This window comes from Charadrius vociferus, unplaced genomic scaffold, assembly GCF_000708025.1.
Source record: "Charadrius vociferus isolate BGI_N301 unplaced genomic scaffold, ASM70802v2 scaffold276, whole genome shotgun sequence".
NCBI lineage: Eukaryota > Metazoa > Chordata > Aves > Charadriiformes > Charadriidae > Charadrius > Charadrius vociferus.
Genome location: NW_009649075.1, coordinates 1,300,528 through 1,359,392, shown reverse-complemented (window position 1 = coordinate 1,359,392; position 58,865 = coordinate 1,300,528). Strand labels below are relative to the sequence as shown.

Sequence of the window (58,865 nt, the reverse complement as noted above, 5' to 3'; positions counted from 1 at the left end):
AGAAAGAAGATGCAAATGGAACTGTTAATAGACACAGATGCCTGAACTGTCCTCCTTTCCCTCTGAAACATTCATGCTGAACCTGGTAACCTTTTACAAAATAATATTGGGGTCAAAGTCATTGCATTCAGCTGGACAATACCCAGGACAATAACAAATTCTCCTAGTAGGTTTTTATAGAATTATTAAGAATTGGAATAAATGTCTGAGACACCAAGAGAAGAATTTTAAGACCGTGCAAGGGCTCTAGTTTTTTATAGAATTATTAAGAATTGGAATGTCTGAGACACCAAGAGAGGAATTTTAAGACCATGCAGGGCTCTAGCTTGAAAATAATGATTCAATTTGCATACTCAGTTACCAAGTGGTTGTTTGGCTGCTAATATCACTGTAAATTTAGGAAGTCTATTGTCCTGGAGTGAAAGAAATGTTTTATCTGCCAGTAAAGATCTTTCTCCGCAGGTTCATGGAATTCTCCCTTCTTCCAGAGTAATGAAGCAGAATATAAAATGAGAAATGCTGAAGTTGAAGAGAATACGTCAGGCTGAGCTCCCTGAGTTTTGTTCAAAACAAATCCTTCCTCCTATGAATGATCTTGTCAATAAGAACTGATTTTAGAGACAAAGTGTTTAAAAACCTAAAATGTGGTGTTTTCTCATGGACTTCTAGATTGCAAAGAGTTGTCTGATACATATTAGAGCAGAATACTTCATGCTGTACTTCCTGTCTTCTCTTTGTCTAGAGGACACAGTTCTTGCCAGACAGAATAAAGACTTCTTATCTATGCAACCTTGCTTAGCATAGGCACAGAAAAGTATATTTCTGTGAGCCAGGTAGTGGAAGGAAGCAGTGGTCTGAGTTTCAGTTCTCACCTAAAGATACTGCTGTGCAACAGCCTTAATCATAAGCCAGAGAGAGGATATTGAACTGAGCAATGTATCAATAAACCTGCAGAATACAAGTGATGTCTATAATCAATTTCAAAAGGAAATTCCTGTAGTCCTTATGCGCATCATGGTGAAACTCTGCAAGAGTTCATGTACAAAGTCCTGGGTTAGGCTACGTATAGTTCTCTGCACTATTTGAAAAGATGCACAAGCATGAATAAAAATCAGCACTAAAAGAACATGCCCAATAATCATAATATTTTGGAACTCCTTCAGTCACTTAGACACTTTACAGCTTATAGTCCTAGAGCTTCTGGATGGCAAATTCTCTTCTCAGCTTTACTGCAGAGCTGTTGTTATCAGGTGGTTTCATCATATCTATTGGAAGGAAACATAACGGTTGAGGACTCAGTCTGGTATCATTGGTACCAAAGATAAAAGATATGTGTGAGAGAAGATGCTATGACAAAGATATATTGAATGGCTTTACTATTACATGGGCTAGGATTCATTTCACTAAATGAGAGATCATAGAACAGTCTGGGTTGGAAGGGACCTTTTAAGGTCATCTAGTCCGACCTCCCTGCCCTGGACAGGGACATTGTTCACTGTACCAGGTTGCTCAAAGTTCTGACCAGCCTGACCTTGAACATTTCCAGTGATGGGGCATCCACAGCTTCTCTGGACAACCTGTTCCAGTGTCTCACTACCCTCATCATAAAACAATTCTTCCTTATGTCTAATCTAAATCTACCCTCCTTCAGTTTAAAACCATTGTCCTCTGTCCTGTCACTACAGGCCTTGGTAAAAAGACTCTGTGTCTTTCTTATAAGCCCCCTTTAAGTATTGAAAAAGCACAAGAAGGTCTCCCCAGAGCCTTCTCTTCTCCAGGCTGAACAACCCCAGCTCTCTCAGCCTGTCCTCACAGGAGAGGCATTCCAGCCCTCCGACCATTTTGGTGGCCTCCTCTGGACCCGCTCCAACCAGTCCATGTCTTTCTTGTACTGGGATTCCCAAAGTTGGATGCAGTACTCCAGGTGGGGTCTCACCAGAGCAGAGTGGAAGGGAAGAATCACATCCCTCAACCTGATGCCCATGCTGCTTTGGATGCAACCCACTATATGGTCGGCTTTCTGGGCTGTGAGCACACATTGTCAGCTCATATCCAGTCTTTCATCTTCCACTATCCCCAAGTCCTTCTCAGCAGGGCTGCTCTCAATCCCTTCATCCCCCAGCCTGTATTAATACCCTGGGCTTGCCCCAACCCAGGTGCAGGACCTCATACTTGGCCTTGTTGAACCTCATAAGGTTCATGTGGGCCCACTTCTTGAGCTTGTCCAAGTTCCTCTGGATGGCATCCCAACCCTCAGGTGTGTCAACTGCAGCACTCAGCTCAGTGTCGTTGAGGGTTGCTGAGGGTGTACTCAAGCCCATTGCCTATGTCATTGATGAAGATATTAAATAATATTGGTGCCAGTATGGATCCCCGAGGGACACTGCTCATTACTGACTTCCCTTTGGACATAGAACTATTGACTGCAACTCTTTGGATACAACCATCCAACCAATTCTTTATCCACCTAACAGCCCATCCCATCAAACCCCAATCCCTCCAATTTAGAGGCAAGAATGCTGTATGGGACCATATCAAAGGCCTTACAGAAGTCCAGATAGATGACATCCATAGCTCTTCCCTTGTCCATTGATGCAACCACTCCATTGTAGAAGGTCATCAGATTAGTTTGGCACAATTTGCCTTTGGTGAAGCCATGGTGGCTGTCTCTAATCACCTTCCTGTCTTCCATATGTTTCAACATATCTTGCAGGAAGATGTCCTCCATGACTTTAATAGGCACAGAGGTGAGGCTGACTGGTCGGTAGTTCCCAGGGTCATCCATTTTAAAAATGGGCATGATCCTTCCCTTTTTCCAGTCACCAGGAGGCCCTTACTCAGCTATGCTGGTCTCCTGCGTTCCTTGCCTGATTTCTTAAACATGGGAATCAAGAGCTCTTGCGCTCTCAGAATAATGTCCTTAAAGAACTGCCAACTCTTTTCAACTCCTTGAGAGCAGTTTCCCAGGAGGTCCCATTCACTAAATCCTTAGAGAACTGAAAGTTCACTCTCCTAAAATTCAGGATCTGGACTTTACTCTTCACCTGGCCCATATCCCTCAAGACTGATGTGCTCTCAGTACAGAATATATATATTCGCTACAACTCAACAAGTCACTCAGAGCTCCCTTCAGGGTTGATGGAGAGCAACTCAACCATTTCCATGCAATCTACAGCATGATTGCCAGACAAATCTCATTTGCAGTTCCTAATTTACAGCAGTAATTTGAAAAAGGCGAGGGTAGAAGTTTGGAGATAATTTTGGAAGGTATTTAAAATGTATGGCTGAACACGGAAGGCTGTATTATATCCCATATGGGTATGGGATATTGAGAGTGGCCTTGTTAAAGCTAGAGCCAGCTCAAGGCTTCTTATCTGATTGAGTAGGTTACATTTTATAAGCAAGATTGCATCAAGGAAACACATGACTTGTAAAATTATTTTGTCCTCTTAAGAGAGGCAGTCTAGCTAAAACATAAACACTTTATCTGGAAGCTGAATTAGATTTCTATGTCAAGGGAATCTTTAATTATTCAGATACGGCCCTCAGGTCTGACAAAGCCTTACCCATGTTAAGGATATATCAAGATCAGCAGTTTTTTCTGCATATAGCTCTAAGCAGCTGAGAAGCATATTAGATAGTTAACAAACAAACAAACAATTTACTGTATTTGTGATATTTCAAAAAGAAAACACATAATAAAAGCTGGTATTTCTTCCTCGGTTGACAATTTTTCTTCGGAAAAAAAATGATTTAACTACATGAATCTTTTTGTAGCACAGAGGCATTCTTCTCTCTGTGAATTATTTTGTCTCTTACCAGTGACCCCATATAGCAAGTTTCCTACTTCCAGAGATTTTATCAGATTCACGTTAGTACCTTTCATCTTGTAGTTCTGTTTTGATAATAACTTCACCCTATCCTTGCTTTGAGGGCTACATTAATTATGAACAAGAATCATCCAGTATTTATCACTGCAGATAGCAGAGAAATCAGAAATTAATCATGATACAGATTAATTAACTACAGGGTGACCTGGACTGCCTAATAGCCTCGGTTCATTTTTAATTTTCTTTTAATATGGTCAAATGCTAGGTCATAGTCATAGGTCAATTAATGTAAAATGTAGGACTGTCATGTTGGAAGTAATAACCCTAAGAAAACCATAAAGGGTTACTGTGGATAACCAATTAAACATTACACCCTTTTTGAATGATTCACATATCAGTCTCTCTCTGTTTTAATTAGGTGGGGATATCAGTTAGAAATAGCAACATGACTTACCACTGTATATTCAGCAATAGCAAAGCTTGTTTTTGGTATTCATAATTCAAAAAGAATCCTGGAAAATTTTGAAAAGGTTGAGAAAAGAAGTACACAAGTGATTAGGAAATAAGTTTAAAAAAGCATGAGTTGTATAATCCCTTAAAAATAAATTGAGGTTAATAATCTTGAACTCTGCAAGGAGAAATCGTTTTGTACTAAAGAATCTGTTCTAACAGCAGGCAAACTGTAACACGATCCCATGGTAAAAAGCTAAGCTAAACAGTGAAACTAAAAATGAGATGCCTAACTTCTAACAGTGATTGTTAGTAATCCCTATTGCAGGAACTCATGGTGTCAGCCAGAAGTTACAAATTTAATACAGGAATCACTCTGATTCTGTGTCCTAGGCTACACAAGCTAAACAAAACAGTTTTAACAATCTCTTATGACCTTAAAGTTCATTAACATAAATCTTCAAGCCTTCTTTTATCTCTTTGAAGAAGTGACCCCTGAACTTCCAGGTTTTCAAGAATTTCTTTCTTTCAGTCAGTGATATATAAACATAGTTTCCCATATTCCGCATTTGTGACTTCCTCTACATAAGTTATTTGAGAACACCGGAGGCCATATAATCCTGAGCTTTAACACCACAAAAATTAAGATAATAAAACCCCCATGAAGACCACACCTTGTGTTTCTGGCATTCTTTGTACCTTTTGGAGAAGTCTCTTCTGAACCCTGGACTGATAACAAACTCATGATAGCCTGGAGACACTTATGTTGGGTTTTGTTTTTTTTTTTTCATTTAAAATACGTGAACACTAGTCCACAAAAAAAGTTTGTGGCTGTGATGAAACTACGCCTCATACCTTCAGTTTCAGAGAAACTGTGCTCTACTGTTTCGGGTACTTTATGCAGCAGTCCCAAGGGAAACACAGGTCTCTCAGTGAAGATCTACACAGAGCCAACACATACAGAGTGACTCATTGTCTATTTAGATTAAACAGCTCAAAAAGAAATCCCAGAGTCCCCAAGGTTGTTTCTCTGCTGCACGGGCAGCTCCACTGAGAACGCTCCAGAGGCGAAAGCACCACACAGTCTGCAATCGGCTCTGCGCTCACACTTCACTGAAACTATGACCCATGATAAATATAAGAGTCTGATTTAGTGGCAGAGTCACCTGCAGCCTGAGTCACCTGGAGCAAACAGCAGGTCATGGCACCACTTACCAAAGCGCCAGGCCCATGACTTCACCCACCTCACTCGAAGCACCGGCCATGGGCAGCCCTCAAGCGCTTCAACCCCTCTGGGAAACCGGCCCGCGGCTGGCCGGGAGGAAAAAACGAGCTCCCCTTTAGGTCGGGAAGCGTCTTTCCAGGGGTGGGTGGGTGAGAGTTTTACTCCCGGCGGGGCGGGAAGTCGAGGTGAGAGAAACTAACGACGACCCACAGCCGCCCTGCGATGGGGGAGCGGGCGCTACCTCAGCCCTCACGCCCCGCCCCCCCAGCCTTACCTTGAGGTGGGGGGGGTGAGTCCGGCCCGCGGGGAGGGCCCGAGCGGCCCTGCGGGAAGGAGCCGCCGCCGTCGCCGCTGCAACAGCGCGCCGGCCCGGCCGCCCTTACCCCGCTGTGCCATGGAGGACGTGCTGCCCCCGGGTCTGCTGGAGATCTGCCTGCTGGTCGGCGTGCCCAGGGAGCGGGTGAGAGCGCTCCTGCAGGTGAGAGGGGCTGAGGTGAGCTGAGGTGAGGTGAGGTGAGGGAGCGCGAGCGCGAGGCGCTCGGCGGTGCCCGCCGGACGGGTGTCCCGGTCTGTACGGCCGGTTCTGTCAGCGCCGGTCTGTCAGCGGCCCTGGCCGGGCCTCTCCCCCCCAGCACGGACTCGAAGGAGACTGTGGGGTTGCCTTGTTGCTGTTTTCATCGGATAGAGCCGAAATGCATGAGAGGAAAGTTGTTTTGATAGGAGATGGTTAACCGAGTGGGGATAATTTGCTCGCAGCGTTAAGTAATTACACTTTTGCGAAGGTCTGAGCTTAGATGAAGCATGCAACGTGGCTTTATATAAGCAGGAACAGCAAAATGCTTGAACAATGCATGTCCTTTACTTGGTGATATCCCATTTCCCGTCTTCCGTTAGCAATAAAAGCAAAAGATACGGCAATAAAACTTGGTAACTTGTTTTCTTAGGTCTAAATCCCTCTGTTGAGATTAAGCTTAGTGGTCTGAATTTGGCACGATCTGAGCAATTGAGATACGGCAGGAGTCGGTGGGTTGGTTTCTGCTTTGAATGTGTGGTTTATAATTTGTTTATGACTACAGCCACTTCACATGTGAGTTAACAATTAAAATCCTCTTCCTGATTTTGCTTTGTTGAAACGTGGTTTTGTTAGATACCGGTGTGGGAGTCGCTGCGGTGCCAGCACGTGCTGAAAAGCCGAACTGCTCCCAGGGATCTCGGTTGTCTTGCTTGAACTTGAATTTGATTGTGCGCTCTAATAGCATTAGATAAAGAAGTCTTTGTTAAACTTGTTGCTGCTCACTCGCACCGCAGGCCGCTTGTGCTGATGTCAGCTTCTTAAGTGATACTGGCGAAGCAGCGGTTCAAATTCCAGGTTCTCATTCATGTATACATTCGAACTAAGGAAATAGTTGTGCTGTAAATGTCACCACCAGACTTGTGAAATCGGTGTGTATGTGTTGTTTCGGCATATGCGTGAGAAGTAAACCCAAAAGAAGGGGAATTTCTTTTTCGTTCTGCTCCACTCTCCTTGCTTCCAACAGAGCTGTAGAACAACAAATAGGAAATTGGCTAGAAAAAGAAGAAGCCATTCTGATATTCTCTATGCACTACAGGTTTTGAATTGTTTCGTTGCTCAAGGTATAAAATGGAGTGTCAGAAAGGAAAGTAGCCCCTATGCTTGTCAATATTAACAATAGTAACGTCCCTGCAAGCTGTTACACCACAGGGACTTCAGTCACTGTCTTAGGGCAAGTTTATAGATTTACTCCACTTCCTTTTCCTTCTGCAGCACTATCTACATGAGGAAATGGTGGAATATGTTTTGTGTCTAATTTCAGTGAATGTAGAAAGAAGAGACTTTACTGACAGAAAATAAGAACATTTCAGGGAAAGTAGTGGACCTCTGATATTTACAGATGAAACAGCAGGGTAATAATCTTGATATTTCAAATCCTGGTCTTGAAAGTGTGTTTGTGTATTCTTAACTTTGTTGCAATACAGAGTAATAAAGTCAATGAAGTCAGAGGGAACATGATATAACCTACTCCCAAAGTAAGAAAAGTCTGATACGACTGATCTGTTGTCGATGAGGATTCCAGGAAAAAAGATAGTTTTGCATTGAAGCTTGTGAAACTGAAGTTTCTGAGCTGTCATCCATCGATTATTTCATCTTGGCAATTATCTTTAATTGTCACTCTAAGATTTCAATATGAAGAGATCAAGGGCTGCTATTTTCAGCTAGAGATTACTTTTTTAGTGTTGGAAGTGTGTATTTGGTAAGAATGAGATGTGCAACTGTGAAGATCATATAGCCATCTTTGATAAGACTTCTTTCCGCTAAGTTATCTTCAGCTATAAATCTGGGTTTTGATATGGCAAGTATGGTGTGCAAGATGTCTGTGAGATGTCTCAGATCTTCCTATCGGCTCCATCGTTGGGTTCTGTATCTACCTACCACAGCCAGTGGTACTGATCTTGTCTCTTCCAGTGTCTGCATCATGCTTTCTGACCTTGCTAATGCACTCGTAACCGCCAAACCGATTTTCTCCTTCTTCTGTAACGCTCCCCTGGGTGTCAAGCTGTGCAAAAGAAATAAGGTGTGATCAAGTCGGCAGCATGCACTTGTGGCAGTGAAAAGGAACTGTGTAATGGCCTGCATCATCAGGACTGCAGCTCACAGGGGATTATTACTACTATTGTTATTACTCAACACTCTTGAGGTCACATCTGGAGTACTGTCCCAGACTTAGGTACCTTGATACTGGAGAGCTGCTGACAAACAGGAGCGAGACCAGAAGAAGCCAAGCTATATGAGGGCTAGATCACAAAGGGAGAAGAATCTCTTTCTTAAGGCATTTCTCAAACTTGACTGGATGAGACCCAGAGCAACCTGATCTAACCTCAAAGTTATTGTTGCTTTGAGCAAAGGGTTGCACTAGAACCTCCAGAGGTCCCTTCTGACCTAGTTTTTCCTAAAGGCTTCGTACTTTCCCCTGCCCAGTTATTCCTTAAAGAAGCCAGTTCTTTCATGACATTCAAGATGAAATTAACTTCTTCAGTGATGGGAAGAAGAGAATGAGATCGAGGAAACACTAAATAGCTGAGATCACGCTCTGATCTGTGGTTTCAACGCACTACTTCTTGTTTGTGTCTGAAATAGTGCTGTCATTGTAAAAATTCTCTCTCTCATCTCTGTCCTGTATGGCCCTGTTGTTACAGGAACATAATCAGTAAATGGGGATGGAATAAAATCCCTGACTTCTGCAATATTGCAGAATTACAGGAAAGAAAAGGCATTAGTGTTTATAAGAAGCTATGTGTGATGCAAGGGCATTTGATAGTAAAAAGCGACAGCAGAGAAGCATTTCAAAATGAAGAAGTAACAGTAGAAGCAGAGAATATAAAATGTTCAAAGAATACTAGAAACAAGTGAATATTGTTCTGTTGCTCCCTATTCACCATCCCTGAACAGAAAGGATAAGAAAATATGACTTTGTCCGTAGACATTAATTTGAGCTGACTTGAATGCTGATGACTGAGTCACTGGGTCAGTGACAGTGCTGACAGTGCTGTTCTGTGGGGAAAAAAAACGGTGTTTAATGCGTCTGTTGTAGTTCAGGACATCAAGGACCTGCCATTTTAGAAGCTGTTACACTATGAGGCTGTTAAATCGCTGGCTGTCATCCAGTGCTTTGTGGCACAGAGATGCCTTCAATGTAAGTCAGGGATTGCCCTGTCAAAGCAACTTTGTACGAAGACCTCTGCAGGGCAAATCTGCCAAGTTAAGATTGCTACTGTTTGAGTAGGTCTGTGTTTTTCTTGCATAACAGCCGCAGGGCTGAGTGTTAATTCTTAATTTCCTTCTGAAATGTTGAGCTGCATGTTATTTTGAGAGTGATCATGTTGGATTTATCTGCACTTCCAGTTTCTTCACTTGAAATGGATGTCAGCTGCCAACTAAGGAAAATGACACTTGAAGTTTGTAGCATGGCAGGGTATGATATTCAGTACCCCAATTTGTAACGTGCTTTTTAAAGTAATTGCTGTCTTTTGAGTATCCCAGTGGATACTTACCCGAACTTTTATCTTTTCCACTCTAATTTCTTTCTAGTTCAGACTCTGTACGTTCATTAAAAGAGTGTTTTTTCACTTCTTATTTTTATTGAAGTATTTTCTTTCAAGTATCCTGTTATAGAATATGGCAGAGCTTAAGATACAGTAACTAATACGTCACGAAGCTAAGTAGTCCTTCTCGTTTTTTATGGTCAAATGTGAAGAAGACTACTGGTGGACTCATCTACTAGGACAAATAAGCTGAGACTTTCTGTTCCCAAACTTGGACAGTGGAAGATTGGCTTCAGTGAAGCAATAGAGCTTTGCGTGTTGAAGCTATTTTAAAAAGTAGGGAAATGATGAGAGAGGCCAGCATTGCTTCTCAAGGAATATCTTAAATACAAGTAATAGCGATGTATCATGTCTGAATGTAAAAGCAGCATGTATGCTTCATCTGTCTTTGAATCTTTGAAAAAGTTGAAAACGGAACAGCTTTTAAGCCACAATGAGATTCGCCTTTCCTGTTTCCAAATATCCTTTGACTAAACAAAGCTTGTACTTGCTGTTTTGACCTTGCAGGAAGAATTAAAATTGCCGTGAAGTAATTGAAAATGCAGCCACTTGTCTCTACTATATGGTCAAGAATACAAAAAGTGCTCCCAAGTACAAGGAAATCTCCTCTTCTGATCACTTCCTCCACGGGTTTTTTATAGCAAGGCAGCAAGGGCTTTCAGCAGAGTAGTTCTTTACAAAGCTGCCTACTAAAAAATGTTGTAATTTCATACATGCTCTTGGGATGCCTGTTCCACTTAGTCATCAGTATATGGAGAAATTTTCATGGCTTCATGTTGTATGGTGTCTTAAAATTATGTTTATTGTAACAATGATTGTCGTTTTTAGTTGTACTTCCTTAATTGCCTTATAAAGTTAAAAGTTGTCTTATGAAAGCTTGTGTGTTTTTTTTGTTTCTTGTTGTTGTGTCGTGTCCCGTCCCCCCGTCAAGGTTATTCTGAGCTAAAAAGTAGCTTTTCCTAAAGCTGAACAAAGACTTATGTAGGGAGTTCAGCAGTTTTTCTTTGTTTTCATTTATTTGTTGCCTGGTTTCTCTTACTACCAGTGTTTATTTTAAGTGTAGCGTAAGTATATCCTAACACTTGAAAGGAAGAAATGTTGTATTTGATATTTGTTAGTTTTCTTCTGCCAAAGGCATAATATTAATACGGTGCATTTTGAATGATGAAGAATGATTCTTTGCCTACTGAAAATGGCCAGAGTATTCCTCTTGCATTCACACAAGTAAAGCAAGAAATTAGAAGAAAAAATTAATTACTTAGGAAGAAGAAAAAATGTATTCTAAATCCACAATTTTAGGGGTAAACAGAAAACAGGGCTAAAAATGGTTTTAAAAAACTATCAGGATGAGTGTCAACTTAGTGATTGTTTCCTTTTTTTTTTTTTTTTTATAGGGTACTCAAAGGAAACCCCAAAGTCTTCCTCTGCTTGAACCAGAAGTTCTTTCTGTATTTGTGCCACCATTTATCAGCAGAGATGATATGCAGGTGGTTAATGCTGGTAATAACTTGAATAAAAGTAAACGCCGGTCTTTCCGCAAGAAAAAAGAGAGGCCAAAGATCGAAAATGTCAAGAGTCTCAATGGGGAGCAAAAAGCACCTGACACTGAAGATATTACAGTTCCAAAGGACATTGATCTTATTGGTTTGCCACAGCTGTGCTTCCCAGGTATGGTAGGGTTTGCATATCTTAATGAGAACTGTTTTAATATATATTTGTTGACCCATAGTACGGACCTTTTTTTTTTTTTATGATCATTTTCTCTATTGTATTTCACTGTATAAGACAGGTGTCTGCTGGTGAGCAGGTCAGTGATGGAAGTAGCTGTTTGAGGTGCCCTTACTCTGTATGGCTGTGTTGTGTGAAACAGATCTATTAGCAATAGCAGCTGCAACACCTGCAAGAGAGGGAAGCTGAAAGCCACTTTAGCTCTTATTGGTAAATCTTGGTTTGAGTGAAGTGCACACATCAAAATGACTAAGTACTCACTTACTCACTTTTCATTTGGTATTAAGATATATCTGAAGTAGTGACTATTTCCTCCAGGTTTAACTGCAGAAATTGTAATATGCATGTCTCTGTTGCAGACCTTATAAATATCTTAAAGGAAAAAAAAAAAAGTGAACAAAGCCCATCTGTTGTATTTTGCCACTTAAAACGCAGAATAATGATACAATTTTTTCTTCTTCAGTAATGTGCAGCTTACAGTCTTTGTAATAACCCTTAGATCAAACGGACTGTGTATGTGCATTTTATTCCCTTAAAATGAGACATTTCTCTTGAAATGAAGTGAAAATGTGCAGTATTTGTCAGGAATCCCTTTTCAAGCAGCTATAGGTAAATATGTAGTTAATGAAAAAAGGTTTCTGCCTTCGTTGCAGGAGGACTTCATATAACCTCTGAATCAAAAGATGACCACATTCATTTCCTGGTGTTCACAGACGTCTGTGGTAACAGAACATACGGTGTTGTTGCACAATACTACCAGCCTATGCAAGTATGTTATTTAACTCATGCTTTTATTAAAATATGTTAAAAGATATAAAATAAACCCAAACACCTTGATAATAATGTCAGGTTTAATTTATGGAATAGTTTACAGATATGTTTTAGTGTTCATAGGAATACAGAAAAAATCATACTTTATATTGTCATTGTAAATTAAGCACATCGGAACAGCATTACATTAGGATAAACTGTTACAGATTTCAGTTAGGAGTTTTGACTATTTAGGAGCAGACTTTGTCTCTTTGACTTTTTTTTTTGTGAAGATTGTACCCTGTGTTCTTTCTAAATATCATTGCGCTGAAATACTTTTTAATATGTATGTCTTAGTCATGTTGGCTGACATTTTTCTGAAAACCTTAAGGGAGATAAACATCCAAATCCCCTTGAAATTTAGAGGGAATTTGGTATCATATCTCTAGGGTTCTCATGAAAAGATCAGCCATAAATTCATGATTAACATAAACACATTAATCTGTAGTTTTCTTGCAGGATGGCTGTATTTCCTCGAATGGGCAGGCCCGTTGGGAATCTGCACAGACTGGGAAGATGCCTGTCTGTTTTGTACCACTAGCTATTTGTGTTATATCCAGATATCCATATTTTAATGCGCTCAAGGATTGTCTCTCTTGGTAAGACTTACTATCCTGTTTGGTTCTCCTAGAAATAATTGTGTAGGTTTTAATATGTGAATTTGTGTGATGTGGTCAGGATAGCTGCGTAACGCTAAAACAGGCATTAGTTTTAAGGTATGGTAGTGTGAGATGTGTGGGAGAGGAGAAGAAATGTAATGTGAGTGTTATCTGGACAGTGAGCACAAGTTCTCAATATCAAGGAAATTATGATGTTGTCTTCGTTTTCTTTGAGGTTTCTGGTAAGTCTAGAAAATACTAATTTGCGGGGAACAGATTAATCAAAGATTTTGTTTTTTCTGGAAGAGGGTTAACTATAATTTTGCTACACTGGTGAAAATCACTTTGAAAGCACAAAAACCTCTTTATAATGCACCAAATAAATGTCAGAAGAACATGAATAGATGTATTAATAAGCAGTTAGTGACACTTTATTATTTAACTAAATAATCCAAGTCACTTGAGGGAGTACAGTTGTTACTTGGCTGTTGTAGAATCTTAGGTTATAGAGCACTTCACTGGTTAGAAACACTCAACTACTCCGCAGTTAAAAGATAAGTCAACATGGGTCCGTCTTGTTTAGTAATTTAACTTATTTTGAGGTTGTGTGTTGCTTTATTGTTAAATTGTTCAAATCTATGTGCTTCTACTCTGATGTGGATTAAAAACTCCTTGCCTCAGGGAGCCTGCCTCTGTCCATTGACTAAATTCCAGTCAATTTCTAGAGTCAAATTTGCAGTCAGGTGTTTTCCTTTTGCGGGTATTTGCTTCTTATACCTAAGTTGAAAGATGTTAGGGCTTTAGGTCAGAGCTTGAGTCTTCCAGTCTGTTCTGCCAGCGGTCGGTATGCTGAGCAGATGAGCAAGCAAGGGTTTGCTTCCTGGGCATGAACTGAAGTGCATCAATAGCCCCTAACCTTACTCCATAGCAGGGTGAGACCTGAGCACTCATTTCTCCACCACGTGCACCTCTTCTTCTCAATGCTGTGGGCTTGGATCTGGTTGTCTGGCTTCCCTGGCTCAGATAAAGAGAGCCCTGGAGGAACAAAACAGTGTCTTCTTCCTGGGCAGTTCAGATGTCTCCAAAAAGGCTGTGGTATCAGAAATGAGTCACTCTGGCAGCCCTTAAGTATAAGCGAACACTGTCATTTTCAAAACATTCATCAAGGCTTTAATATGGATAAGGGACATCAACATGATGGAAACACTCACAGGTTAGTGCGAAATCGTGACGATCAGTGAAACAAAAAGGAAATGTTTGTTTCCCTCTCTCCTTTCCTGCCCAGATCATTTTTTCCACTCCTTATGTTTAAGTCAATTACATCAGCCGTTGCTGTTGCAGGAGCTGATTCATTGCTGCCTTTTTATAGTCTCAAATCTCAAGTAAGCGCTAATCTGCATATGTAACTCTTATAGCTATGTACCTCAGCTGTGGTGCTCTAGTTTTTATATCCAGTCTTTATAGCCGGATTCATGCTTCTTTTACACTGTGAACTCAGCCTCACTGAGTAGCATAGGGCTCGCTACACGTTAGCTTTCCACTGGGTGGGAAATAGTATAGATGCAGCTTTTCAGTTACAGTGTTTATCAGTGGTTGATATGCTATATTCATAAATGAGTAATTTCTTCTCTGAAGTGAGACATCTTTCAGCTGGGAGAAGCAGTCAAATTGTGAACAGATTTTTGAAGAGCCCACTAAGGGAGAAATGAGAAGATATTCAGGAAAACCATGAAAAATTCCAGAGGTTACAAAAATGTTTCTAGGTCTTGTATTTGCTTAGAGCAGAGAGGAATCAGGTGGAGTTAACTCTCTAGAGGTGCAAGCTTCTGCCTCTGGGTGAGTACTTTAAACATTATAATTAAACATCTCTGCCTTGATCATATATAGTAGGTTTTTGCAGGTATTTAAAGCATTAATGTCCAAGCTAACTATTATGGATGGCTTTTCCCTTTAAGCTGAGTCTGTACTAGTTTCTAAGGGGAGTTCTGATTTATCATTGACCTACCATCAAAGCTTTAAGTGAATTGTGAGTATGTGAATAATTATAGGGGAGTTCAACAGGGCAACAGCCTTCCACATTAATATTGTGTGTTGTCCTGGTCATTTAACATGGGAATTTGCCATACAGTTGCACAGCTCTTCTCTCTCCTTTTTGCTGCTGCGTCTGGATGTAAGATGGAAGTGTGTGCAACTGGAGAGGGGGAATGCTAGTGACAAGGCAGCATTTGGTGCTGACATTTCCCGCTGTAACGGAAACTTAACTGATTATGTTTCCATGATATTTTCTTCTCATTTTATTTTTTTTTTCTTTTATCACATAGTGACCACGTATTTTCCTTGATACTGTTTGATAGATAATTTCAGAATGTTTGCCTTCTGTTTTTTGTGTTTGGTGGTTTTTTTTTTTGAAAAGGTATTTTACTGTGCTAGAGTATACTTGAGTTGGAGGAAGGGAAGGGTGGAGAGGTACTGTTTTTCCTTATTTTGGTTGTATTACTGAAATTTTTCCATATGGCATGATACAGCTGCTGGGATGTGTGGCTGTTCTGAATGGAAGATAAGCAATTACAGTAAAGACCTCAATAATATATTTTGAGCATATTGTCGTGTACAGCTGGGGATGTTTCAGCTTTTTGTAACATTACAAAACATTGACATTGTTTTCCTGTTAGGAAAGGGAGTTATTGTCATTTTGGATGTATTACCTGTAATCAGGCAGCCAATGAGTTAAAAATCTAATTAAATGTTTTCGTTGACTAAGTGTACTCAAGTAATAGTGCCTCCTATTCTTGACAAATAATAGCACATTCAACAGCGTACTTGTATCCTTGGTATGCTTCAGAGGTTTTGCAGGATGCTTCAACTGATTAATCATTCTACAAGTCTGGGGATTTGAAAACACTTGCTAGTGGACCTCAAACCACCTGTTTCTAGTGTGTAGCCCTTTCCTGGTGAGAGTGGAAAATGCTATTTGTTGTTGCTAATGAAGGCTTGATGTTGAAGTAGCATCTAAAGGGGTTCTGCTTCTATTCGGGACCTTTTTGCAGAAGTCTTCATTTTCCTCCAGAATTCTGCTGTGCATAGCTTATTTTCTCCAGGACCTTGCACGCACAGGATTGCTTACAGGTGGGGTGGTACTTGTTTTCATTCAGAACAGTCCTCAAAGGTATTTCATTGTCATAAGCATTCCCAGATAAAACCCGGGTTCCTAAACTTTTCCAAATGACAGAGTATACTACAAATCACAACTGAAAACTGAGACCAAGCTGAGATACAAAGGCAATGTCAAACTATAAATACATGTAGGTGCTTTGAACTGCAAGGGGAACTTGCAAAATTTCATCATAGTAACAAAGGTCTTCATATTCTGTGCAATTAATTTTATAACTAATTCACATATTACTAGCATACAGTGCTTCTGAATCTGGAACAATTTAAATGGAGTGTGTCTGCCTCTCTCCAAAGCAAGCGGGTGTGCATCTAGGCCGTTTCACAACACTACGGCTGTTGGATTATTCTACATCATTATTTGAAAAGGTTCAGTTTTAAATTGAGCGGTTTTGGCACTTTGCACAGGTAGTTTTACCTCAATCTGTTACATGACATGAAAAGTGAAATATTCCTGGCAGTAATCTCCTTCTGGATGAACTCCCTTCTGGGATGGATGAATAGGCTCCATTCAAACAGTAAATCTTCCAACCTGTGTGTTCGTCCTTTCAGCTGCCTTGAGAAAAGGTGGAAGTGTGCAAATAGCTCACAGCATTGAGGCAGTACAAAGGACCTATTCTTAGATGTTCTTGCTTTCTGAAACATCTGTCCGTGGACAGTTAACAGAGGTAGGGGAAGGTTCATAAACTTCTTAGCTCTCTGCTTTAATGTTTCAGAGATTACTTCATTTATTTCAGCAGACGTTTGCAGTGCAGAGCTGTCAGCTGCTATTACATTACATTAATGGGCACAGTGTACTGATTAGGGAGTTCTTACTGTCCTTTCTGTACATCTGCTGCTTTTTCAGCATAAGCATCAGGTTTTTTTCTCTTCTGACATTTACTGGATGTGTTGATACGTGCTTTTTGTCTCAAAAACCCCCCACCAATAAGGCAGGTCTACCTATGCTGTTAGGCCACATCTAAGGCGTTACTAAGTGTGAACAGTATATTTATTTAAAATTATGACTCTACTGTCTGGTTTTCTGATAATTCTTCTCCTCCTTCCCCCTGCTTCCTCTGCACACCCTGAATAGCTGATGGGCTTTTTGGGGATATAACTGCCTAGTACTTAGCCCAGGGAATTTCCAAATGTGAATTTAGTGGGCTTAAATGTCTCATTAATCCAAACAAAGCTCAGTAATATATGACAGAATGTTTTTATTCTGGAATCTAAATGCTATACACAAATATGATGTCCTGGACTCTAATATATCTCTTGAACTATTCAGTGCTTTCTAGACCGCTTTCTTCCTGAAGAACAAGTATTCTTCTGCAGGAAACTGGTAAAACTGCAAACTGAAATAAAACCTCGAAGAAGAATATAACCATGTTAAGTTCCTAGTTTCTGTATATATAGATTTACAGGCTTAAATTTCTGATTTTGTAAAGGTTTAGCTTTGGTTTTTTGGGTTTTTTTTTTGGCTGTAAACATGCACATGAATCTTACATTGAACAAAATGACCTTTCTGACTACAAATATTGAACTTCTTAATTGTTACATTTCAGAAGCACTGTTGGACTTAATGGTTTGCAGTCTTGATAGCATATATATTTAAATGTTCATGAATTGATTTGTCATATAATATAAACTGCATAGCCTTTGTGGCTTTGACACAGCTGGGGTTATACAGGTCTAAACTAGAAGCATCTGATTGATAGGTTTGCACAACTGTATTTATTCTTTGTATGGGTAGGAACAATAGCAAAGAGCGATGTTTATGCAGGCCTGGGCCTTACCCTAAATATGGCTCTTGCTTCACGTTCCTTTGCAGTTAGCCCATGTCTACAACCTCTCTTTTCCTCTGATTTCGGTCCCACAGCTGATGTCTGATATTTGGGGTGGGAGAAACACCATGGCACCATGTTGCAGCTGTGGGTGTTTTGTTCCTCAAGCAATCTCTATAAAACACGTCCTTTAGCTGCGTCTCACCTATAGGTTTTCTTTGCCATCATGAGACCCCAGGTGCCATCTGCATCCTCTGATATATATGATGCAGTAGTGTGTTCTGCATGGAAGTAAAAAAAACCAAAAACTTGCTTCTGACACATCAGCATCATTAAAATTAAACGGAGCCCCTAAAGTATCTAATAAATTAGAAATTAATTGTCTGGAATAATAGCTTAATTGCTCCTAATTTTTTTTTTTTTTCAGTTCTAAGTTATCAGCAAAAAGGCTTTTTTTTCTCTTTACATGTTACTATTTACAACTAATCTTCTGTAATTTAATTTCAGCTTACTAGTGCAATTGCGACCTTTCAAGGATTTAGATGTTGAGGAGCACATAAAAGAATTTGCAGCAAAATTATTTTTAATACCCAGCCCGCCACCAGGACCACTCCACTTGGTAATTACTGATGCTGAATTTCATAACGACTTTAACATTATGTCTTATAAAACACTAAGTTGTTGTTTTCTATAAATTGGTTTTCTATAAATTGAATTGGCTGCTGCCTGGATAAGACCTAGCTGAGGGGAGAAATTCAGATAAACATTTGTATTCAGTGTAGAAGCTGAGATGTATGGGCTGTATTTTCCTCATTATAATCCTTCCCAAGTCAAGCTAGATGTTAGCTGGGTCAGTGATTTCAGCACACTCTCTCTTCTGTCTACTGAAATGGCTTCTAGGGAAGCCGTGCTTCAGCTGTGGACTAATCCTTAGCTGCTTTCCTTGACCCTGGAATGAAGGGTTAGGAGTGGAGGAAAAAATAGCATAGCTGGAAACTTGTCTGAATGATTGGCTGAATCGGCTGCTAAGTGCTGAAATACGGAGGACGCGCAGGATCTGGCAGCCGGAGATTTGAGGTGGAGTATTGGGAATGCTGAAAGAGCTCATTGATTTTGGCTTGTTCTGTCTTCTTAACATGAGCGCCTATGTTCAGTTATTTTTTTCATATTTTTTTCTGTTTCCTGTATGAATTTTATCAATACTTTTGATTTCTGAGTTGTACCTACAAATATAAATTCATAGAATCATAGAATGGTTAGAGTTGGAAGGGACCTTACAGATCATCTAGTTCCAACCCCCCCCACCAAATTCCATTGTTTTATTATGCTTATAACAAAGCAAATTTATTTCTGTTAAAAGAATATATATATATTTAAAGTTTTATTGTCTAAGCAACCCGTAAGAATGAAGAGACAAAGTCCACGTCAATCTAACTAGTTATTATGTCTTTTAGTATTTCCCTCTCTTTCTATTTCAGTTTTCTGCAGTATGCAAATATCTGTCTTCTTGCTCTCAATTAATCTTAATATTTTGTAGTTGGAACTAAAATCCTGAATGAAATGTGTTGTGGGAACGCTTTCATTAGGAAGTAAATGGAAAACATCTGTTATTACAGGTATTTAACATGAAACCACTTCAAATAATAATTCCTTCACGAGAGGATCCGGACAGTCCAATTATTGACTTGGATCTTCATCTTCCGTTGCTGTGTTTCAAGCCAGAGCAGGTGCTGCAGGTAAAACTAACTGATACTTTAAAATGTATTAGAGATTGACAATACTGGTAATTTCTGATTTAGAAAAAATCAAGATTTTTAATTACCCAAAAAACATTATAAACCCAGGAATTCAGAATAGTGTTAGTTCTGCATATTAGAATTATGGCACAATAAAACACACTTTCTAGTAAGATGTTTTGTTATTTATAGACCAGATTAGATTAACGCTTATTGGATTTATTTTACCTGTGATTTAGCAATAGGTGCTAAATTTCTTAAGTATATATTTTAAAATATAAATGTCCAGGTGGATTGGCAGATTTTATTTTGAATTCTTATTACGTGCATTTCTACAAGATCTATAAGAACCTCTTTCACGTGTAAGAAAGGCACCTGTAGAATGGATTGATAACAGCTGGGACTCTCATATACATGAAGTGTAAATGGTGTAGAAATACAAGAAAGTACAAAAAGCTATTTGCAAAGAACTTTTTCAGTACTTCATAGAATTGTACAATAACTTTGGTTTGGAGCATCCTTTGTTGGTTTCCTGATCCAACTCCCTGCTCAAAGGCCACTTGTGAAGTTAAATTAGGTTGCTGAAGGTTGTCGGTATTGTTGGTGGCACATCCTCTAAAAAAGAGCAGATTGGAGGCTTTTTGCCAGGGATGCTTGTAAACCTCAGTCCTGAAAGCAGTCAATACTGACTTATTTTTTTTGGTTATACACGTTCTTCCACCCATGTGGGCTTCTGCCCACATTTGCATGTTATGAATAAAACTGTCTCAAGTCCTAGATGGTCCTTTCTAACTGGTGCATCTTGAGAGTGGAGTTTTATGTGCTAGCACCTCTGCAACATGTCCCACTTATGGCATTAGTCTTCTTAGTTTGAATTCATCCTCCCGAACCTGAGGCATCCGAGTTTGGTGGTTAGATGCCACTGGGTCCCTCTCTGTCAGTGGAAAAAGGTGGACATCTCCAGATAGCTTCCTGAATTGCTGTGGGAAAGCACTGCTCTCCAGTGGCACTGTAAGGAATGTGACTAGCTAGAGTCTTGAATAGATGTTTGGCTGAGATGTCTCAAACCTAGATAGTCTTTGTGTTCATCATCACAGAGAGATTTGCTTATGTTCTTCATCTGGATACTTTTTACAGGCATTTTACAGTCTAATACAGTGAAAGAAAGGCGACAGGTCTCCTTGGGAATTCCAGCTAAATCCTAGCCTCGTTGACATTGGTGACAAAACTCTCATTAACTTCCACTGTCACTTAAATTTTCTCTTTTTCTGTTTTCTTCTCTTCTTAGTTTTGTAAGAATCCTTAAGTGGACATTATTTCAATTTATAAATATGTAAGGTAGCTATTAGAAAATGGAACTTGTGAGGCTGAGTTTCAAAAGCAGATGAAATATTTGTGCATCTCTAGTATGTTCTGGATATAACTCTTTGTAAACATGTAACTTTTTGGTTTTTTTTCAGATTATGACCTGTATTATGACTGAGCAAAGAATAGTTTTCTTTTCTTCTGATTGGGCTCTGCTGACACTCATTGCTGAATGCTTTATGTTGTACCTTCATCCTCTTCAGTGGCAACACACTTTTGTACCTATTCTGTCTCGTCACATGCTGGATTTTGTAATGGCCCCAACGTCTTTTCTTATGGGATGTCATGTTGATCATTTTGAAGAAGTTAGCACGGTATGTTTTAGACTATTACCACTCTTGCTGTTAACTTTCAGTGCATTTATCTCCTTACTTCTTTCAGATGCATCTAGAAATTTGCTTTTGTTATTTACATGTGTGAGAAGTGAAGAAATGAAAAGTAACAGAACCATACTGACGTGATCACTGGCTTATTGGAAAAGGCTTATTGTTGTATTCCTTACCTTTCTTTTCTTTGCAGGGTAATATTAAGATTTTTGTGAGTTCATGTCATTTGATACCCACTTACATGTCATAAATTCTACTTACATGTCAATTGTATAGTATAGTTTCCCTTCAGATTGGTGAGGTTATTTTTTGCCCACAGTTGTGTGGGATGAGTTAGGTGCCTTTTCCAGGCATCTAGGTTGGGAACTGAGCATGCTCTTGAAAAGACTCTAATGACGCTGAGAGTTGTGGTTGTTCAGCCTGGAGAAGAGAGGGCTCTGGGGAGACCTTATAGCCCCTTTCAGTATCTGAAGGGTGCCTACAAGAAAGCGGGAGAGGGACTTTTTACAAGGGCGTGTAGCGATAGGACGAGGGGTAATGGCTTCAAAGTGAAAGAGGGGAGATTTAGAATAGATATTAGGAAGAAATTTTTCACTCTGAGGGTAGTGAGGCACTGGCCCAGGTTGTCCAGAGAAGCTGTGGAAGCTCCATCCCTGGAGGTGTTCAAGGCCAGGCTGGATGGAGCTTTGAGCAACCTGGGCTGGTGGGAGGTGTCCCTGCCCATGGCAGAGGGGTTGGAACTAGATGATTTTTAAAGGTTCCTTCCAACCGAAACCATTCTGATTCTCTGAATCTATGGTGCTGCTGTTCTCCGTGGTGGGGTTAAGTATTTAGTAAAGTAAGAAAGAAAAAGCAATGTAAAGAACATAATCTTACAATTTTGATGAGTGGTTTTTTTTGTCGTCTTTTTTCAGAATCTTATTTAACTAAGCCTCTTTCAACGGGTAACATTAGTCTTGGTTACCCCAAAAGATTTAAGAAAAACTCAGCTTCATAGGGCAGGGCTAACGTGAATATACTTTTTTTGAGGGTGCCACATAGTTTTTCTGTGCGTGTTTGAAACCAAACACAGAAAAATTGTGTAAGTTTACATTAGACTAATCCACCTGATTATAAGACAGTGAAACAGATCTATCTAGTCAAAATAAGCGAAGAATTAAGTTGAAATAAAATAGATAATGAATACAGAGATGAATATCTATTCATTTAATGACATTTATTTTTCTTGAAAGTAATTGTTTAGTTGGCCATATGATCTTCTAGTTGGGAGGGAAAAACGTCAATCATTTCCTGGTTTACCTTCTTGCTGAAATAATTCATTGCCTGAGAACTATATAAAGAAGACGTAAATGTTTTTACAATAAAAGTATATTTACAGTCATTCTGTTTTCTTTTGTTAAAAGGAAACTGAAGATTTAATTCTCATTAATATTGATAATGGAGATATTACACATTCAAAAATGACTGAAGAGGAGACTGAAATTCCAGATGTTCCAGCACATGCAGCAGAAACTTTCATAAAAAGGTGAAAAGACGTTGAAGTTATGTTTATCATAGCGCACAAATAATGCTTGACCCTCTTTCCACCTTTTTTTTAATTTTATATTATTTATTATATTATTACATTAATATAAATAACACTGTATTTTGTAAGGGCAAATTTAAAATTCAATTAATTAATATACAGGTAACTTTAAGCAGTCATAACTGTATTTTTTTGCAACACCTGGAATGCTTGTTTCTTTTTTATTACTGATACTGATTATTCTCTGAACTTGGCTGTTCATTACACAGAAGACTGAGTGCACTGTGATTTACATGTACTGGTAGGACTTCCAGGAATCTTGTTAGCTTGTCAACACTTGCAAATCAATCTTGCACTTTCTCTAGCTGAAAGATGTGTGAGGCCTAAGTGACTTTTCCTTTAAAAGGTACGAAAAAAATCGTTGGTGGTAGGATGTAACTTGATAATTTTCTTCTCTGTGTAGAGTGGAGAGTCTTCAGCTGCATTATGATCTAGAGCTCTGCCGTCTCCGAGCCAGCACAGATCTTGGTGAACTCCAAATGCGTAGAAGGGCTTGGCAACAGAAACTGAACGCGGAAGTTCAGCAAACGACTTTGCAGTTAATTGTTAATATCTTTAGGTGAGTGAATATAGGGTTTTTTATAATAAGAGCATACAGTACTGGTTAAGACACTTCCACTGTCACTGAAAATACTCTTATTTTGTCTTACTTCATAAATATTTTGTAAATCTCTCAAGTTTTGTGAGGGAATATGAGAAGGAGGTCCTGTTAGTCTGCTGGAATATCAATAACTAAAGTATTCAGGTACATATACATTGGTAGGACATGTTAGATAAAACTTCTAACTTTGAACTTGTCTGTCTCTTGTATGAAGATTCCAGGTAGAGAAGTGCAGTCCTTATATTTCGTAATTAGGAAAAGCTTAAGGCCCAGTAGGGTTATTGATTTGTAACTGGACACAGTCTTAGTCACTCTTGTTAGAGGAGAATGAATTCAAACTGGGACGGGGTAGAAGAGCTGCAAGCAGGATCGGGAGTTCAGAACACCCGGGTATGTTTTGGCTAATGGAACAAATGCTGAGAATGGATGAGATATCTGAAGATTGCAACCACATGAGAATGATGGAGGGAGAGGAGCTGTTTAAGCTCAAGGACCGAGTGCCAGCACAATAAATACTGGATATTGAGTGTGGTTGGGACTGACATTTTAATAATGATGTGGGGTAGTTTGGGGGTTTTTTGTCTCCTAGAAAAAGGTCCAGCTATGCTAATTTTCCTTGTTCTTAATCTAATGTAGTGTGTTAATACCCACAGTTGCTTTATCTTATCAGTCTGGGTACTGGTTGTAAATCCTGCTATTATTTGCTCATATTTGGGGAGGGAATGGAAGTGTAGTAGACGATTTGTACAAAAAAAGTGCAGCAAATGGGTGGCTGGTTTGCATATGCTTCATTTCTTTTTATGTAAATACTAACATGCGTGACCATGAAAATGAAACTGCCTACCTGGTATTCCTAAAGAATCTGATTATATGGACAGAGGTCTGCAAATAGCTGTGCAGATAACCATCCCCAGCTATTTGCTGCTGCGTCTTGCTGGTGATGGTGCTCACTTTCAATCAGCTACCGAATTGCTCACATGAATGCTCCCTAACACTTTGAGTCAGAAGGTGCTGGGTTAATTTCTATAGTCAAAATACCAGGTCTCTGTTAACCTGCGCGCTTTTTTTGGATCAGCTTAGAGAGCGTTCATACAAGTAGCTCGGCCCCCAGGGCGACAATTGCTTCTGGGTGTGGAGGACAGAGCAGACTTTACAGCTAGCACAGCTGGATGTGGAAACTGAAATGCATTTACAACCTGATATGCTACCACTGTGGGATTTGGTGGATTTCAGTGTTTGGCAACAATATGTTCCCGATAAAGATGAGGAGAAATGCATTTTGCTGCTAACAGCTTGAACTCTTTAATGCACTAAATGCTTGGCTACCAAAAATGAGCAGATGCTTTGCTCTCTAAGAGATAATATGTTTTGCAAAGGGGTTGGTTCTTCTCTTGCTTTCTTTCTCCTTTCCTTGAAACTTGCTTTCTTTGTTCTTTTTTTCAGCCTTGTTTCTTCTGTCCTCTAATGCTGTATCTACCAGCGTCCAGGAGTGAAGGAAAGTAAAGCTCTGATGCAATTGTGCTGCCAGCTGCTACTGTCTTCAGTGAAGCACTGTAGTATTTTTGTGTTTGTGGAGGTTCTGTGTTTAAAGCAAACAATGCTAAACTATGTAGAATTATATAGAACTATATACTTTACTAACCATCTTTTTTTTGAACACACATGGCTTGATAAACTGTTAATGGGCTTTTATCACTGATCTATGAAAGACAAGCGATGTGTAGGCTTGTCAGATGGTACGAGGTTCCTCAGATGGTACGAGGTGATGTCATGGGTATGAGATTCCCCGTTTGTACTTGCATTCAAATTTTAGCTTACCAAATTATTTTCTTCGTTCATGTGTTTTCATGGGAATTTCTTATTCCTCAATATCCAGCATGAGTAGATGAAATAAGAGGTAACAATAAAAGGGGCCCTGATTTTAGCCACTTGCACATATCTAGCGTAAATAACATTTCTTACTCGCAGACTTCAGTTCAGAGAACAGCTTTTTTTCTGAAAAAATCCCACTTTCTGCTCCTGAAACCACTTTTTCTGGCTTGTGTTTAGGGCACAGAAGTTACTATTGACGTCTGGTTTTTGAAGGATAGTATAGGGCCTCTGCTGCCTACTGGGACCATGCATATACTGAAGTATGCATCAGTTCTTTATCTTGCTTCCTCTTTTATTTCAATAGTTCTGTCTCTTTAGTTTAATATGATTTTCAGTTATTGCTGGCTTTATAAGCAGAGTTTGAGAATGCAGCAAAAAATTATGTAATCTATAATATTTCCTGTGCGTGTTACAGGTACAGTGTCACGGGACAGTGTGAGGTCAGATCACGTCTTTCAAATTGCCTATGTGGGTAGGCACACTTGTCTTTTTAGCATTACGGATGGGTTGTATGTGATTCAGGAACTGTATGTAAATGTAATTCTAGGACTGGAGCCTAAGTCATGTCTTAAATATAGAGATTCCCCTCTGTGGGTTACTAACATTGATCCCACAGACCCTAAGTGAATTTGCTGATTTGAAATGACAGTGGCAGCAGGTAGCCTGTCTTACTCCTTATAAGAGTTTGCCTTCTTTTTCCATGATACAGTAACTCAGACTCTTTCATTAAAACTGAGTTTGCCTTCTGATACTGCACCATATTTCTATTTTGCCTTTCTGATGCTGCAGCATATTTCTAGTAGTACCAATGGGCTGCTGCTGCTACGGCAAAAGTGCAGCTTGCTTAAAAATTGCCAAGGATATTTATTAATTTATTTATTTTTGTTTCCAGGGAGGTAAAAGACCATCTAAATTATGAACATAGAGTGTTTAATAGCGAAGAATTTCTGAAAACAAGGGTAATCGGAGACCAGCCATTTTACAAAAAGGTAAATTCAGTGTTAAATATGCTGTGATTCTCTGTTACTAATCTGTATTTTAGGATTAATGACAAAAATTAATAGAAGGGTCACGGTTTGGTCTGTGGGGTGTTGTTGAACCACCAGCTTTCACAGAATGGTTTACAAATGTATTTTATTTGCTATAAACAGATAAAATAGTAGGCAGCATTTTGCAGAGCAATGTATTATGTAATTCCAGAGCAAATTAAATGTAATTCCTCAGGGGTGAGATTAACCTGTGGCAGATGGTCAGTAAAGCTACATCTAAACTGTATTTTAAGCGTAGGCACCTGCCCAAACTGGTTGGACCAAAGCCCGTACGTAGACGTGAGTTTTCAGCAAGCCTGTGAGCATAGCAGAAGGGAGCTCAAATGACACAAATCCAAGTACCTGTTTTATCTGCAGCCTGAGCAACAGGGCACGGAGTTGAGGATGCCTGCTTGGCTCCAGGCTGTGCGCCTGTTTCCCACCGTGTGTCACAGCGAACGGGGGCTGCTGGCTGTGCACATGAGTGGCACTGGTGTCCTCAGGGCCTGCGGTGACACAGGGCATGCGCGACATTGGTTGAGTTGGCTTATGTGTGCTTTACCAGGCAGAATAATGGAAGCTTAATTTTACGTGCTGATGAAGCCCATGAAGTAATATTCAAATAGGGCATAGCCCTGGGCGAGGCCCAGTACTGCTGGAGGCTAAAGGACAACTGGAAATCCCCACTTAGTTTTTCTTAGCCCCCCTGCTAACTCAGCTTATTAGATACTTACCTGAGTTACAAACCTCGTAGGGGTGTGGGGTTTTTCTGTACAAGTCCCTTTTGCACCAGCCCTCATCAGCTTAATCCTTCCGTTAGCGTAAGTGTGATCTGCTGAAGCTCCAAAATGACTCAATTTTCATCCAGTGTATACAGTGAACCAGGTTTTTATGAAAGATGCATGTCTGTGCTCCTCTGGAGCATAGACAGTACTGGGGCATCAGTCTGCCTTTTATGTAATGGCTTTGTAGATCCTAAGGAAATGGAGTGGGTTTAATTTCCCCATTAAAAGGAGAGTGTCTTGGTCACCAGGCTGTAGGATTGAGAGCAGTTCTCCATGCCCTTGGTGTAGGACTATCACTGGCCATCAGAGACTGGAGATCCTTTGGGTGAGAAGGAAGGAGAAGGGAAGAGGGAACAGAAGGAAAGGAGCAAGGGGAGAAAGAGAGATTAAGAGTACGCAGGTTCCTGCGAGAGTATCTTGCAGTGTTAGGATACTTCGCCCAGAAATGGGAAGGTTGAGAGTTTCATCCTTGCTATTATTTTACATTAAACTGTTTGCACCTGATTAAATTAATATTTGCCTTCAAAGAATTAAACTAAACTGTTGTGTATGTGAGAAACAGAATTTACATGTTTTAAGGGTTTTATGTCTAGACATGTACAGTGTTCTGGGAGAATTCAGTCTTGACACGGCAAGCCAAAATCCAAAGTTATAAACTCGTGTGATTATTTTTTTTTCAATGTCATGATTATTAACCACATAAATATTTCACCTTAGTTAAATGAAGAAATAATTGTTTGGAAAACTGTTACCCTAAACTGGGAGTGTCTGTGGTCAATACCTAATTTCTGAAGGGATGCAAGACATCTTTTTCAGCTTCTTGCAACCTTTGATGCAATTTTCATAGTATTTTTTAACAGATACTTTATTAAGTAGCTTCTTATTCTAACCAACTGTAGGATATGTGCGATTTAAGCTTCTCAAAAGTGAAATATTATCGGTTGTGTCTTCACTTTTTTTGGTGATGCTGTAGTTTGTTTAACAAACCTGTGGGTCAAAGCAGAGGTTTAACAAGGACTGTATAAAAGTGAATCTGCCATTTTACATTTGCTTTTAATTATGTTCCATGGATGCATATGAAAGTTACAGATTACAGTTAGATCTCTCGAGTAACTGTTTTACACCTGGCAAAAAGATCTCTTCATTAACATCAACAGCCTGTGGTTGATAACACCTTTTTTGTTCCCTTTTTTCCCTACTTCAAGCATACAATAAGAAAAGTTTCTGAACGTCCATTTAAAAGAGGTATCAGTGTGTGAAGGAAATGATCAGAAAAGTATCTAATTCTACTTAAGTGGTAGTTGCCAAACTTGGCAGAATATTGGGCAATTCAAAGATAACAAACTAATGGCTCCTAAATAGGAAATAATGTTTGTTAGATGAAGCTTGCAACACTAGCAAATGTTCTTAACAAACAAACAAACGAAAAGGAAAAAATCAAGAAGAACCTCTTAATATGTCCTCAGGAGAGAAATTAATAGGAAATGTTCTGACCAGGATTTCAAATGAGTAGAAATAATAAAAATATTTTCAGTAGCAGTTTCTAATGCTATAAATGAAACAGTGGGGATTTTATGAATTGAAATTTAAAATTCAGATGTGCACATTTAAGAAGGGCTTTGAGAAACTGATTCACTTAAATTGCAAGTAACATAGTGACAGGTTTGCTTTCAGGTAAATCTTAGAAGAGAACATAATAAAGAGTAGTTACTAGTGGTATCTAGAATTATGTTAAGAGAACTCCAAAAAACATTAGAAAGGACCCTGTCAGTTCCTGCAGCTTGTCATTGCCTGTAAATACAATTGCCAACAAAATATGCCATCTACTGGAGAAATACTTAAAAGCAGAAAGCTTAATGCTTTTGTAGATGCCATTTTACAGGATATGTTGCAAATGGATTGATAGGGGCATCTTGAATAAGAATGACCTATTTGTTGCTGAAATGTTTCCATTCCTTTCAGAGTACCTAGATTACTTATGACTCTCTCTCATTTGCTTTTTAAAAACATCATAGAAATACAATGATGTCTGATCAGTGGGGTTTTGAGGTTGGTTTGCTGTTTTTTCAGGGTTTTTTTTGTCCTGTGATAAATTCCAGGAACAACAAGGGTACTTTAGGCAAGCTTCTGGGATTCATTATTAATCAAAGTAATTTTTCATAGTTACATTCCAAGACACAACTGTCTTTCTGTTGGTACCTTTGTAAAGGCTGGAGGTTGTATAAACATAAAGACAGGATTTCTGGTTATGCCAATATTGTCTCCTGATGAAGTTTGCATTTAATTTTCTGAGTGGATTAGTTTTCTGAGAGGTCTGTGCTAGAACTAACATTTATATAATATACATTTTATGTTGCCTCAAACCCTAGCCTTTTTTCTTGTTTAAATTTGACATGGTGGGAGATGGGAGCTTTCCACTCTTTAGTTCACCGTTGGCCTTTCTTATGGTGTCCTCTATCCTAAAAGTAGCAATTTGACCTTTTGGGTATTATTTCTGGGTGGTACCATGATAATTACCGTAACAGGGAACCATTTGGGGGGTTTATCAGGTGAAAAGGTGACGGACTCACTTGTCTTTTCAGTTTGGTGACATAATGTTGGAATGTCACAAATGTCTTATTGCAAATCATAGACAATATTAGTGTCAGTTACAGGCAGAAAATATACTATTAAACTTCAGTAGCTAAAACTCTGTTTTGCTCAGTCTTTCTCATTTTTATTTGAAAATGTATTCTGAGATTACTGTTTGCAGCTCAGCAAATATCATGAAAGTACAGAAAATGAATGGAAACGGAGTTAGTTATTCTGTTGTTGAAGCTTTCAAGTAAACTGGTGAAGGGTCTGGAGAACAAATGTTGAGGAGCAGCTGAGGGAACTGGGGTTGTTCAGCCTGGAGAAAAGGAAGCTGAGGGGAGACCTTATCTCTCTCTACAACTACCTGAAAGGAGGTTGTAGAGAGGTGGGGGTGGGTCTCTTCTCCCAAGTAACAACTGATAGAACCAAAGGAAATGGCCTCAGGTTATGCCAGGGGAGGTTTAGATGATTGAATATTAGGAAAAATTTCTTCACCAAAAGGGTTGTCAAACACTGGAGCAGGCTGCCCAGGAAAGTGGTTGAGTCACCATCCCTGGAGGTATTGTAGACGTGGTGCTGAGGGACATGGTTTAGTGGTGGACTTGGCTGTGTTAGGTTAACAGTTGGGCTCGATGATTGTAAAGGTCTTTTCCAACCTAAATGATTCTATGATTTTTGGTTTTGTGATCGCTAGATTGGAAATTCTCAGCTTTGTATATGTAAAAGTATTAAAAATGAGCAAAATATGCTAATAAGAATGTATTTTGTAAATGTTCCACAGTTAACTAGTTTGTGTCTCACAGGTTTTAGAGACCTACATGTTTCACACTTTTCTTAAAGCTCGTCTAAACAGAAAGATGGATGCTTTTGCTCGACTTGAGTTGAGTACTCAGTCTGAAGAGGACAGGTAAAGTTTTCTCTTTCCTTAGTCTGGTTTTGAATCTTCTGTTGGAATCATTAATTAAACTCCTTTTAACTGTGTCATCTATGAATAAGATATAACTGATCGAAAGGCCATTTTATTAAGCTTACTCTAAAAGGGTGATATGAACATGTCCAACCACAGCTGTTGAAGTTGTAAATTGATACTACAATTTTAACTTAATACTATAATACCAGAAAATAAAATATCTATTAGTAATTTTGTATAGGTACTGAATTTTAAAACTAGTTATATAATTTTTAAAATTATTTTTCTCAGATTAAACTTGATGTTTCATACCCCAAGAAGACTGACTATGGGGAAAATGGCTTCTAAACGATTTGATCCGCAGTACATGATCAACAGGCGTATGGTAATCAGTATGCCTAATCTGCAAGATATCAAGCTGCCAGAGGGCCCTACTAGAAATTCCTCACTTCGAAGAATAGAAACAGGCGTTGGTAAGGGAAGAATGTGCACAAATACAGTGTCTTTTCTGTTGTCTTTATGGGTGACATCACTGAATAATTTGTGCAGAAACAGTGTCAGGTGCTGGAAAGAAATGGTGATCTGGGTCTTTTTGACCTGGGGCCTGTCTGTGCTGCTTCTTGCATGTTAAATCAGTTTGTAGTCTGCTGTAAGTTTTGCTGTGCCCCAAAAGACTGAACCCTCACAGTAGGATTTATATTGTAGTATTGCTTCCTGAGTTGGTAACCATGTTCGGTCCTTACCGACCTCATGTCCAGTTCTCCGCTGCCTTTAAACGTTTAAATGTATCACTGTTTAACGAAGGAAAGTCCTATAGAAACTGAGTGCCTTTTTTTTTTCTCTTTTTCCTTTCCCAGAATTGATATTATCAGATTAGGGAATATTCTGATAATAAGGACAATGGACATAGAAATATATTTGTGTCCCTAGCACAACTGTAATCGTACTTGAATTTCATGCAGTGTAATTGCATGTTGCTGTGATGGGGATTATTTCTGTTGTTTGTAGTGTGTTGGGTTGTGAAGATGCTTCTGCTTTTACTCACTGCTTGTCCTAATCTATGTACTTTTTGTTTGTTTGTTTTTAGCTGTGAAAATGCCCTCCAAATCAGTCAGTACATTCAAAATCCCAGAAATACACTTTCCTCTGATATTCCAGTGTGTTCACTCCTACTATACAGACTTCTTCAACCATCTCAGCAAAGCTATAAATACCTTACCACCTGATAACTCAGCATTGCTGGCAAGGTATTTCTACCTCCGGGGACTTATTAGCTTGATGCAAGGGAAACTACTAAATGCACTTTCTGACTTTCAGAACCTAGATAAAACAGACTTAAGAATTTTCCCTACTGACCTTGTAAGAAAAATAGTGGAAACCATGCCTCCTTCTGAGCGTTTGCAAGCAGACCGCAAACCTGAGCTGAAGAAGCTGATGAGTCGAGTAATGGAAAAACAAAGAGAAGTTATGAAATTAGATGACCATGTAAAAAACTTTGAATTGCCAAAAACACACATGCAACTGGATGATTTTGTGAAGCGAATCCAGGAATCTGGGATTGTCAAAGATATAGACACTATACATCGGTTATTTGATGCCCTAACAGTAGGTGAGTACGAGATATATTTTTAGTGATGATCTACATCGGTGCAATTACAATTGCAACCCCCTTTTTTTTTATGCACTTTTTTTTTATGTCTCCAGTTGTTTCTCAGTTATTACTCAACATTTTCTGGGCCTCTCAAAACTCATAATATGTGAACTTTATTTAATTAGGGTAATTATGGAGAATACATTTAATGTATACAAGAACGCCTATACTTGCATTCACAATAAAGACAAAGAATCTACTTATATTTGGCCACACAATTTACAACTTTTCAGGTTGTATAGGTGAGGTAGTTTTGTGATCTGGTGGTGTGCAGTTCTGCTTTGGTTAGGTTGAGTAAAGTGAATGTAAGACTATCCTAGTTGCTAATGGAAAATACCTCTGTGTTGTAAAACCACTAGACAACATAGCAAGGTGGAAGTCTGTTAAAAGTAATCCAACAAAATCCAGATTTCAAGTAGTTACAGCTAAATTCCTCTTGGATGGTCCTCATAGCAAAAGGAGAGGTTACATTTATAATTGGGAGAACTTTCTTCTCTCCTGAATGAGATCTGGATCTTGTGTTTGGTTTCTAAAAACCTAGTTTGCGAGGGCTTTTATAAAATGCTATTCAGTTCTCTTTCTGTGCCTAGTTACTCTGGTAATTTTTGTGGCCACAAAGGATTAAACATTGGTCAAAATAGCAAGACTATATAAGACTTTCTGAAGGCAGGGCTAGCATACATCTTGCAAGAATTTGTGTTTGTTTGAGATTCTGTTGTCCAAACACTTGAATTCTTAGAATAACTGATTATTTAGAATATGTGTTGCTGAAGTCTTTAACTGTTATAACTTTAGCTTTTATCCCAGGTTGGTAAATATGTGATATAGTAGCATTCACTAGAATAAGGAACTAAAAGTAGCAGAGAAAAGTACTCAGTTCGGTAGGGAAGTACAAATCCTCTCCCATCAGCTAACTGGATTTTTGGCATGAATTTAAAAAAGCAAGACTGGCACAGTGTTTGCTCCCTCCCTCCTTACAGCAGGGTGGAAGGGAGGATGCCAGATGCATGGCACCTATGGTCTAGGCTCACTGCAGAGGAATCTCTCTGCCTTGAGAGAAGAATTTTGTCTCTTAACTGTTTTCCAGGCCTATTCTTTGGAGCTTTTGCACCTTGCTTACCCATTATGCTGTTAGAGGCACAACTAGGAAGTTAGTATTTTTTAAAGGCTGTCTTTCTGTGCAAATCTGTATAACTGTATATATATATATAAAGTTTTAAAAATTTTTTTAGGACATCAGAAACAGATCGATCCTGAAACATTCAGAGATTTCTACAACTACTGGAAAGAAACTGAAGCAGAAGCTCAAGAGGTGAATCTGCCACCAGCAGTAATAGAGCATCTGGATAAAAATGAATGCGTCTACAAGTTATCCTGCTCAGTTAAAACTAACTATGGTGTAGGAAAAATAGCTCTGACCCAAAAGCGTTTGTTCCTTTTGACGGAAGGAGGACGTCCTGGCTATGTCCAGATTGCTGCTTTCAGAGATATAGAGGTGAGGATCCAGTAACTTCTTGTTCTTTTGCATGCTTACGGATATAGGCCCTGTTCCATTCTGCAGAGATCTATCTCTCAACTTAAAGTTTCAGTGAGAAGTGTAGGAAGCACCTCAAGTCAGTAACTTATGAGCGACTAGATAAAATCCTTGGTCTTTGGACCAAGAATTTCAGGGCTGATGTAGTATGGTTTGTCAGGTGCTAGGATGACATAGAATAAAAGTCTGGAGGCCATAACCTGCAGATGCACAGAAAGGTGCAAAGCACAGCACATGGGGGACAGAACTAGAACAGTTTAATAACAGGAACATTAGGTGTGCTTATCTGACTGTGGTGTCAGTCAGCCAGCTTGTACCCGCTGTCTGTGTGATGTTTGAAACTTACACTTTTATAAACCCATCTCTGGTTAACGGTGTGTATGGACAATTGAAATCATTAGCTATAGTTATTAATAGAGAAAGTTGCCTTGTGGGATGAGTACTGCACCTTATCTGTGATTGCATGCTGCATCTTCCTTGCTTTCTTTGTCTCCCTACATTCCCAGGATGTTAAGAGCACGACTGTAGCTTTCCTTCTTTTGAGAATACCTACTCTGAGGATTAAAACATTATCTAAAAAAGAAGTCTTTGAAGCTAACCTTAAAACCGAGTGTGATCTCTGGTACCTGATAGTGAAAGAGATGTGGGCTGGGAAGAAAATGGCGGATGATCACAAGGTATAAATATGGGAATTTCTAACCAAATAAGTATGAAATACGTGCTTTCTGTCTCTGTTCTGAATAACTCATGCATCAATCTTAGAATTTCTAGGTTTCAGTAAACAACAGCTAAGACACAAACTTTTATTGTTGTTGTTACTTCTAAATATGATACTTCTGGAACAATACAAAAAAGAAAAAAGAGAAATTACTTTTAAAAATATAGGATATTTTTTCTCATCCGTTGGCATGGAACTTTTAATTATTCACTAGTTCTGTGAAATAGTTTCTTAAAATCACAACGTGTGAGAATAGTCATGCTAACTAACAGAAAATTTTCCCTACCTTGCTTCAAAATACAATGTGTACAAAGAGTTTTGTCATGCTGGAACCCTGGTGGTTATAGATCCTTTCAGTGAATAGAGGAAGATGTATTCTTCTGCCACAGAAACCTTGAGGAAAAGGATCATATGAACAGGGTTTCCATTTAAACCACATAATTCTTCATGACTGCTGAATGTAATAGTGGAAATGGAGCTTGGTGGTTCTTCAGGAAGGATTTGAATTATTTTAGTCAAGATGAAGCATAATATGTACTTCACTCCTATGAGGAAAGATCCAGCCTGAAAATGGGGATCCATCCTGTGTCTGCCGTATGTTTTCCATCAGTGCCGTTCATGTGGTTTTGTTTGCACATCCTGTATCAAGGTTGTGCCAGAACTTAAATACTTCTTTTAGCGTAATGAATTAACGCTGGCTTCTGACTCCACAACCTTCCTTGGGAGTGCAACATGTGGTGTGGGAGGGGGGTTTGACTGCGAGTAGCGTGAATTATGCTGCAGGGCAGCAACTGGCTGGTGCTTGTGCTAAGCATGACATGCGTTGTGATTGTTGAATGTGGGGACTTGTAAGAATAATGAGCGATAGATAAACTACAGTAAGACTTTCGTCTTTAGGATCCTCAGTATATTCAGCAAGCACTGACGAATGTTCTCCTGATGGATGCTGTAGTTGGTGCCCTGCAGTCCTCCAAAACCATATATGCAGCCTCTAAACTGTCTTATTTTGACAGGATGAAAAATGAAGGTCAGTCACATAGCAATGCTACAAAGCCTGCTGTTGTTGCATCATCTGTCTCAGCTCTTTCTGTTTATATTCCAGTTTTCAAAGTGATTATCTGTAGAAATATAAAAAGATGTTAGTCTGATATCACTTTCACAGACATAGTTTGTTAAATAGTATTAATAGAAAGCTTATGGGTTTGGGTTTTGTGTTTTGCTTTGTTTTTTTGGTTTTTTTTTCTTCTGTGCGTCAGAACCTTAGTTGGCATGTCTGTCTCCATGTTGGATGCTGTGTTTTTGTTTTAGTTGTTTAAACTGCTTGGGTGTTGTATGCATGCTTCTGCTACCATAATTCATACAAATGGCGTTTGGGCTCTCCTAGTCAGCTAAGGCTAGAGGGAAAGAAAAGTGAGAAATGTGAATAAATGGTGCAGAATTCTTATTTCATAAGAATTATAGATCTATTTCTTAGCTCTTAGGCGTAAGCGTGCACTTCATGAGCTTTTAAAAATCTATTTTAGTGCCTATGATGGTCCCCAAAACAACTTCAGAGACATTAAAGCACAAGATCAACCCCTCAGCTGGTGAGACATTTCCACAGGCAATAGATGTCTTGCTTTATACCCCAGGTAAGGTGATGTATTGCTCTCTTTATGTCAGCCCAGCTTTAATTAGCCTATAAAGCGTGTTATCTCATAACACCTGGTATTATGACTGCCTGATTTTGTTCACATTCTGACATGCTTTGGTTGTGTATTGAATACTAAAACAGAAAATCATCAAAAAAGAACAGTAACATTGCATATTAAGATACTCCAAGGCATAGCTTTCACAGTCTTAATTTGTCTTCCTGAGTGTATATGCCTTATAATAGACTTCAATTATGTGTTAATGTGCTGATTTCCCGTTAAGACTTCTGCTTCACTTATTCAGCAGGGTGGATGAATGATGCTCCACCGTTGATCAATATTCATTGTTATTTTTTTATTTTTCAGTAGAGTCATGTGGGGGTGTTTGGTTGAACCACAGTGCAAGGAATAGTGTATCACCTCTTGAAATCCCAGCCACACCTGTATGCCCGTGACTCTCATTGTATAGTATGTGATCTAATGTACTATTCATCGCATGTAATTTAAGTCGATCCCTGAAGAAAGCGGTATCAATTTCCTTCTGAGCTTCTGTGTGACACTTGGCACATTTGTATTTGACTGATTCAAAAAGCATTAGAGAAAAAAAAAGTTAAGGACTGTGTGCAATGGGCATGAATTTAGGTAGCAGATATGTTAGTTCTGGAAGTTCCTAACTCTTAATTTCATAGCCTTACTAATCTTCTGGAGTAAGTTCATATGTAATTCCTAGTATTTGGACAATTTGAGACAAAAGGGGAAAGTTAGTGGAATTCCAAAGTTAGGAAAGTGGGCAGGAGCAACTGTGTGTGGATGGGTGGGTGGTGGTGGGTTCAGTGGTACTTTTCTTTCGTTCTAGTATGAGGCTTCTAAGTGGAGCTCTAATGGAGCAGATTGAGTGGATTTGTCTTTCAGGCTTAAAAACCTTCCTGCAATCCCGGTTAGCTAAGTACTTAGTCATCAATGAAAAAGATTATCTCTGCTCTGAATAACTTTGAAGTATAAGATTAAACCATAAGGTGAGGTCAACAATTGTATGAGAACGAGCACAAATCCATTGTGAAAGCTGTGTCATTCATTAACTGCTGATGTAAGTTGCAGAAGACAGATGCGTTTTGTTAGAAAGCTGCTCTGCCTAATAATGGTTTTCCCATGTGTCTTCAAAAGTGGTTTATTTTCTTTTATCTCTCTCATCTTCCCTGCTTCACTTCTAGGGCACCTTGACCCTTCAGAAAGACCTGGCAATGCTCATCCGAAACTATGGTGTGCTTTAAACGAGGGGAAAGTGGTTGTCTTTGATGCGTCTACCTGGTCTATTCAACAACACTGTTTCAAAATGGGCCGCTCTAAACTGGTAAGACTGACACAGGTATTACAATTGCTGCTTTAGCTTGGTGTTTCTGTTGCTATAGCCTGTATGATCCTGAATCACTGTTGTTCCTGAGAAGTTACAGAAATCATTGTATGATCCTGAATCACTGTCGTTCCTGAGAAGTTACAGAAAGGCATTTGAGTTGTCTGGGCTTCAGTTAACTTGGAGAAATGGAGATTTTTAAGGAAAACAGAAAGGAGATAAAATGGATTCATAATGAAACAAGCCAACTGGTGGAAGTGATGGATTGCATATCAGAAGGGCCTGCTGGCCTAATGGTTTGGCTTCTTGGGGCAGGAGAGTGCGTTTGAAACAGTTGAGGAGAAAGAATAATGGAGAGAATCAGTATAAAGAGAAGATGAGACAAGCCCTAAGAATGGATGGAAAGTCGCTTGTGCTCTGAAGAACTGGAAACTGGGGAAAGGTGGAAGGAAACTAGCTGGATGATATTGAAAGAGAGAGAGCACTCTAAAAGAAGATGACTCAACCAGCAGGTTAAAGAGAGTTGCTTGTGAAAGACCGCCTGAAAAGAATAATTCAATGAAAGGGGAAGCTGAACCAGAGCTGCAGACTGAATAAAAAGTAGAGAGAACACACAGGAAAAGGGATTGGATAGGTCACTTGTGTGAAAGCTGAGAAACATTGCTGTGGATGAGTGTGGAAAAGAGTCAAAAAGGGAGTGGTAAAGCTGATAGTGAAGAGCTGGGTGGAGGGAGGATGGAAATCCAGGAAAAGAGTCAGATACTGACCTATTCTAAAGAAGAGAAGGAAAAGAGGAGAAAGGTTTGGAACTGATGGAACTCCAGAGAGAGAAATTAAGAGCTTCTGAATGGGGGAAGGATGTTCTGGAGACAGTAGAGGAGAGGACAGTATTTTTTTAGACACTACTTCTAACTGAAGTAGGAGGTGTGTTTGTATCAAACAGGACAGCTTCTAATCCAGAAGAGAGAAATACACTAACTTCTGTGGTTTTCCCAATGCCCTTTAAGTTTTACTTTGTTTGGGCCTGGAACCACAGCTTTGAGTCAGTTACCAAGATACATTATTAATCCTATTTACTGAAGGATAAACTCAGCAAAGACATCTGTCCTGTCTCATTATTTATGGAGCAGAGCACAGGATAGAATACTGGAGAGTCAAGTTTTGGTATCTTACTGTAATCACCAGAAAACAGCAGCATCTTAATATAGCCTTTTTCCATATTACAGTAAAGAGTGTTTTTTCTTCTAGATTTTATTTAATCCTGCTTTTTCTCCCCAGACTTGTATGATCATGGTAGAACAGAGTCAAGTGTGGATCGGTTCTCAAGACTCCATCATTTATATAATCAACACCCACAGTATGTCTTGTAATAAGCAACTAAATGATCATCGTTCTGATGTTACAGACATTATTGTGGAGAAGAAGAATGGAATACCCAGGTATATTTAATTACCACGTTTTCTTCTTAAAAATACATATAGGAGCAAATGTGAAGGACATCTGTACCACCAGAAAAGTCAAGGACATGTAGAGAATCTTCCTGTGGTTAAACAGAAAGCCATTTTATGTAGCGAGAACAGTATTCACCAGCCTAAAAAATTTGGCCCGCAGTGAGCAGAGGGCTAGTTAAAGATTGAAATGTTATAGTATTGTGCTTTAATTAGACTGAAACAAAGGCACAAAGTTAACTTGTGGCCAAGGAAAAGGAGCCCATATAGGAAACAAGTGCCTGATTTTCCTAGATGTTGGAAAGAATGTATTGTTTTAAATGGGGGGGTGGGAGGAGGCTTATCCTGCTAAAATAAGCCTTCATTTAGCCCATTTTTGAGCTCCCATATTGTATATGGTAAGCTATGAATTTCCTTTTTAAAAAAAAGAGCATTATGTACTTTGGAACAAAGAGGATAAAGGATAAAGGAATGCTTTTTTGGATGAGGATGAGAGCAACCAGAAGTTGGCAGCATCCAATGATGAATCAATACAGATGGGAGTTTAAAGACCACTTCATTTTTGCTTTGAGCACATCATTGACTAAATGTTTACAGCGTGGTTCTGGATTTTTCATCCCTGTTTGGAAAAGAAATAACACATTTATTGTTTTGTTCAGGCAAAATACTTTTTGATCTTTTGGTAGCACTGGGAAGAGTGTTGGCTGGAGGCCTTAACCTGTTGTCTTCCCATGGGAACAGCAACTCCCAGGCCAGACTGGACATCAGCCACAGCTCTGCCAGCGCTGTCGCAGGTGTAGCTGGGTTTCATGGAGAAATTGCTTAGGTGGTGTTGGAACCTTCTGAAAAAGGTTTTGTCATTGGAAGACAACAGATGTTAAAGGTTTTTAAAAAAAAAAAAAGGGCTAGTATAATTTGTTTTCTCGGGTGCAGTTGTTGTGGACAGGATCATGCATTTCACTCATAGGAGGGAAGCAGCAATATACTTTATTGATATAAAACAGTGAGTGAACAAAGTTCAATGGTAAATGCAACAGTAGTTTAACAAGATTCGATGGCAAAGTACACTTGGTTGTTTACTGCATAGACGACAGGGTCAGACAAAACTGTCAGGGAGACCCTCCTGTTGAGTCACGAGGTTCAGAGAGGACCCCCTTGCTTTCTAAACACCTTCTCAGAGAGGAGTCCAGGTGTAGCTGGATCCAGTCCTAGTCCCAGACTTGGTCAACAGTTTATGTGTAAAGAATTATATATGTGCAATCAATCCTTTATATCACTTAGCTAATATTTCAAAGTTTAGCATGCTATTAATCACTTACCAAGAATCTGTTGTGGCAAAGAATCTCTCAACCTCAAGGAGTAACCTTGGGAGGTATCTCTACTTGAGGAGAGATGCTGATATGCAGCCCGCTGCTGTGCAAGATTGCTCAACGGGCCCTGGGTTTTCCACTATTTATAGAGTAACGTGATTGACTTATAGTCATATTTATAGAACAGAATCGTAGAATTGTCTTGGTTGAAAGGGACCTTTAAGATCATTGAGTCCAACCATTAACCTAACACTGCCAAAACCACCACTAAACCATGTCTCTCAACACCACATCTACCCGTCTTTTAAAAACTTCCAGAGATGGTGACTCAACCCCTTCCCTGAGCAGCCTTTTCCAATGCTTGACAACTCTTATGGGGAAGAAATTTTTCCTAATATCCAATCTAAACCTCCCCTGGTGCAACTTGAAGTTGTGGAGAGCGATAAGGTCTTCCCTCAGCCTCCTTTTCTCCAGGCTAAACAACCCCAGTTCCCTCAGCTGCTCTTCATGAGACTTGTGCTCTATACCCCTCACCGGCTTCATTGCCCTTCTCTGGACACACTCCAGCACCTCTATGTCTGTCTTGTAGTGAGCGGCCCAAACCTGAACACAGTATTTGAGGTGTGGCTTCACCAGCGCCAAGTACAGGGGGACGGTCACTTCCCTAGTCCTGCTTACCACACTATTCCTGATACAGGCCAAGATGCTGTTGGCCTTCTTGGCCACCTGGGCACACTGCCGGCTCATATCCAGCCAGCTGTCGACCAACACGCCCAGGTCCTTTTCTGCTGGGCAGCTTTCCAGCCACTCCTCCCCAAGCCTGTAGCGCTGCATGAGGTTTTTGTGACCCAAGTGCAGGACCTGGCACTTGGCCTTGTTGAAACTCATACCACTGGCCTCGGCCCATTCATCCAGCCTGTCCAGATCCCTCTGTAGAGCCATCCTACCCTCAAGCAGATCAACACTCCCACCCAACTTGGTGTCATCTGCAAACTTATTAAGGGTGCACTGGATCCCCTCATCCAGATCATTGATAAAGGTATTAAAGATAACTGGCCCCAGTACTGAGCCCTGAGATGGTATTTGCGTACCAGCAAGACAGTTGGGTCACTGTTACAAACAGCCCTTGCCTGCTGTGTGCCATCCGTCCCCCAAAGTCCAGAGTTAGCTGGCTGCAGTCATCACGACCCCCCCTGGTGGTTATGGCTTAAGTGGAGGGGGTGGGGGGCTGGGCATTGCCACAGCAGTAGCAAAGAAAAACAGTTTTGAGATACTTTTGTCCTAACTTGAGAGAAAAAGAGAGAAAATCCAACAGGCAACAATATCCCAGAGAATTATTGGGAAAATTTTTGTTGTACTTAACTCCTCAAGCATGATGTAATATGTGCTCTAGTTCATTTAGAACTATGAATTAGCCTGCGGTGTTTCCAGTGATACAGTTTGTAAAATATAATCTTAAGAAGAAGAAAAAAATATCTGTATTATGAAATTCAACAAGGGCAAGTGTAGGGTACTGCATCTGGGGAGGAATAACCCCATGCATCAGTACAGGTTGGGGGCTGACCTCCTGGAGAGCAGCTCTGTGGAAAGGGACCTGGGAGTCCTGGTGGACAACAGGATGACCACGAGCCAGCAACGTGCCCTGGTGGCCAAGAAGGCCAATGGCATCCTGGGGTGCATCAAGAAGAGTGTGGCCAGCAGGTCGAGGGAGGTCATCCTCCCCCTCTACTCTGCCCTGGTGAGGCCGCATCTGGAGTACTGTGACCGGTTATGGGCTCCCCAGTTCAAGAAGGACAGGGAACTGCTGGAGAGGGTCCAGCAAAGGTTCAACAAAGATGATGAGGGCATTGGAGCATCTCTCATATGAGGAAAGGCTGAGGGACTTGGGGCTTTTTAGTCTAGAGAAAAGAAGACTGAGGGGAGATCTTATCAATGCTTATAAGTACTTAAAGGGAGGGTGCCAGGGGGATGGGAACAGTCTTTTTTCAGTGGTGCCCAGTGACAGGACAAGAGGTAATGGGCACAAGCTTGAACATAGGAAGTTCCATCTTAACATGAGAAGGAACTTCTTTACTTTGAGGGTAGTGGAGCACTGGAACAGGCTGCCCAGAGAGGTGGTGGAGGCTCCCACTCTGGAGACATTCAAAACCTGCCTGGTTGCCGTCCTGTGCAACCTGTTGTAGGTGACCCTGCTCTGGCGGGGAGGTTGGACTAGATGATCTCCAGGGGTCCCTTCCAACCCTGACCATTCTGTGATTCTGTAATTCTGTAATACGTTGGTTCCAATAGGAGACATGAGCAGCTTGGAAGTTGGGTGCCCGGCTGTGACCCAGAGGTCTTGGTTGCTTAAATGTATTCAGCTGCCTAGAGGCAGCTACCTAGAGTATAGCGAGGGGAGAAAAGAAGTTTAGTTCCTTCCTTAGGCATCTTGGTGGGCACAGGGTGGACATGCTCCTGTCTGCTCAAAACTCTAGTCACCTTGTTTAAAAGAATTGAAGCAATCTAATTGTTCGCCATTAAAATAATGATAGCATCTGGCCTTGAAGCCTTTTGGACTTCAGTCCAGTTTCTGTTGGAAATCGTGACTGTGCTTTACTCTTCTAGTTACTGAAATGAAGAACATTAATTTGGCTTAGTGTAAAATTGGTTATTTTGCAAGTAAGTCACTTCTGTGTAGGCACTCTGTTCTGAAAGTGAATGTACGCTATACTATTGTTACTATTTGTTTAATCTGTACCAACAGTCAAGCCTACTCAAGCAGTTTAGATGGAACAGTGATTGCTTGGAACATCAGCACTCTGAAAGTTAATCGCGTCTTTCAGCTGCCCTGCCAAAATCTCACTTCTATCAAGCTTCATAATGACCAGCTGTGGTGCTGTAAGTTCATTCCTCAACTAAAAAAAAAAAAATAAAATTGCATCTTCACGTAATTCGCTGTTTTATTGGACAGAACAATACATTAATCTCAAACTCAGACTTATATATGTATGATGTTCTTCCCCCATCAGCCTTGTAAGGCTTAAGCAGCCTTGTAAGGCCTCCAAAACGCTTATATAGATGGTTAGCTTGGGTCGCTCCTGGAGGCATTGCCCCTGCTGCAGGACATGACTTCTGGCTGCACTGTACTTGTCTGACCTCCCCTGGCGATGCCTGTAAATTGGAATGGAAAACTTTGAGAGGGTCCTTTTAAAGTTTGGAGGGGCAATAGCGGTTGCAAATCGCACTTGCTGTATCACCTAGATTTATGGTATTGGTCTGACTTGGTAATCCCCAGACCTGCATTTTGGCTGCTTCCAGAAATCTCATACCCCCTGTAGGAGTTTACATGCATGAAGCAAAGTTTTGCGCTAGAGTAAAAGATCATCTTGAAGTTGTTTCATAAATGGTGACCAATTCCAGAATTTTGCGCTGATTCTCACTACTGCCATACACAAGAGCCTGGATCCAAACATATCTTAACAGAACAGCAGCTGAAGCCTTGGGGAATTCCTGGGTCATTGCTGTGGTGGGTAAAGGGTTATTCCTGTTCACTTTGTAGCACAGATACTTGGTCTCTGTTCTGTAGATGAAAAAAAATGTGTACTTGAGAACCGAAGTATGAGATGCTTTACTTTTAAGGAGTTTGTTCCCTCTCACCATTTTTGGGCTCTAAACTAACAGGTATGTGCACTGCAGAATAGCAACCAGTGTTTGGAGAAAGAACAGGTCTAAAAAATGGATACTGTGAAAAACAGGAACAATTACCTCCAAGATTTCACTGTTGATTGAGTAACAAGACAGTTGGTAGATGCATCCATTTTATTTTGCCTTTTTTTCTCCATGGTTTATAGAGACGGAGGAAGCAGGCACTTCTGTTACTAACTCTGTCTTTAATATTGAAGGTACTGGAAGTTGCATACTTGTAGTGTCAACTCATGAATTTCGACTCCAGATGAAAATTGAGCATCACCTGAAGGATGTGTGTTCCCATTTTCTCTGCTTCCAGCTCTTTCCTGAGGTATTATATTTAAACTGTTAATAGAGTTTAAATGAAGCATGACTATGTGGCATTACGAGCCATAGTTCCTTAGCGCAATATACTTCCTGTCAGCAGGGCTCACGTTAAACGTATCTTTCTCTGCTTTAGAGAGATGAAGTGTGGGCGTCTTATTCAGGGAGCAGTGACCTGTATATTTGGAACACCAAAGACTTTACAAGTACACCTCAGAAGATTCACCTTCAAGATTGCTCTGAGATTACTTGCATGATACGAGTTAAAAATCAGGTGAGAGACATTTGGACTGTTTTTATCTGTTGTGGTATTCTTTACTGCAGTTTTGTTTGTTTGCAGCTCTCTTGGTTAGCTTCCTTACTGGATGTTTGCGTATGTACTGGTTTGAAACGCTGATTCCTCTTTGCAATCAGAGAAGCTAATGACTGCCCAACGCAACTGGCTGTTAGAGTTATACCCTGCAGTGCACGGTCAGGCTAAAAGCCTCACGGGTAATTAAATGTGTGATGACTTTTATTAGCCATTGACATTTTCAGGGAACCGTAGAAACTGAAATTTTAGGTCCCTTGATATTTAATCTCAGAGCTCCTAAGACTAAGCCTTGGAAAAGGTTAGTAGACAAACAATAAATACCAATTAGCTGGCCCGTTTTTGTAGATGACCTTTTTCTTGTTTAGTTACCACATTCCTAACTCAACAGAGACCAAAGGAGCCAATGGCTTCCTACCTTAGCATCTTGTGTCCCTGTCATTATTGGCCTCGGGCTGTGTGTCTGCTCTTTCTGCATGGTATCAGTAGCTGTGCAAATGATTGTAGTTGTGATACCACGTGGACAGGTTTAGGGTTAATTTGCAAATGAATAGCTAATATAAATGTATTGGGAAAGCATCTTTCTGAATCTTTTTCTCAGCTTTTCCCTCCTTCCTTCTGAAAAAATGACTTTGTTCATGAAGTGCCTCAGGAAATAGGGAAGCTTTCTGTGTATTCAGCCCTTCGTTAGATCTGTAAACCGAAATGGAAAAACCTTTTGAGATATCCTTCCCCAAAGTACAGATGGATATATTTAACCCATGTTTTAAGGGAGTTAGAGGTTTGTTTGGAAACCTCAAGGCATTAAATCTCTTTTGTTCTATTTAAGAACTTTGTTCCTTTTCTTGTCTGCTTACTCCTCACTCAGTTCCATCTTAACTACCATTGTAGTCCAACTCATTGATACCAAAGGAATAACGGGAAAATATCCCTGTGTGATCCATCTCGAGCGTTCAATGTGCCATCTTTTAGCCTGCCAACAGCTTGGCAGCCTCAGATGTCCAAAGGGGAGTCTGGAGCCCGTTGTAGTAGCTGGAACATCCATACTCCTGTTCTACACAGCATTGCGCTTACTGAGAATGAACTCGCAGCCTGGTAAAGGCTAACAACAACACTGGTAGGGTTGTCTGCCACGGATTGGCTTTTAAATGCTTTAATGAAAACCAAGCCATTGTTTGTCTTTAAGAAACTTTAGACAAACCCAATTGCATAATGGGTCTATCTGACATAGGATGCTTTCTGGCTGGCAAACGTTACTAATACACAGCGGTGGATACTTACCCGGTACAAAACTATGCACAAGAAGACCGCAGCTGATTTCTGCTGCGCCGGACCAGGTGCAGCTGACCCTGTGTTCTGCCTCTAACGGTGGCAATAGCAATGCTATGTAGGGGAGAGCCTATGAACCTGGCCGCTACCTGCAGTCAGTTCCCCTTAAGCGCCCTCACCGTCCATGGTTCTTGTTTAGGGGTACTAAATTGTGCACTTCTGCCTTAGTCTTTTGTTACCTATTTTTGGACCCAATCTCTCTGGATCTGATTTTGTTTTGAACTTGCTGGTGCCACAGTTTCCTGTAGCGGCAGTTCCCGTAGCTCGCTGCCAGCCATGTACAGAGAAGTACTTTCTTCTCCGTGAAACTGAACTCTTACTGGTTTCCACATGTGTCTCGTACTTCTCTAATTGCGGCATGTGTCGAACAATGGTTCTGCATTCCGCTTATCTGCACTTTTATGATTCTGTAAACCTTAATGTGATCCCTCCTTAGCTGCCTTCTCCCCTGCCTAAGGAGTCCTGGCTTTTTCCATCTTTGCTCGTGCGACAGCTGTTCCTTTCTCTTGATAGTTGTAGTTACTCTTCCCTGGGTTTTCTCTCTCCTTGCAGTGCGGAGAGCAAAAGTGCACACAGCACTCGAGATACGGGCATGCTACGGTTTATACAGTGGTAGAGCAACACCTTCGGCCTTGCTCCTTGCACTGGGTCTGTGGAACTGAAGACAAGTCGGGTTGTCAAAGCGAGCAGCTCCAGTGCCAGCACGATCGGCAACGGACCACTCTAGTGTGGTGCACAGGGGGGTTCCTGAACCGGGGGAACCTCAGGGGAGCTGAGACCCACCAGGAGCCCGCAGCTCAAACCACAGCGGCAGAGGACACCTGGGCAGGGTCAGGAGCCAAGGTGGCCAAGCCCCCACACCTATAGAAGAAGCCCCTGGGGAGTGCTGCCAGCCAGGAGAACTTCGAACAGGGCAGGCAAACAGGGCATGGGGTGGCAGTTCAAGCAGGAAGAGCGCTGTAACTCCGCCAGTTTGACTGCGGAGTGATGGTATCCGCCCGGCAGGAGGCCTTGTCCTCTCTAAACTCTGCACCCGCCATGACTGAGGTAGCTTCCCAGACAGGGCTCTGAGGAGGAGCTCCTCCGCTTGGTGACAGAGCTCCAGGAGGAGGGGAGTAGGTTGAGGAGTATCAGGGAGTCTGAGAGGGAGATAGACATGAACTCCAGCAGATACATATATATCATAGAAAGGTTTGGGTTGGAAGGGACCTTTAAAGGTCATCTAGTCCAACCCCCCTGCAATGAGCAGGGACATCTTCAACTGGGTGTTCAACTGTATATATAGCAAATTTTCAGAGTTTCCCTTTTCCAGCCCAGCAAGAGAGAACCTTCGCTGTGTAAATGTGGCGCTGTCCCCTGGACTGAAACGTAAAGTATTGAAAATGACTGTGGTTTGGTTTGGTTTTGTTTTAACTCCAGGTGTGGGTTGGCAGCAGTGGAAGGTCGCAAGGCAAAAGCAAAGGGAAGATTTACGTGATCAGTGCTGAGAAGAAGACTGTGGAGAAAGAGTTGGTTGGTCACGCCGATACAGTAAGGGCGCTGTGCTCGGCAGAGGACAGATATGTCCTCAGCGGCGCTGGAAAGGAAGAAGGGAAGATTGCCATTTGGAAAGCGGAATAGTTAAGCTCTTCAAAATCTGTCTACCTGTGCTGGAAAAAAGCAAAGACCTCGGGCTGTGTTTTTACTCCAGCATTTCGCATATATTTCAACCACCCGTCAGTGTTATTTTTTGGTATTTATTGAGCTATTGTAGCACCTACATTGTTGTAGAAAATCGAAATAGACGTGAAGCTCTCCTTGCACCTTGTGCTGCTCCTGCACGTTTGATAAAGAAAAGGAAATGTGAATAGAGGGGTTGCCGGCTTTAAACTTGACATGTGTTGTTGTGAAGGATCGGGGTTACAGGCCAGGCTGCGTGGCGCAGATTGCACTGATGGCACCGCCGCCGCCTCAATAATTCCACTGGAGCTTTCTCAGCAGTGCATGGATTGCCTAAAAAGTGGGATTCGATACTGTCTTTACAGCCCATAAGAGCTGGAAATGGTCACCGAAAAGAAAAAAAAAAAACAACTAAGTGGATTTGTTGAATTTGTGCGGTTACTGTAAATGCTGAGTATCTTTCTGACCCAGCGGCCAGGTTTAGCTGGGGAGACTGTCTGTTACCCCGGATGTATATTTATGGTGCTGTTTTATTTAAAATGGAGACACAGACAGGCTCTCCCTGATCCCGCTGAAAGCTCCCTGCTGGTGAAACAAGATACTTGGATACTCTTAATGACTGTTTTACTTCTCAAACTTGTTTTTCCTTTAAGAACAATGCACAGCACTTGGCATTTGTAACAGTTTGTGATACTCTTCCCTCCCCCCTCCCCGAAGCCATTAATTTATTTAATTCCCATATATATTACACTCGCTTTTGGAAGCAACGTTTCAGTTACTGTGCAAACAAACCTCTGCCACTCCTCCCTTCAGTCACCGTTTCTGTAATTGAGGAACCGCTGTTATTTTGCGTAGAACCTGCTTAATTTTTAAGTACTACAAAGCCATCAAACTACTCCTTAATTACTGAAGCGAGTGTCATCGGATTGCAGTGTAGGGGACTCTCCTGAGCAGCGTTCCCTAATCACTTCGTGATGGTTTTGGTTTTTTTTCCATTGATGACAATTATCTACAAGTAAAACAATAAATCTGTGCAGAATAGTTTTCTCTGTATCAGTGCTGAGTAAAGTGGAATACAATATTTAAAATATTGTAAATAGAAAGAAAAAACGGGCTGCTACTTTTGTTAATAAATATAAACCAGTGTAGGCCTAGTAGAGGTGTAAACTACTGGAAATATACTCCATGGAATATTTCTAGCTCTTTTGTTCTGCTGATGAAAGGTTTTATCATGTGATGGTCACTCAAATTTTACCTTTTTAGTTTGGTTTTTTTTTTTTTTTTCCATTTTAAGAATATTAAACACTATATTGATACTCTGGCCTCTCTTTGTACCTTGTTCTTTTTCCTGTATAACTTAGTAGCTGAAACAAGAATGATGATTTTTAGCACCGACTTTCATCCTGTCTGTGTATTATGGAGAATAATTGCCGGAGTTTCCCTCTCTACGTATTCTCCTTTCTAAAACCGGCTTCTGCTGGTAACGTGTCCTCCTTTGAGCCCCTCGTCTGTAACTTTCAGGTTCCTTATTTCCTCCCCTGGCAGCTGGCTGGCTCCTGGCGGTGGTAAGTGAAATTAATTGTTTACTGAATTAAAAGATTTCTCTGCACAGAGACACCGCCAGCGCTGTTAGTGACATTTCACTTACTGCAGAGATGAACCCAGCTACATCGCCTCGCCACCTGCCTGTCGTTGCCTTTGTGGATTTTTGTTCCTGCCAGACTTTTTAAACCTGGTTTTGCCTTCTCAACTGGTTCGTACCCAGCTTGTGAAAACGTCCGGTGACAAAACTAGCAAATGTCGATTTTCTTTCTTTTTTTTTTTTTGTGTGTGTGTGTGCTTGTAAATTCTTTTATTCATAAGAGACTCCAAAGTAATTTGTCGAATGGGAACATAATTTATTGAGATGTCTCCTTTTTAAAAACACTGCTTTCTTTAATACCATCTGTTGAACACAGTGCAACATAGGAGAAGAGTTTAACCACATCAAACCATGAGACCGAGATCCTTCAAGAAAGCCAACCCATCCCCAAGAGCAGCAGGACCGGCAGTATGAATTCCACTGACTTGAGAAGCACAATGGCATGTTGGTGTGAGGAGAAAGCTCAGGTACGTGTTCACTTACCATTTCAGCTGTGGAAACAATCCTGCGGGAACAGCACCGCAGGTTTTTGTTTAGTTTTCAGTTTTTCATGGGCCCCTCGGTGGTGGGAAGGCACAGGGGATCCTCAGATCCCTGGTGGTCCTCAGAGCTCTTTGCCATGATCTAGTTGCCAGTGCGCAGCCTGCACGGATCCTGCTGACTGATCAGTGAATCATAGAATTGTTTAGGTGTAAAAAGACCTTTACCATCATCGAGTCCAACCATCAACCTGACACTGCCAAAACCACCACTAAACCATGTCCCTCAGCACCACATCTACACGTCTTTTAAATACCTCCAGGGGTGGTGACTCAACCACTTCCCTGGGCAGCCTGTTCCAATGCTTGGCAACCATTTTGGGGAAGAAATTTTTCCTAATATCCATCCTAAACCTCCCCTGGTGCAACTTGAGGCCATTTCCTCTTGTCCTATCACTTAGTGCTTAGGAGAAGACACTGACCCCCACCTTGCCACAACCTCCTTTCAGGTAGTTGTAGAGAGCGATGAGTTCTCCCCTCAGCCTCCTTTTCTCCAGGCTGAACATTCCCAGTTCCCTCAGCCGCTCCTCATGGGATTTGTCCTCCAGACCCTTCAACAGCTTTGTTGCCCTTCTCTGGACACTCTCCAACACCTCAATGTCGTCTTTGTAGTGAGGGGTCCAAAACTGAACACAGTACTTGGCGGTGGAGCCTCACCGGTGCCGAGTACAGGGTCAGTTCCCTAGTCCTGCTCACCACTCTTCTTGATACAGGCCAGGATGCTCTTGGCATCCTAGATTTGTTGTTTGTCAGCAGAGGGGGACTGGTGGGTGAAGTGGTGATTGGTGGCTCTCTTGGTCACAGTGATCACAAAGTGGTTGTTTCAAATTGGCGATAGGAGAAACACTGCCAGCAACGCTTTGACCCTGTGGATGGGGAGAGCAGGCGTGGGGCTGCTGAGGGAGCTGGTTAGTAAGCTCTCCTGGGAATCTGTTTTGGAAGGTATTGGTGGTCCAGGAATGCTTGTCTCTCTTTAGGACCCATCTCTGAAGAACGCAGGAGCAGGCAATTCCAAAGTGTTGGAAATTAAGCAAATGAGGCAGAAGACTTACTTGACCTAGCAAGGGTCGTCTTCTGGAAGTTAGGCAGAAAAGGCAAGTGTGTGGCCATCAGAAGCAAGGACAAGTGACATAGGAGGACTATGGAGAGCAGCCCCCACGGAAAGAGGTCTGGGAGTTTGGGTTGGTGGCAAGTTGAATATGAGTGAAGAGTGTGCCCCGCCAGCCAAAAAGGCCAACCATGTCCTGGGGTCCATCAAGCACAGCACAGCTGGCCGGTCGAGGGAGGTGACTGTCCCACTCTACAACACTGCACTGGTGCAGCCCCACCTCAAGTACTGTGTGCAGTTTTGGGCACCTCAGTATAAGGAGGACATCAGACTATCAGAGGGTGTCCAGAGGAGGGTGACCAAGATGGTGAAAGGCCTCGAGGGCAAGACTTGGGAGGAGCGGCTGAGGTCACTTGGCTTGTTCAGCTCGGAGAAGAGAAGGCTGAGGGGTGACCTCATGGCAGTCTACACCTTCCTCAAGGGGGACAGTGGAGGGGAAGGTGCTCTCTCTGGTGACCAGAAATAGGATACGGGGGAATGGAGTGAAGCTGCATCAGGGCAAGTTCAGATGGGACACAAGGAAAAGGTTCTTCACCAAGAGGGTGGTCGATCCCTGGAAAAGGCTACCCAGGGAAGTGGTCAGAGTTAACGGAGCATCTGGATCATGCTCTTAGTCATATGGCTTAGTTTGAGTAGTCCTGCGAGAAGCGGGGAGTTGGACTCGATGACCCTGATGGGTCCCTTCCAACTTGAGATATTCTCAGATTCAAACCAAGGGATGGCAGTGTTTGCTTCAAGAAACAACCCGGCTGCGGCGATGGGAGCTGCTTGGAAAGGCATGCTGTCTTGGGCTGGCTGCCATCTTCCCTCCCCGATGGGGCCATGGGGTGAGGTGGGACACAGTCCCTTCCCCTGCCATCCAGCCTGTCCTTGTGGGCAGCTGCCAGTCTGTTTGTAGGGCCGGACCCCTTTCTCCACCGGTACCTGTTGAGTCCTGCCTTTCGCTGTCAGCCTTTTGGGGTGAACAAAGTGAAGACACCATCCTCACCCCTCTGCCATGAATTACTGACCTCTTCCTGCATCCCTTTCTGCTGCCGCATTCCCAGCCCTCTCCCCACCACTGCTGGGGGACGCAGTGCACGCCGGGGGTGGCATCGATGTGGGTCCCAGCTGTGATGGGGTCAGCTGCTGTTTGGGGGCCAAGGTAGGACATAAGCTGCAGGATTCCCCCTGGTGTCTGGCATCCGCCTCCGTGGTGCTTCGCCCCATGTCTCGGCACAGGTCCCCTGCTCTCAGCAGTGGGTCGGTGACCTTTGTGCCACCCCAGGTGTCAGGACAGGGAGGGGATACTGCACAAATGCCACTTGGCATGTCCCAGGCCCAGAGAAGGAGGCTGGGAGATGGAGCAGCAGCTGCCCACTGTCCTTGACCCCAAAATTTGGGCCACTGTCCTGTTGTGACTCCTCTTTCCTCTTGCCCTTGTCACCAAGAAGGCCAATGGCATCCTGGGGCGCATTAAAGAGCGGGGCCAGCAGGTTGAGGGAGGTCATCCTCCCCCTCTACTCTGCCCTGGTGAGGCTACATCTGGAGTATTGTGTCCAGTTCTGGGCTCCCCAGTTCAAGGACAGGGAACTGCTGGAGAAGGTCCAACAAAGGGCTACAAAGATGATGATGAGACTGGAGCATCTCTCTTATGAGGAAAGGCTGAGGGACCTGGGGCTGTTCAGCCTGGAGAAGACTGAGAGGGAATCTCATCAATGCTTATCAATATCTGAAGGGTGGCTGTCAAGAGGATGGGGCCAGACTCTTTCCAGTGGTGCCCAGTGACAGGACAAGGGGCAATGAGCACAAACTGGAACACAAGAAATTCCACCTCAATATGAAGAAAAAAATGCTTTAGTTTGAGGGTGACAGCACTGGCACAGGCTGCCCAGAGAGGCTGTGGAGTCTCCTTCTCTGGAGGTCTTCAAAACCTACCCGGATGCGTTCCTGTGCAACCTGCTGTAGGTGACCCTGCTCTGGCAGAGGGGTTGGACTGGATGATCTCCAGAAGTCCCTTCCAACCCTGACCATTCTGTGACTGCAGTGGCCCTGCAGGGCCGGTTCCCTGCTAGGTGGGTGCCCCCTGCCCCTTTTTGGTGTGTGAAGGGCTGCCCGGGCCCCCAACTTGAGTGTCTGTGTCTATGGTGTCACCACCTGGAAGATGGTGACATCCCACAGGCACATCCCATGTCCCCAGTGAGCTCCGTGTTCATGAGTGGGTCATGCAGCCTGGCTGGAGCTGCTGGGGAGTGGGTGGTGTTGGGTGGGGTGTCCAGGAGTCCATGAGCTCTCAGCTCTGCCTTGGAGCCGGTGTGGGGCCACCACCTGCCACCCCAGGATGGGAGAGATGCCACCCCGGCTGCTGCAAAGCCTGAGGGATGCAGGGACCGACCCCACTGGGGCAGATTGGGGTTGGGGGAGAGGGCAGGTACTGGTTTGCTGTTCCATCCTCGGTCCAGACTGGAAAGCGGGGGTATGTCTGGGGCTGGCTGCCATCTTCCCTCCCCGATGGGGCCATGGGGTGAGGTGGGACACAGTCCCTTCCCCTGCCATCCAGCCTGTCCTTGTGGGCAGCTGCCAGTCTGTTTGTAGGGCCGGACCCCTTTCTCCACCGGTACCTGTTGAGTCCTGCCTTTCGCTGTCAGCCTTTTGGGGTGAACAAAGTGAAGACACCATCCTCACCCCTCTGCCATGAATTACTGACCTCTTCCTGCATCCCTTTCTGCTGCCGCATTCCCAGCCCTCTCCCCACCACTGCTGGGGGACGCAGTGCACGCCGGGGGTGGCATCGATGTGGGTCCCAGCTGTGATGGGGTCAGCTGCTGTTTGGGGGCCAAGGTAGGACATAAGCTGCAGGATTCCCCCTGGTGTCTGGCATCCGCCTCCGTGGTGCTTCGCCCCATGTCTCGGCACAGGTCCCCTGCTCTCAGCAGTGGGTCGGTGACCTTTGTGCCACCCCAGGTGTCAGGACAGGGAGGGGATACTGCACAAATGCCACTTGGCATGTCCCAGGCCCAGAGAAGGAGGCTGGGAGATGGAGCAGCAGCTGCCCACTGTCCTTGACCCCAAAATTTGGGCCACTGTCCTGTTGTGACTCCTCTTTCCTCTTGCCCTTGTCACCAAGAAGGCCAATGGCATCCTGGGGCGCATTAAAGAGCGGGGCCAGCAGGTTGAGGGAGGTCATCCTCCCCCTCTACTCTGCCCTGGTGAGGCTACATCTGGAGTATTGTGTCCAGTTCTGGGCTCCCCAGTTCAAGGACAGGGAACTGCTGGAGAAGGTCCAACAAAGGGCTACAAAGATGATGATGAGACTGGAGCATCTCTCTTATGAGGAAAGGCTGAGGGACCTGGGGCTGTTCAGCCTGGAGAAGACTGAGAGGGAATCTCATCAATGCTTATCAATATCTGAAGGGTGGCTGTCAAGAGGATGGGGCCAGACTCTTTCCAGTGGTGCCCAGTGACAGGACAAGGGGCAATGAGCACAAACTGGAACACAAGAAATTCCATGTAGAGTCTCCTTCTCTGGAAATACTCAAAACCCGCCTGGATGCGTTCCTGTGCAACCTGTTGTAGGTGACCCTGCTCTGGCAGAGGGGTTGGACTGGATGATCTCCAGAAGTCCCTTCCAACCCTGACCATTCTGTGACTGCAGTGGCCCTGCAGGGCCGGTTCCCTGCTAGGTGGGTGCCCCCTGCCCCTTTTTGGTGTGTGAAGGGCTGCCCGGGCCCCCAACTTGAGTGTCTGTGTCTATGGTGTCACCACCTGGAAGATGGTGACATCCCACAGGCACATCCCATGTCCCCAGTGAGCTCCGTGTTCGTGAGTGGGTCATGCAGCCTGGCTGGAGCTGCTGGGGAGTGGGTGGTGTTGGGTGGGGTGTCCAGGAGTCCATGAGCTCTCAGCTCTGCCTTGGAGCCAGTGTGGGGCCACCACCTGCCACCCCAGGATGGGAGAGATGCCACCCCGGCTGCTGCAAAGCCTGAGGGATGCAGGGACCGACCCCACTGGGGCAGATTGGGGTTGGGGGAGAGGGCAGGTACTGGTTTGCTGTTCCATCCTCGGTCCAGACTGGAAAGCGGGGGTAGTGCTGGGGCAGGTTCCTCTCCTGGCTGTTTCCAGCCACTCCAAGGCCACCGCGAGCTATTTTGTAAGGGCTGCGTTTAACGGGAACAATAGCTCGGGCAGTGACGCAGCTCCTCTGTCCTCACCCCTTCCTCAGCACGCTCCGGCCAGCCCAGACCCGACGCCCTGATCCCATCCCGCTGCTCCTGCCCGGGGACCGCAGCGTCCTGCTCCCGGGGCCGGGTGATGAGTCATGTCTCCTGAGCCCAGCAAAACACTGGCTTGCTGGGGACCACCCTGCGGGAACCACTGCACTGGGGGGGCGTTCTGCTTCCCACCGCTCTCCCCGAGCCGCATCCTGCTGCAGCACTGGGACGGATGATGAGGGCTGCTCCCTCCTCCGCCTCTCCTGGCAGGGGTTTGGGCCGATGGATGGATGGATACTCGGGAGGGGATGCATGGACAAAGTGGGGCTCAGCCTTGCAAGACCCAACCCAGGGACGTCTGGGTTTATTTCTTTGCTGCCTTCGCAGCCCTTTGGCCTCTTCAATTTTAAGAGGACGAGCATGTAGGACGGTCCATGCCACTTAATCCCCTCGTCACTTCGGGCTCTGCGAGGCGGTCAGAGCCCCCAGGGCTCTGCTGAGTGAAGGGATGAGGCCGGGGGAGGCTCTTGCCCTTGTCCTGGTTTAACCTCAGCACCACGCTGCTCGCTTGCTCCCCTGTACTGCACAGTAGCCCCATATTGGCTACTATGAGCAAAATTATCCCAATCAAAACCAGCACAGCCCTCCTCTGGGTCTGCTGTCGGTGTCTGGGGCAGCTCCTTCCCTGGCGAGGCAGAGTCTGCGCTCTCCCCTTGGTGCTGGGAAAGAAGCAAGTTCGTAGCCCAGGCTCAAAGTCAGATTCACCGCGTTTTACCTTTCCACCTCTTCCTTAATCTCAGGTCCAGTGAGAAAAGAGTGCAGCTGAGCTGTGTTTAGTCAAAAAATGAACCAAACACTGTGTGGGCATCGACTTCCACTGGGGGGGCGTAGTGCCTTCAGGACGTGCCTTCAGGAGAAGTCACACATCACATCCCTCAAGTAAACTGCTGGAAACCCAAGCAGGACAAGTGAGTTCTTCACACTGCGAATTTGACCCTGTCAGCTGGCACGTGTAATCTGACAGAGACATCACTCCCTCCCTCCGGCTTTCCCCTCTCTTGTCCAAGCGGTCAGTCAATCTGGATGTGAACTGGTTTCTTTGGAAGCTGCTTATGGTTGGTTTCAAATCAAAACCTGACCCTATTTCCTCCTGAAACGCTCCCAGAGTGAGGTTGAGGAGTGGAAAAGGCAAAGGAGGGACGAGACGCTCCCCGCTGCGAGGGCGAGAGCGCCCTGCCACCCACTCGCAGGGAAGACCCTGCACTCAGCCCCTCGGTGACGGCACAAGAGCCGATGGATTTTGCTGACTTAGCGGGTGACAGCCACCCCTCCGCACACCCCCGCACACACCACAGGAATACGAGCTACCAACGCTTACTGAAATGTTTATTAAGATCGAACTTCAGAACAACGGATTGGAACACAATGCCTCATGGAATAGGATATTTCTAAATTGATTTTCCTTTTCTATGCGTAAATGAAAAAAAAATCAAGATTATACAAAAAGAACAGAAAGTGCAGAACACAATAAAACAGTTCTCATGCAACAAATCTCTTTTTTTTTTAACCTTAAAACAGAAAATAAGCTCAACAGTGTAGAAATAAAAAACCATACATACATTATGCCGTCTACGCACTCAAACATTCATCTGTGACATTACTTTTCTTTATCCCTTTTTCCTCATAAAACTTAACATTATGTGTTTAACACATGCTTATAAACATTGCTAAACTCAGCAAGAGCTATTATAGTGCCCCAACTTAATAAGTTGATAAAAAAGTAGTTGTCATATGGCCAGTTCACAAAGGAACTAAATATTCTCTTTTCTTTTTTTTTTCTTTTTTTTTTTTTTTTTTCACTATGAGATGCCTATATGCAGCTTTCTATTAATATGAGGCATTTAAAATAAGCTGGTCATTTGGCTACCAAAAGGGCTTAGTGTTCATGTTACATCAGAGAAAAAAAATAAAAAAATATTAGGAACTGCCAATTTGTTGAGAGAAAAGTCCTTCTGGATTTTGGGGGCTATTTACTACAATTTGGCCATCACTGAGGTCTCAAGAGGTGCAGGCTAAATGAGGTGATGCCAAGTTGGGCTCAACGCTCCCGGAGCTTCACCCCCAGCTTCAAAATTTGAGAGAAAAAAAAAATAAATGCATCAGAGCATGTCAGATTGAAACCGTGTCCCGGGTTTTGGCTAAAGCTTCAGCAGGTCACAAGGGCATCGAAAGCCTTTTAATTTTATCTCTTCTCGGGGCGGGGGAGGTATTTGTCCCTCCAGGGCACCCCCAGGTCCCCCGGGGTGAGGGAAGGGGAGGTTCAAAGCCAGGTGAGCTGCAGGGCTGCTTGGGTCGAGGAGCCGAATAAAATCGGTTTTCCAAGAGGTGATCTTAATTTTCAATTATAGGAAAAACGGCAACATCTTAAGTAGCAGACCTCGTTACGAAAAGGCAATTGAGTGTTTTTGTTATTATCTAATCCGATTTCCTAACAGCCTGAGCTGCTGACCCTCGACAACAAAACGCCCTGCTGATATTTGAGCTTCCGCAGCTCGCCTCTGCCAATGGCTTGTTCTGGATGCAACATGAGAAACAGAAAACTTTGGGTAGCTCCACTTTTTAAAAAAATGACCATTTTTCGATGCACTTTACAAACGTTCAGCTTTGTCGTTTAAGGAAGAATAACAGCTAGAGGACTCTCTGTAACCATAAAGTTTCTGCAAAGAAAAATAAAATTTGGTATTTCTTCTACACAGTCATTAATAATATTTCTGTGCAACATTTGGTGTTCGTTACATTTATTTGGCCTACGAAAAGGAAACAAGGACAAAACAGCTGCAAATAAAACCAACTTCTCTTTCACAATAGATACTTCAGATGCCGAAGCTGCTACATGTGCTTGGAATATCATGCAGGAGTTTACTTATTCAGTTAAATAGGATACATATTTATAGCTGAGCTCGTCTCGCATCGGACTAGGATGAGGGAAACCTGGAAGAACTCGGTTGAAAACATTGTTGAGTACAGTGATGACGAGCACACAACCACCGGAGATATTTTGGCCCGAGCAGCGTGTATATAAATGTATATACACACAGACACATAGACACACGCACACACGCACCTACAAAAACCCCAACTCTCAGTGACTGAACTACAGTTCGTCGCAGGGACTGAACAACGGAGCGTTGCACAACCTGGCTTGGCATCTATGTGAGCGACCACCGAAAATGAACGCTGACCCTGCGACGCGCTTCCAGGGAGGAAGACTCCCCCCAAACCCCCCTCCTGCCCGGACATGGAGGGAGCTCTCCCAGGAACAAATTGTGACTTTATTCGTCAACATCACCTCAACCCGCATGGCTGCAAGACCCCAGCGGTAGCCACGAAAATCCTGCCGTTACTGGTGGCCGTCGGAGGAAGGCCAAAGCTCACCACAAGCAGAGGTCGGGCGGATGCGTTTCTAACGATGGAACTGAGGTTTCAAGGAACACCTGGTAATAATCACCGTTGTTGTCGCTGTCATTCCAAGTGCCAGGGGTGATTTGGATAAGACAGGAGAGGAATGAGAAAGGCTCAGCCCTCGCTTCCATGCCTCTGTGGAAAACCTCACGCAAGCCTGTTTCATCCGCGTGCCAGCATCGGCAGTGGCAAGAAAAGCAGGAGGAGACATTCGCAGCTGCCGCGCCGGGAATATTTCATAGTCCCAAAAAAGGCTCCGAGTGGAAGGGGAAAAGGACATTGTGTGTTTCAAGGAGCACTAACCTCTATTTGGATTTACTGGCTTCCTCCCTTCTGATGATGAACAACCCGCGTCTTTCCATAACTGCTTACTGCCAGCGCTAGCAAACGACCAGATTCGTGTTATTAAAAGGCTATTTAGGTAATAAATCTCTATGAAAGTCATCTAACCAGCAGGAAGAGAAACATTCCTAAGAAATTATTGCTTCTGGAGTCTGAAAGTGCCACTCACAA

The 58,865-nt window shown here is 42.3% G+C and overlaps 1 protein-coding gene across 1 annotated transcript; it reads left to right on the top strand.

Annotated features, from left to right (window-relative positions):
- The first annotated feature begins 5,899 nt into the window (after window positions 1–5,899).
- On the top strand, window positions 5,900–47,372 carry DENND3 (DENN/MADD domain containing 3). The gene is made up of 23 exons (XM_009888178.1): window positions 5,900–5,983; window positions 11,022–11,295; window positions 12,009–12,124; window positions 12,625–12,764; window positions 18,206–18,317; window positions 19,315–19,434; window positions 20,895–21,113; window positions 22,529–22,650; window positions 23,114–23,269; window positions 26,076–26,172; window positions 30,374–30,477; window positions 30,772–30,953; window positions 31,568–32,089; window positions 33,364–33,626; window positions 34,172–34,342; window positions 35,281–35,410; window positions 35,907–36,014; window positions 37,226–37,365; window positions 38,644–38,804; window positions 42,867–43,000; window positions 44,005–44,120; window positions 44,250–44,387; window positions 47,172–47,372. The coding sequence occupies exons 1-23, from the start codon at window positions 5,900–5,902 to the stop codon at window positions 47,370–47,372; spliced, it is 3,810 nt and encodes a 1,269-aa protein (XP_009886480.1).
- The last annotated feature ends 11,493 nt before the right edge of the window (window positions 47,373–58,865 follow it).

Excerpts from the sequence above, each read along its gene's own strand:
- DENND3 (XM_009888178.1), top strand. The coding sequence starts at position 5,900 with ATGGAGGACGTGCTGCCCCCGGGTCTGCTGGAGATCTGCCTGCTGGTC. Across the intron at positions 11,296-12,008 it reads GCCACAGCTGTGCTTCCCAG|GAGGACTTCATATAACCTCT; the intron begins GTATGGTAGGGT and ends CCTTCGTTGCAG. Across the intron at positions 36,015-37,225 it reads TGTCTTGCTTTATACCCCAG|GGCACCTTGACCCTTCAGAA; the intron begins GTAAGGTGATGT and ends CTTCACTTCTAG.